The sequence below is a fragment of the Pituophis catenifer genome, unplaced genomic scaffold, assembly GCF_029215685.1.
Source record: "Pituophis catenifer annectens isolate HBS135680 unplaced genomic scaffold, rPitCat1.0.hap2 SCAF_1, whole genome shotgun sequence".
Lineage (NCBI taxonomy): Eukaryota > Metazoa > Chordata > Lepidosauria > Squamata > Colubridae > Pituophis > Pituophis catenifer.
The window spans coordinates 332,319,696-332,380,643 of NW_027256881.1; the positions used below are offsets into that span (position 1 = coordinate 332,319,696).

General features: G+C 43.7%; 2 protein-coding genes across 2 annotated transcripts; one reads left to right on the forward strand and one right to left on the reverse strand.

The window, feature by feature from the left end:
• Window positions 1-10,043: 10,043 nt before the first annotated feature.
• GDF15 (growth differentiation factor 15) lies at window positions 10,044-15,573 on the forward strand. Its single transcript, XM_070931757.1, has 2 exons — window positions 10,044-10,350; window positions 14,687-15,573. Exons 1-2 carry the CDS (start codon window positions 10,044-10,046, stop codon window positions 15,466-15,468), a joined length of 1,089 nt encoding a protein of 362 aa, XP_070787858.1. The 3' UTR covers window positions 15,469-15,573.
• A 28,052-nt stretch (window positions 15,574-43,625) lies between these two features.
• On the reverse strand, window positions 43,626-60,140 carry LOC139308263 (uncharacterized). Its single transcript, XM_070931758.1, has 2 exons — window positions 59,293-60,140; window positions 43,626-44,438 (listed from the first exon to the last, which is right to left on the reverse strand). Exons 1-2 carry the CDS (start codon window positions 60,138-60,140, stop codon window positions 44,297-44,299), a joined length of 990 nt encoding a protein of 329 aa, XP_070787859.1. The 3' UTR covers window positions 43,626-44,296.
• Window positions 60,141-60,948: the final 808 nt, after the last annotated feature.

Below are 60,948 nucleotides of genomic sequence, written 5' to 3' on the forward strand. Positions count from 1 at the left end.
ACCACCTCTGGCTGGCCCCAGAGTGGGGTGGAAATGGAGATTTTGCAATATCCTTCCCCAGCAGTGGGGAGGGAATGGGGGTTTTGCAGTATCCTTCCCCTGGAGTGGGGTGGGAATGGAGATTTTGCAATATCCTTCCCCAGCAGTGGGGAGGGAATGGGGGTTTTGCAGTATCCTTCCCCTGGAGTGGGGTGGGAATGGAGATTTTGCAGTATTTTCCCCTGCCACACACACCCCAAGCCACACCCCAAGTCACGCCATGCCTACCAAGCCACGCCCACAAAACTGGAAGTTAAAAAAAATTGGATTTCACCACTGCCTTGTTTGGTAATGAAATGCCTGCAAGAAAACCATCAAGGACTCCACAGGTCAACCCTGAGCTATAAATATTCTTTTCTATTGTAAACTAATAGATTTTACTCAACCGCAACAGTTTTAAGATGTGGGGACTTCAACTCCCAGTATTCCTCGGCCAGTCATTTTGTCCAACCCCACAACAGAATGGCTGCTGCAAAATTACCAAATTGCCTCTGTAGCTAATTTTTTTAAAATAATTCCAATCACACAGTGCTTGTTCAGCACTGCATTTCAAAGAGAAATTAAGACTCTTGGGAATATTTACAAACCTGCATAATCTAGATCAGTGTTTTCTTTTTTTAAATAATGTTTATTGAAGTTTTCATACAATTACAACTACAAAAAAAATCCTGCGCAAAAGTGCAAGAAAAGAAAAAGAAAACCAAAGTTAAGGAACTATATAGATGACTTCTGACCTTCTTTTCAACAGATAATGATATTCTTATTGTCCTGCCTCCCTCAAGTCTCTTCACCCCTTCATTAGTCCTCATCTTTCTGTCTTCAAATTCATAAATCATCTATTCACTTTTTTTTTCTTCTTTCAGTGAAAAGTTCATGTAAGGTTTCCAGCCTTTCAAAAAAGCTTTTGTTTTTTGTTCTGTGACCAAACAGGTCAGTTTCACCATTTCTGAAAATTTTGACATTTTCATAATCCATAGAACAATAGTTCTCAACCTCATCAACTTTATGATGCATGGACTTCAACTCCCAGAATTCCCATGCCATCTGAGGAATTCTGGGAGCCAGTTCACCCATCTTAAAGTTGCTGAGGCTGAAAAACACTGCTGTAGTGTAGATGATGTAGACGATGTAGTGTAGACAATGTAGTGTAGAGGATGGTGGAGGACAGGAAGGCCTGGAGAATCGTTGTCCATTGGGTCGTGATGGGTCAGACACGACTTTGCAACTAACAACAACAAAGTGTAGACGATAGCAGAAAATCACTTATTTAATATTTGGGAAGACCGCATAGTTGCTAACAAAACTACTCTACATGAATGTGTGTCCATAAAAACAGTAGGAGTTGACCTGAACTCGAAGGAAGCTTCACCATTTTTATGCAATGTCCTCTCCCTCCCTCAGCCAGGAAAGTAAAATCAGCTGTGGTTGAAAAGAAAAATGGAAATTCGATTTATACAATAAACCGGTTGCAACATAATTTCCTCTCTTTCAATAAAATAGCAATTCACACACAAAGTCGGGAGTGGCTGAACCTGGGGGTGGAATTAAAAGAGGGATCAGCCTAGAATCCCTACATAGGCACAAACGAAGTCCAGCCTCCCTTGAATTCCATTGACTGTTATCTAACTCCAAGAAGGTACTAGCAATAGCAATAGCACTTAGACTTATATACTACTTCACAGTGCTTTACAGCTCTCCCTAAGCAGTTTACAGAGTCAGCATAGTGCACCCAACAATCTGGGTCCTCATTTTACCCACCTCAGAAGGATGGAAGGCTGAGTCAACCTTGAGCCGGTGAGATTTGAACTGCCGAACTGCAGCTAGCAGTCAGTTGAAATAGCCTGCAGTACAGGGTGGGTTCTACTTACCTTTACTAACGGTTCGCAACAGGATCGCATGCACGCACGCGTTTCTGCGCATGCACAAAAGTTTCTGTGCATGTGCAGATCGCCGATGACGACATCTGGGGTGATGGGCGGGGCGTCCCGCCGGTTTTACTACTGGTTCTTGCGAACTGGTCCAATCAGTGGCAACCCACCACTGCTGCAGTATTGCACTCTAACCACTGTGCCACCATGGCTCAATACTAACCATCAGTTGGGAAGATTCCTGTGTATACTGTAGGTATGATTAGCAATAGCATTGGTTTAATTGGATCTTCATGTATGGATCTGATCATCATCAGTACCTTAAGAAATTTCTCTGTGGTTTGGAGTTCTCATGGGTTTGGGGACAGCCTGGTTTTTCCCCAAAGGTTCCTGTGACATCCATCACAAACTTCACCATTTGAGTCATCTGTTGTGAAATCCCATTGCTTAAGAGTGTCAAAGAGATGTCAGAGTATAGAAATCAAGTTTCTTTTTCCAGTCAAAGTCTGGTGGATTCTAAAAGGCCTTCCTCATATGACAATTTAGAGAAGTTTTGCTATTGCAAGCTGCAGAACCTTGTGGCTCTGATGAAATACAAACCTGACTTAGAAAGGACATTTGGGGAAAGGAAGGAATAGGAACTTCGATTCTAGGATGGTTTTAAGCCCCAGTCACACCCAGAAGCTTGCATGAACAACAAATTATCAGCTCGGCTTCTGCCGCAGAAGAAATGTCACAAAGCCAGTTTTGCATTGTTTCCTCCAGCATTGTGGTTGTACAGTGGTAGGAACTTTCACATTCTGATTGTGGGGATTTCCTGTCCTCTTGAAACCAAGATAATGTAGTGTCTTAACACCATTTCCCTGTACATTAAGAGTAACAACTCACTCACGCTCTTTTTCTCCACTCCCCCTGCCCATCTATAGCAAACGCAAAATGCTAAAAGAAAACAAGTAAGGCAAGTTGAGAACAGATTTTTCAACTTGCATTGATCAATTTAAAAGAAAAACACACACACACACAAGCCCAATATAGCTCTTTGTCCAATTGTATCTTTACCAGGGATCCCAATATATAACACAGCTAAAGTTGTATGTCCAAAAAAAGCTTGGACATGTCCTAGAGGAGGTCAAATATTCTATCAACTTCCCACTACAGTGCTTCCAGAAACTGAAAGATCTAATAATAGAAGATGAAATTATGATTTCATTTCATGCCACAACACTCTTCGCTTCCATAGACCCAAAACAAGCAAAAGAATCCATAACAGCAGTACTGTACAACACCTAACCTAGCCAAACATCTTAAGATCAAAATACCCAGAATCATAAGCCTCAACAGCCTTTGCCTCACTATCTACACTCAGTTTGATGGACAAATATGCCAACAAATCAGAGCAACATCCATGGGATCAGGGGTGAAATCCAGCAGGTTCTGACAGATTCTGGAGAACTGGTAGTGGAAATTTTGAGCAGTTCGGAGAACCGGTAGCAGAAATTTTGAGTAGTTCGGAGAACAGGCAAATGCCACCTCTGGCTGGCCCCAGAATGGGGTGCGAATGGAGATTTTGCAATATCCTTCCCCCAGGAGTGGGGAGGGAATGGGGATTTTGCAATATCCTTCCCCCAGGAGTGGGGAGGAAATGGGGATTTTGCAGTATCCTTCCCCTGGAGTGGGGTGGGAATGGAGATTTTGCAGTATCCTTCCCTTGAGTGGGGTGGGAATGGAGATTTTGCAGTATCCTTCCCCTGCCACGCCCACCAAGCCACACCATACCCACCAAGCTACACCCACAGAACTGGTAGTAAAAAAATTTGAATTTAACCACTGCATGGGATCACCACTCAGAAACCGTAATGAAGCATCTAGAAACTATCCAGTATGTAGGTGACATCTTTGTGTCATAAAAAAACAACAACTAGAGAAAATACATGAAAAAAACAATGACATCTCCAAATAAATAAAATTCACAAGGGAGGAAGAAAACATCAACCCACTACAATATTCTTCCTGAATATCCTCATCAGCAGGGAAAACGATGGCAAAATAGAAACACAAATCTATCAAAAAGCAACCCACATTAATCAAGAGCTCCACTACCAAAGTAACAATCCAACCTCCCACCAGAAGAGCTGTTTAAGAACATTATTTTTAGTTCAGCACAAATGCACTACAGCAACCCAGAGCATCAGAAAAAGGAAATAGATTGCCTATACAACACCTTCCAACAAAATGGATGCCCAAGTGAAAAACATAAAGGTTTTTCCTTTTCATCCTGTCTGACTCCAGGGGGCAGTGTTCATCTCCATTTCTTAGCCGAGGGAACCAGCATTGTAGGAAGACATTTCCATGGTCATGTGGCCAGCATGACAATATGCCAAGGCATACGGAATGCTGTCACATTCCCACTGAAGTGGTACCTATTTATCTACTTGCATTTGCATGCTTTGGGATTCTAGGTGGATAGGACTGGGGCAAGTAACAGGAGCTCACCCCATCACGCGGCACTCAGGTCTCAAACCCAGGCTGTCAACTCAGCATCTTTAACCATCTTTATCATGCCTCATGTAGGTTTATCAAAAAGTGCAAGACCATTCAACCCACTAGAGCATAACCAACACAAGCTATGAAAAGAATAACGCTGCCATACATTTAAAAAAAATACCTCAGGAACTACCAACAGACAATTACAACCACAAGGCATCACCGTAACTCACAAATCAGCAAAAGTCTTTCCAAACATCCTAAGTAAACCACAAGACCCAGAAACCCCAGGAGAAAAAAGCAGGAGTCATGTACAACAGCGGTTCCCAAACATTTGGTCACCACCAGGGACCATTCCAAGGAGAAAGGTTTTTCTGCGGGCCAGAGGTTTTGTGTGTTGCCTGCATCCCATGGATAGGGTTTTGCTTGTTTTCACATACTGGTTTCTAGCATGCTGTGGACTGGTACCGATTCACGGACGAGTTGGGGTCCCTGATCTACAACATACAATGAAAGGGCTTCTGCAGCCATTATGTAGGACAAAGAAGCAGAAGAGTGCATCCATAAACATCAACTAGCAACCAGAAAACATGATGACAGTCTCTTAATTTCATAACACATGAACAAATTTAACCATAGTTTCAACTTGGAAAGTCTGAGCATCTGAGACCAAGCTAAATCCAAAAATGCTAGACAAGTCCTAGAAGCTTGGAATTCAGATCAATCAGCCATCATAGAAATAAATCATATTTATAGACCATTCAAAACAGACAATAAAAAATTAGGAAGGAAACTAAACGACTAGAACACATCCTCTCCAGCAGCTATCACCCTAATAAGCAGACTATCACCAAACAAACCATCCAACAGAAAACAATACTCTAATCAAAGAACTACAAAGGAGAAAACGACACCTCCACTAACACTGGCAGGCCAAGGTATTATTTATAAACAGACAGAAAATCTACACTCCCTGGTACTGATGATGTCAAATAGTCAGATAATGAAATATCTGCAAACTAACAACCAAGCTCAGAGAGCACCATGGACTCCATAATTCAGCAACTTTGCTATCTACCACAATCCTGAACTAAAGAATGCATTGCATTTTGAAAAATAGCTTCCTAAACCATTTGAACTAGTTATTTCCGCAACTCATAAAAATAACTAGAAAGATTGAATGTCTTTGGTATATAGACCCTGGCAAAAACATCTGGTAGCATTTTTTCCCAAGTAGATTTTACGAGATGCAGCTTATACCTTTTAACAAAAATTGTTAGTCGGAAAACATGCTACCAGATTCCTCCCGATCTTTTTTGTTGCCAGAGAATTACAAATTTATGAACTCTTTAGTTTTTTATTGTGGGACTTGTTACACATGCAACTTCCCTTTATGTGGTTGGAGAAACTCCAAAATACCAAAGTCTCTCAAAATCACTAAATCCCATGAGGTTTTGGTAGGTTCCCAACCTGGTAATTTGAGATATTTGAGGCAAAAATGCCCACATATTAACAAGATTTGAGGATTACCCCAAATATGCAAACTCTAATGGCCTCATGAGACACTTGTTTTTTTTTTAATTTTGCTTTGTCTTGTTTTTTTAAATGGGATCCACAAACACATCCATGGGATTTCCACAGACTAGCACCATATATTAGGAATCATTATTCTGTTGTATTGGTTAATGATGATAACAGCAGTGAAAGTGATTATGATAATGATAGGTTTGATTTTCAAATGTTGGTCAACAGGCTTAAAAGCAGAATTCCCCAATTGCCTGTTCTCCTAGTGGACAATTTTTCAAATCTTTTTTGTCAGTGTACAACATATGTACAATGAGATTGGTTGAGCTCCATCAGTGCATTCCCCTCCCACACAGTGAAGACAGAAAATCCCTAACCCAATAAATCATATTAACAAAACACCCAGTCACACCGGTGCAATAGGACTGGGTGTTTTGTTAATATGATCATCTAAATATTAGCCAACAGTGCACTGCAACTGCCAAAAAAAACCCAACACAGACCTAGATTGCATTAAGAGGGATACAATCACAATCACATGAAGTGTTAATACCACTTTTTAATGCTTTAGTAAGACTCCACTTGGATTATTGCATCCAGTTTTGGTTGCCCGGATGTAAAACAAAATTTGAGACTCTAGAAAGAATGCAGAGAAGTGCAACAAAGATGATTAGGGGACTGGAGCAGTGGTGGGTTTCAAATTTTTTTACTACCGGTTCTGTAGGTGTGGCTTGGTGGGCGTGGCAGGGGAAGGATACTGTAAAATCTCTATTCCCACCCCACTCCAGGGGAAGAATACTGTAAAATTTCCATTCCGTCCCCAAACCAGGGGAAGGTTACTGCAAAATCCCCACTTCCTCCCAATCAGCTGGGGTTTGGGAGGCAGAGAATAAATGGGGGCGGGGCCAGTCAGAATTTTTACTACTGATTCTCTGAACTACTCAAAATTTCCGCTTCCGGTTCTCCAGAACTGGTCAGAACCTGCTGCAACCCACCTCTGGACTGGAGGCTAAAACATATGAAGAACGGTTGCAGGAACTGGGTATGTCTAGTTTAATGAAGAGAAGGACTAGGGGTGACATGATAGCAGTGTTTCAATATCTCAGGGGCTGCCACAAAGAAGAGGGAGTCAAGCTATTCTCCAAAGCACCTGAGGGCAGGACAAGAAGCAATGGGCGGAAACTAATCAAGGAGAGAAGTAACCTAGAACTAAGGAGAAATTTCCTTACAGTTAGAACAATTAATCAGTGGGATGAACTCGCCTCCAGAAGTTGTGGGTGCTCCAACACTGGAGGTTTTTAAGGAGAGATTGGATAACCATTTGCCTGAAACGGTATAGGGCTGTGATGGCGAACCTATGGCACGCGTGCCAGAGGTGGCAAGCAGAGCCCTCTCTGTGGGCACACGCACCGTCGCCCCAGCTCAGCCAGCTGGTCGTCTGGTTTCCAAGGCATGCATGCTCGCCGACCAGCTGATCGTCAGGTTTCCGGCACTCTGGTGCGGTCATGCACACATGTGCCTTCCAGTTTGGGCACTCTGTGCCAAAAAGGTTCACCATCATTGGTATAGGGTTTCCTGCTTGAGAATGGGGTTGGGTTAAAAGACCTCCATGGACCCTTCCAACTCTGTTGTCCTGTTATTCCAGCTACGGTATTTGGCAGACAGAAGAGAAGCAGCATTCTTTCCTTCTGTATGTGTCAGAATGTTAAGTGGGTTTTCAAAATATTCAGGTCTGATTTTCATCTAAATGTTTTTATGAGGTTTCAGAGGCCCTTGCAGTTGAGTCACTTCCAATATGGTCAGTTGGTGAATCCTTTCATGCTGCAGAACATTCTTTCTGAAAAGCTCTGACCACCCAACACCTCAGCAGTTGACAAGCGAGGCACGGCAATAAAACAAGATGGGACAGTTTAGAATGAAATACCTTCCAAACAGTGGATCAGAGCAACTTCGTGTAAAATCATCACTGCTCCCTTTAGATCCCAACATGTTCTCTTCAACAACTAACGGCTTATGGTTTGATTTTGAAAGAAGGTTTACCTCACCACTGGCTGCCTCCAATCCATGGGAGACAAAAAAAATTCCTCACCATATTTGATACAAGAATCTAAACCAATTGAAAACATTATAAACAAATAATGAATGAATCACCTCTGGAAGAAACGAGAATTATTCCATTTAGGGTTGGGATGAGCTATTGTGCCTTTTCTCACTTTGGTAATATGCTTTCAGACAAGGGGCAGACACAGTTATATGCTGTATATTCTACACCAGTGTTTTCAAACTTGGCAATTTTAAGATGTGAGGGATTCCGGGAGTTGAAGTCCACACCGCAGGACTTTTGTTCCCTATCCTGCTGTTTTAGAGGTTTGTGAAGGATCACTTCTAGTATTTCCAAAATAAATAGTTTCCATGGAATGAATACAGTATGCTGTTTTGCATGAAAAGGAGATACAGGCAGTCCTTGCCAAGCAATCAGGTTTAATCATGGGAGATGCTATGATGTCATAAAATTGAGGACTGGTTGTAAGTCACTTTTTTCAGGGCTGTTATAAGTTCAAATGATCACTAACCAAATGACTGAAGGCAAATATACGTGTCCTAGGATAATGTTGCAGGATCCAATTTGGGTCAGTCATCAGGACTGGGCATTTAGTTTTACGAGCTTTTGGACTCATGCTGGTTCCCATCCTGAGGGAACTTCCCTCTTACCAAAATGTATGATGTGTGAATGTGTGACACATTCTGGGGAGAGAGAAGTTCCCTCAGGATGGGCTCCAGAAAGCTCAGAAGACTAAACCTCTGGTCCCAGTGACTGACTCAGATTGGATCCTGCAACTAAATGAATAGTTGTAATTTGAAGATTACCTGTACCCTTTTTCTATGATAAAGCTAAAGGGATTAAGGCCTGTTGATGTGCCAAGCCCTGTTCCACTAACAACTCCCGTCAAAATTAGGCAGGGGTGGGCTTCAAACTTTTTAGCAAGGGCTGCCCAGTTCCATGGTGGGTGTGGCCTAGTTGGCCTCCTGCACCACGGTGGGGGGGCATTTTTACCCTCCCCGGGCTCCGGAGGCTTTCCTTGGGCATCTGGGAGGGCGAAAACGGCCTACCCAGCCTCCAGAGGCCCACTGGAGGCCAGAAAATGAGCCCGTTTCCAGCCTTCCCGAACTTCCGGTTTTTCACCTTCTCTGAGCCTCCGTGCATGCCTTGCACCTATCTGCATCCAAAACAGGACAGATGGGGACTCCTGGGAGGGGAGGGATGGCGTGGGCGAGGCCAACCAAGAGTGGGATTTAGGGGTTCTCTGAACTGCACAGAATCTTAGCTAGAGGTTCTCTCAAACCCCTGCGAATCCCCAGCAGCCCACCCCTGAAACTAGGGTTATAGGAGGCCAGAAGGTTAATCCTTGTCCTGCAACTGGCACAGAAATAAAGTTCTACAACAGCTTCACAAAAAAAATGGGATCATTCTAAGAAAAACCATAGTTCCCTCTCTACTTTCATTTTACTTCCTCACCTGTCTTGGCTGGACATCGAGTATGAAGCAACTGCGATTTTCCACACTGGAACACTGAGGTGAGCATTCTCTAATAAATGGGTTACTGTGTTGCTAGTGCACAACCCCAAGCGAGGACTCTTGCTTATGTGGACATGTGTGGACACTTCCAAATTCACCCAGAGACATTGGACAGTGATACAGTTCGATTGTTTGGGGGGGTAGGGGTGGAAAAACAACAAAAACCACACAGCCACCTGACAGCCGTTGTATGTGTCTGTCTCCATGACTACAGAAGAGAAGGTGAAGTGGGAAACCCATACTGTAAATTCCACAGAGTTTGCCACTGTCAAATTTTCCCTGGAGGAGAAATTTTTGCCTCCCCCCTCCCCCCCCCCACACTCTCTAAGGGAACGGCCTGGATTCCTCTTCACAGTTATGTTTACTGCTTTGACGCCAGTGTAAGAGTGACGACGTGAGTCAGTCGAAGTTCATCTTTATAAAGAGAGATCTGGTCAAGTTCAAGTTCATTCATTCTCAGCGCAGGTGATAGTAGCAATAGCGAAAGCACCTTTCTCGAATCGATGGAATTAGGGAAATTGCCCCAGGACGCGGTCATCGCAATAGGCACAATGCCAGCCTTCCTCTCATGCTACTTCAGGACTCTTGTCCCTGGTCTGGGAACGGTGCTTCTGCTTTTCATTTCCAGAGTGGATCCGTGGCCACACAGGGGTCATGACGTCCAGCTCCAGATAGAAGCTGTTAAGCAGAGCATCCTAGTGAGGTTGGGCTTGGAGATGCCGCCAATCATCCGGGGCCCCGTGGATCAAGAAGAGATCCAAAGGGCACAATTGCACTACCAGGAATTGCTAGCACAGCTCCAGGCAAATCGAATGACGCTGCCACCATCCACCACTCTTCACCTTTTGCGGCCTGAATGTAAGTGTTCATCTTTTTCAGAGGGTCTTCCATGAATTGGGAGTGGGGGCATGTCTCGTATGCCTTTCCCCTTTTCTTGAGCAGCCAGTGAATTGCCTCAGCTTCTGCTGCAATGCAGAGATTTCCTGGAGCAGGTAGATTAGTTCTTAGAAAGCAGCTAGTAGGGAACTTGTAAGGGCTGTGTGCACGTATCCTGTGTGTACACGCCACAGGCTCAAAGGTTGCTTTAATGTTGATTTTCAGAAAATATCAAAATTGAAGCTGTGCAAAGGAAGAGAAGACAGAGGGGTGAAGCCAGGACAGGTGAAACATGTACGGACTTCTATATTTTATGAATGGAGACCCGTTGAACATTTCTCTGAATTACTTTTGTGTGATCTTCCATTGTTGTTCAGACCAGAGTGTAGGGCATGGATTTAAGGTATAAGAAGGCAGATTTCAACGGCATGTAGGAAAAAATTAAATTCAACGAACGAATCCTATATTCTAGGAGGTGGTAGACATCCTTTACTGGATAGGTTGAAGCAAAGCTTACATGGTCATCTATATAGGTATGAAATGCTTAAATACAGGTTCCTACCCTGAACGCGGAGTTGCCCCGTCTTGTCCCAATATTTTATTTTATTTTATTTAACCAAACCTAGATTCTGCCCGTCTTGCCAAAGGCTCAATATCCCTCAGTAAAAAAAAAAAATGCCCGTATAAAATATGAAAACAATAATGAGAGACATTAAATTTAATTTAAGAAAATTAAAACTGACCACGATGGAGAAGAAAGGAACAAAATGCACAAGGGTGGGGGGGGGGTTTGAGGGGTCCTATCTAATCTATTAGCCACCTCCAAAATGTCATGCCCCACTGAGGCTCCAGGCCAATTGGCACAGCCATGACTTCTCAGCCCTTTTGGAAGACCAAAATTACCTCAGCTTGGGAGGGCATATAGCTTCAAAGGTGGGCATTCTGAGTTGCCCTGGCTCATGTTATATTGATATCACAATAAAATATATTTGCCTAACAATGATTGCTGTTCTTCTTGAGGACTTTATTTATTAACAGATTTTTATCCAGCAGAAACAATGCAGTAGCTTTACAAACAAACCAAATATAGAACAACAAAAAGACATACTACCTTATGCCTGGATCTTGTTATTTCTTGTGTCAAACTGGTCATAAATTCTATCTGTCTGTCTGTCTGTCTCTCTCTCTCTCCTCCTCCTCTATCCCTCTATCCATTTATTCATCTATCCTGCCTATCACCATAAAGCCAACAAAATCAATAATGATAAAAATGCAGCAATTTTAAGCCTTGATTTAGTGCAACGAGATAAAAATAACCTAACAATGTGTTCATTATCTGAATAAATAAAAATGTTTCTCCTTGATGCAGAATATGTGCATCAAACAGTTGCCATTACAGCTCAACTCAGATAGTGGCTTCATGTGAAAAAATGTATTCAAAGTTTAAGGTGACTTGTGAGCTAACCAACATAATCTATATCAAGAATTTATCCTGGATCTGAGCAAAGGCTCCTCTGGTCTAGCATTTTGTTCCTACAGCGGCCAACAAATTGTCTTTGGGATGCTTAAGGCAAATATAATAATGCTTTTCTTATGCTTCCTTATATAAGGAATTATCCTACTGCTGACATTATGCATATCCATAACTGCATGCACGGTGGAGCTGATCTAGGCCGACGGTACACATGCCTGCAGAAATGGCTCCACCGTAGGTTCACCATTACAGTTCTACTGTATCTGGCAGTAGCAAATTCCATAGTTCAAGTACTGTGTGAACTAAGCAACGACTCCTGAACAGCTACTGCACTCTGAGCTTCTATCTTTATGGAGCTATTCAGTACAATCTCTGGTTATTTACTTCAGTGCATTATAATACATGAAGTTTGGACTTGCTCCAAACTCCATTTCTCGTATGATTATTAAATATACTTCCAACTTGTGCTAAGAGTGTTTTTCAAAGGCTTCTGAGGACCCCTCATGGACTTTGCTTGATATTCCCCTTCCCATTCTTAGCATTCCCCAAGAATTCAGAAGATTAGTGAAGAAGCCACTTGGCATAGTGAGATGGGTGGCATATAAATGTAAATAAATAAATATTTATTCTTCGTGTCAATCTATAGTTGTGTCAGCCTCTATGATGCTTGCTTGCTTTCGGCTGCCATAGTAACGGGAGGGGGGAGGTATTATAGGTATTTGGGAGGGGGAGAAGTGAGCTGGTGGAGATGTCTCGTGAAAGTGGGGGGAAAATTCTGTCTTCGCAGCAGCTGCAGGGAGTGCTGATAGCAGTCAAGGTCAACCGTTCCGGCATACCGGATAGATGGGACTATCTGAAGAAGCACCCCACATGACCCCACATCCACCTTGGGGAGATGTGGATTGGACATTCAACTTGGGTCCTTAGGGAGAGGGATTTGGGGATGCTTTCAATATGTAATTTTCGCACCTATTGCCTCAGACCTTGCTTTCTTTCTGTTGCATTCAGTTCATACTAAGTACCTTTCTCTACAAACATGGAGTTGGGGTTTTTCTTTCTTGAGTTTTGAACGGAGGCACACCTGACAAATTGATCTATTGTGTTTTATTTTTTGAATCCTTGGTCATTTTATCTGTAATATAGCTCTCCATTTGTTTACAAATAAATCTACATTTTAAAATTCATTTTTTATCCCACCTTTCTTATTTTTATAAATAACTCTAGACAGTGAACACAACAATACTCCTTTCTCTTTCTATTTTCCTCACAAAAACCTTGTGAGGTGGGTTGGGCTGAGGAAGAGTGATGGACCGAAAGCAGGGGTGAAATGTAAAATTTGTTACTACTGGTTCTGTGGGCGTGGCTTAGTGGGGGTGGGGGTAATGTGACTGGTGGGCGTGGCCAACTTTTTTTAAAAAAAACTTTTCAAAGCATTTTTTCTAATGCTTTGAAAAGCCTCTGCCAATCAGGCAACTCAGCTGGGATCGTCAGAGAGGCTTTTTAAAAAATACCTCTCTGCCGATCAGGCAACTCAGCTGGGATCGTCAGAGAGGCTTTTTAAAAAATACCTCTCTGCCCATCAGGCAACTCAGCTGGGATCGTCAGAGACTTTTCAAAGCATTTTTTTTACCACTTCTTCGGCCAAGAGGTTGCAGAAAAAAATGCTTTGAGAAGCCTCTGACGATCCCAGCGGAGCCGCGCGATCATCAGAGGCTTTTTTTTTACTTTTAAAAGCATTTTTTTCGCCGGAAGAGGTTGCAGAAAAAATGCTTTTAAAAGTTAAAAAAAAAAAGCCTCTGATGATCGTGCGGCTCAGCTGGGCATGGGGGGGGGTGCAGGGATTTTTGCTACCGGTTCTCCGAACCACCCACCACCATCGCTACCGGATCGGGCGATCCGGTCCGAACCGGGAGCATTTCACCCCTGACCGAAAGTCACAAAACTGGCTTTGATGCCTAAGGCAGGACTTGAACTCACAATCGCCTGGTTTCTAGACCAGTACTTAACCACTACAGCAACTGACTTTCCTTTTCTGTCTCCTTTAGATCTGTTTTCTTTGTTAAAAATAGTATTATATTGCTGCTATGCAAATACATGATTTAGGTATTTTTGTTACAAATAATATGAAGGAGACATGGGGAAAACTCTGAAAATTTTTTCACCCCAACTACCTCTTATCACTCCTGATTCCCAAGCGTCCTTTAAGGAGGCAGCAGCAGCAACAAAATGGATTAATTAAAGGGTAGGGTGCTGATCTTGTATCTCTTGGGCTGCACATTGCCCCCCAAACTTTGGCTGCAGTTTCTGCTATCAAACTATATTTTTGTTTTCCCACCAAAAGGATGATTATTAATTACACAAGAATATAATGAAAGGGTTGACAGACTGTAGAGTAATAAATCAATATAGTCCATTTAATTAGTTTAATTGTTTATATTATATTCTCAGCGCAGGCATTAATTGGGACTGATAGTGGTGTTAATTACACTTAACTTTACTAAAATCAAGTTAAAAGTCGCCTTGACTGTGCAGCAGCCAAAATATAATTCAAAGATCAAGTAATTTTAAGCCCCAAAGTGGCTGCCTCTCCATTTCAGAAAATAGTAATATGAAGCCGTGATTGAGGTGGTAGTTTTGCTGTAGGGCAGTATTTCTCAACCTTGGCAACTTAAGACATGTGGACCTCAACTCCCACTGGCTGGGGAATTCTGGGATTTGAAGTCCACACATCTTAAAGTTGCCAAGGTTGAAAAGCACTGCTATATGAACTACACACGGCTGGGTTACTGACAGTAGCTTAGCAACTAAAGATAACCTATTCTATCTGTCTTCCTCTCTGTACAGTTGTGCACACGAATGAGTCCGCATCTGGAAATCTTCAGGCTGCCACACATGTGCATCTGGAATTCTCCAGGACATCAGAACTTCATCATAACCTCAACGTTCTCCGGGCTGAATTGACTCTCTTCAAAGAATGGCTCGATTCTCCTAGCAACGCTCTATCCAATGTAACATGGCCAGTACGTGTGAATCTCTACCGACTGTCCAAAAGGGAGAAAATAAACCCTGAGCTGCTCAGTTCCCAAGAGATTTCAAGGACTTCACCAAGCCTCAGTCTGAAGGGTGTGGTAGAACAATGGATAGGAAGCTCGGAGCCCAAGCTGAATCTGGGCCTGGAGTTTAGGTCAGACGAGACTGCGTGGCTGGCTACTAGCATGGCAGAAGAAGGGACAGGGATGCCGTCCCTGACGATAGAGGCCGAAACTCGAAAGGCAGTAAGGAAGGCCAGGCAGCTTGATGAGGAAGAATGCAGGAAGGGTGATGGGAAGTGCTGCTTGAGGTCCCTTAAAGTCTCCTTCGAGGCCATTGGGTGGTCAGACTGGGTGGTGGCCCCGCGAAGCTACTCTATGAAGTTCTGTGAGGGTTCCTGCCCGCACAACTACAAACCAGCCAGCATGCATGCCCAGATCAAGGCCAGGTTGCATAGCCTTTCCGGGGAGACGCCAGCACCGTGTTGTGTTCCCGCCGCCTATGAGCCAATGGTGCTTATGCATTACGGCGATGATGGGAATGTGGCCACCCAGCTCTTTGATGACATGATCGTTACACGGTGTCACTGTGCATGAAGTTGGGGAGGGGGCCTCTGGGAGGAGAGGCATCCCGTTTGCTTAAATCAAGGAGTGCAAAAGTAATGGACTTTTTTTTTAAAAAATGAACTCATATCGAGTTGAGCCCTTTTTCGTGTGAAAGTGGACATTTTCTTGGAAAAATAAGTGTCTGAGGACCCAGATTGTTGGGGCAATATGCTGATTCTGTAAACAGCTTAGAGAGGGCTATAAAGCACTGTGAAGCTGTATATAAGTCTAAGTGCTGTTGCTATCCTCTCTGCGAACGTCTTTCATTCTTATACAGCAATTACTCAAAGCCCAAATTAGCTGCTCCTTTAGCACCATTTTTTTTTTTTTTTTGAAAACTGGGCCATCTTCCTCCCAGCCAATCATCTCAGTCTATCAGGGATCATCATCACCTTGCAAGGCCAATCAGAGGTCACAGGATGATATTCCAGTGTCATTTATCATCATTTATAAGTGAATGATAGAAATGGAAATTGCATCTTCAGGTTCTGAATCTGGAGGAAAGATCTGGAGGATGTTTTTTAACAAAACGACTGTGCAAATACAGGGAGCTGCTGTGAAGAAGTACTGGGCCCAAGCTCAGAATGATGATTTAAAATTCCCCACTGGATATATGTTTATGCTCTTTTTTTTTTCCTAGTTGCATCTTTTTTTGTTCTGTAATACAGAATTCCTCCACCATATACCATAACTGAATGCCCAAAAAATGCTTCTTTCTGTTTCTTTTTTTTAATATCACAAGTAGGTCATGTATTTTGTAGGAGGGGAACAGATAATTTCAGGTCTCCTCCTGAATTTTTAAGGAACACGCACTTTACCAACCATATTAAGTAATATTAAGTAATAATGTTCATAAGGAATAAATCTGTGGGCTTTCTGATGTGCTTTGTGGGAGAGAGGAAGCTGATTGTCACTCTGTCCTCCAAGCATCCCTGAGGAAACTCAACTTGTTCCATTGTTCTGATATTTTCATCCTGTTGTCTTATTTATTTTAACTTATTCTCGTTTATATCAATATGATTTTGTTGTTAGTTTATATTATTTATAAGAGAAGATTTATTTGGAGCGGGAAGATAATTAAAGCAGAAAATAAAATTAGCAGATCAGGAAATAGATTCGAGATCTTGTGTTCTTTCTTCCAAAGGGGATCAGCTGAATAAAATCTTGGCTTTGAAGTTTTCGCCAATAAGAGAAACATTGAATGTACATAGGCTTATAAAATTTAAACTTGCTCTGACAGTCAGCCAAAAAAGAAAAATCCATATAAAGCTTGGAGGACACACAGCCTTCTTATTTTTATTTATTAAATGTCTACACTTCCCACCTCACCTAAGTGACTCTGTACAGTTTACAACACAATAAAAACACACGAATCAAAGCATAGATTAAAAACAGAATTAAGAACAAGTTAAAACTTAAAGTAAAAATAAAAATCAAAGTTAAAAATTCAGAAGGCTTAAAGGTCAGCAAGACAGTGGGAAAGTCCTCAAACCACCAGCCATCTTGCAGGCCTGCATCATTCCAGAACCTTCTGGAAAACCAGAAAAGGAGGGGGGGCTCACCTCACCTTTGAGGGTAAGATGTTCAGAGGTGGGTTTCACATAATTTTACCACCGGTTCACCAAAAATGTGATGCGCTTTGCTCATGCACGCGGCTTGCACAAAATGTGGCTAAATAGGGCGGCATAGCGCCAGGGTTGGTGGGCAGGCCTACCCGCAGGTCGGCACTATCGATTCGCCCGAACTGGTGTGAACCAGCTGAATATCACCACTGAAGATGTTCCAACGGGTGGGGGCAGCAGCTGAGAAGGCCCTTCTCCTAGATTCTGTCAGTTGAAATTCTTTGACTGATGGGATACGCAGCACGCTCTCCCTGCTTGACTGGGTGGGATGGGTTGATCTAATTGGGACAAGATGGTTCTTCTGGTATCTTGGTCCCATGCCATGAAAGGCTTTAAAAGTGATAACCAACCCCTTGTTTGGATCTGGAAGCAAACTGGCCCCCAGTGCAGCTCATGTAGGAAAGGTGTTACATGCGCCACTCAAGAGGTCCTCAAAACTGCTTGCTCCACTGTATTCTGCACCAGTTGCAGCTTCCAGATACTCTTCAAACGTAGCCCCATGTAGAGCACATTGCAGTAGTCCATCCAGGAGATGACCAGGACATGAGTGACTGAAAGGAGAGTTTCTCAATCCAGGAAGGGTATAACTGGTGCACCACCCAAAGCTGAGCAAAGGCTCCCCTAGCCATGACTACCATTGCTCCTTGAACATGAGGCATGAGTCCAGGAGGGCCACCACTTTACATACTAGATCTGTCTGGGGCAGTGCTATCCCATCCAAGACTAAACATGGTAACCTCCGCAAACTTCCATCTTACCAGAGTTCAGTTGAAGGTGTTGTCCCCCAACTAGCCCCCCCCACCCCGCACTGCTTGCTTCATCTGGGATGGAGATGTACATATGGGTATTATCTGCATACTGATGGTACCTCGTCCTGTAGTGACAGATGACCTCACCCAGTGGCTTCATGTAGATGTTAAAAAGGAGAGGAGAAACTACCAAGCCTTGTGACAGCCCACAAAACGTGGGCTACACCTCTCACTCCCTATCAACATCAGTTGGGATCAGTCCTGGAGGAAGGAAGTGAACCAGCTTAAAACCGTGTCACCCATTCTCACATACCGTAGTATTGAACATTGCTGAGAGATTAAGAAGAACCAGGATGGATCCTTTTCTCCCCCATACTGCTCCCACCAGAGATGGTCCAAGAGCAAAACCAATGCTGTTTCCATCCCATATCCGAGCTTGAAACCTGCCTGGAAGGGGTCCAGATAATCTATGTTATCTGTTCTGACCTAGGCTCCCTTAAAAAGCAGGAAGCAGGAATTGGTCCCGGCAAAACCTCTTTTATTTACACGACTGTGAATTACTTTCATTCACAATCAGCAAGGTTTGTCCAAACAGTTTTACAAAGGAATATGTCTCAACACACCTTATCTTGCTTGGCAAGCTGCCACGTAACTTGTTTCCAAATGCAGAGTAAGGCAAAACTTGGCACAGAGTCTCTTAGAGTCATGAACAGAATTTTTCACTCTTGAAACAACCAAACGAACAAATTGTTTCCTGCAAAAGCCCCCTCCCAATTCGCTCCTCTTTTATTTCCTATGGGAGGGGCCAATCATCTCCAAGGTGTGGCTTTACTCCCAAGTCGACCCTGCTTTCTGAGTTGTTCTTGTCTTCTGGCAACTCTGCGCATGCACATACTGGGAACGGGCTCCTCTGCTTCACTGCTGTCTATCTCCCTCTCTGCCTCTGACGCAGAGTCCTCGTCCGAACTTTCCCCAGCCCCCAGGACTGGCCCATGTTCCTCCCCAACCTCCTCACTGTCTGACTCTGCTTCCAGCTCCGCTGGCCGCCAGCGAGCCACAACATTACCCAGGATCCTCTGGAGCTACAATGTGACTTCCTTTTTCATCACCTTCCCTAAAAAAGGGGTGGTGGGAGACTGGAAGAAAGTTATCCAGAATGGTGGGATCCAGTGCTGGCCTCTTGAGAAGAGAGTGCACTAGCACTTCCTTCATAGGTCCTGGGACACCCTCTTTCTCAGTGATGAGTTAACTGTTGCTAGCAGTCTTGACTAACGAGGAGGGAGACAAATCTAATTCACAGGTGGCTGAGCTTACAGTCCTGAGTTTCTCAGGCCCAACAGGATCAAGCCTTCCCAGATCACTGGGCATCTCAAAAGGATCTGCACCACGCTTGAGAACAAATCTGAGTGATTTTATCTGCCAGGTGCCTTGAAAATGCCTCCGCATGGCCCTGAAGATGGATCTCAGAGTCCTCTTCGTTCAAAAGAGACCGGGTAACTCTGAACAGGGTTGCCAGGATGCAACCTGACAATGGTGGGCTGCTGCCAGTTCAGATCAGTTTGGGCGAACCGGTAGTTCCGACGATCAATTGGCTCCGCCCAGCCGCCTCTGCCCTATATTCTCTTCTTTCTGGCTCAGCTGATTCGCACAGCTGATTTCCATGCCTCCGCTGTTCTACTTAACGGGGCTGCCTTAGAAGGTAAGCAGCTGAGCTTCAAATTGCTGTATTTCGAACGCTGCGCGCAAGTGTGTTAGGCGTGTGAGCATGCAAAGTGCACATGAGCATGCAAAGCGCAAGCGTGCGCAAAGCCCACACTCACAGAAACGGTTGTTAAACCAATTGCAGCCCACCACTGGATGCAACACCCTGCAGAAGCAATAAGAATGGAGAAACATTGATGTCTCACTGCTCCTATCACCATGAGGTGAGCCTTAATAGCATTCCCTTTTAGAAACACAGACTTTTTCCCTGGGTGGAACCACATACAAGCTAGAGATTTTTTTTTTTTTTAATTGGCTGAATCTGCGCAAAGCTAGCCATGAATGGCCATGCATGAATGGTTAACAGAATAACAGAGTTGGAAGGAATCTTAGAGGTCTTCTAGTCCAGCCCTCCTGCTTTAGCAGGAGACCATATACTATTTCAGACAAATGGCTGTCCAATCTCTTCTTAAAACCTCCAGTGATAAGAGCACCCACAACTTCTGGAGGCAAGCTGCTGCATTGGTTAATTGTTCTCACTGTCAGGAAATCTCTCCTTAGTTCTGGATTGGTTCGCTCCTTGATTAGTTTTTATCCTTTGCTTCTTGTTCTACTTTCAGGTGCTTTGGAGGATGAACCTCAGCTAAGATGGAATCAAACAAAGCTAATTGTCATAAGGCATCCTTGGATGGGGTGATACCAGAGCTTTGCCTCCTGCCGTCCTTGGAATAATCAGGTCATATCTCCACAGCCTTGATGCTATCACTTCAAAGAAAACCTTCACCTGCACAAGAAGTGATTGAACCTAGGAGTCAAGGCAAGGCTATAGATATTCTTGGCGCTGGCCACTGTGTTGAAACTCTGGACTCAAAAGCAATGATTGCTGGTGGCATTTAGCCAGACGTCCTCACAATAAAATAGTCATCCCTGCCATAAAAGAACTTTTTATTGATTTGTTTATTAAAACAAACCACACGGTCTAAAGTGGGAAGGTTTGTGCGGTGTTTTGGAAATGAGGCAAACTAGGCAGGCGCAAATTCATGTGATGGGGGTTCTTCTATCTTGATTCAACAGAGTCTGGGGGTTTCACTTGCTCTATCATCTAACCCAGGGGTCGGCAACCTTAAACCTTAAAGAGCCACAAAGGTCCTAACTGGAAGCCCCCATTCAATTCTGGAGCTGACCAGAAGTCCAGTTCCCCTATCATAGTCTCCTCCTAGCACGGCATCCTTTTTCCTCTGCTCACCGGAAGTCCGGTTCCCCCACCATAGAGTCTCCTCCTAGCGCGGCATCCTTTTTCCTCTACCTGTCCTAACCGAAAGCCCTATCAATTGTGGAGCTGACCAGCAACAGGGAGCCGCAGCAGAGGGATGAAAGAGCCACATGCAGCTCCAGAGCCGCGGGTTGCTAACCCCTGATCTAACCTCTGTGATCTCAGGACTTTTGGTATGACTGAACCAAGAAGAGAAGAGGTGTTATGTCCTTGGACAAGAATATGTGGTTATGTTAGGAAATTGATGAATTTTGTTCCTTAAAAAAAAAAATCAAGATACTATACAGGATTGGATTAGATCCCCCCTTCTACTTTACCCTTAGAACAATCCTGTATGATTGTTTACCTTGTCATGTAATGATTGGCCTAAAGTCGTCTAAGAACTAACATGGCTGACTGAGTATTTGATTTCGGGTCCTTCCACTGTTAGTCTATCCATTCTCACCTTTCCTTCCTTAACCAAAGCATCTCCAGAAGAGTTAGAGGTGCAGTACACGAGCAGCCATGACCTTTGTGGGTTAGGGCCTTGTTTAGGCCATCATTCTTTGATCTCCTGTTGTCAGGGATGGTTATATCACTTGTCCCTTCCAGCTCATCTTCTTGGCTGGCTTTCATGCTGACTCAGAGACCAAGGAACATCTCCAAAGTTCCACCTAGGATTCATGGACTCTACTCCACCTCTTTTACCAGCATCTGTCTCACACACTTTGCCAGAGGTCAGGGAATCAAGAGCAGGAAATAGAATGCTTTTCATAAAAGGGAACACTAAACATGATCTGTACAGGATTGGGTTAAATTCTTGTCTGAGCAAGATAGGGCAGCATCTCCTGGAACAGCAAAAGTTAGGTTTTCAATAAGCCAATGCACACTAATTTAGGAATAACCTGATGCACAATAACTCAGGACTGTTCTCAGTGGTACCTAACCACTTGCAGAAGCATGACTTGGTGTGCATCTCCGCAATGTTGCCTTCAGCTTGTCTCCAGACCTTGAATGAGGAACGTTGGGTCACCCTCAGTTCTAGTTAAAATGGCATTTTCCTTCTTATCATATAAGAGCAGGATTAAAAGTTTTGTCACTCATTACACTGGCAGGAATGTGGGACTAGTAGCAATTGGGAAGAAAGACAATCCAGTGGGTGAAGGGTCTGCAACTGTAAAATGTTCTGCCTCATACACTTTGACTCATCAGTCTACCTCAGGGATCCTCAAACTATGGCCCGCGGGCTGGATATGGCCCGCCGAAGTCATTAATCTGGCCCATGTGGGACCACGAGGCTGCCCCGCCCACATCGCTCCACCCACCCGCTGGCCCCTACCCTTCAGCAGAACTTACCTTGCCCTCATGGGCAGCGTGTGTGCCCAGCGTGTGTAGAAAAGTGACACCTTACCAAAGGGGTCTGGATATGCTTGCTGGCAGGTAGAGAGGGGTGAAGGACCAGTCAAACTAGAAGCAAGTTGGCACTCCGTGTCTTCTCAAAAGAGTGATGCTTCCGTTGCAGAACCCTTGATGAGAAGCATTGTCCCCCCCCACCCTCCAAATTCTCCATTTGAAAAGAGAAATTAAGGAGCCATCAATTCAGTGGTGGGTTTCAAATTTTTTTACTACTGGTTCTGTGAGTGTGGCTTGGTGGGCGTGCCATGGCTTGGTGGGCGTGGCAGGGGAAGGATACTGTAAAATCTCTATTCCCTCCCCAATCCAGGGGAAGGTTACTGCAAAATCTCCATTTCCTCCCGATCAGGTGGGACTCGGGAGGCAGAGAATAGGTGGGGGCGGGTCCAGTCAGTATTTACCGGTTCTCCAAACTACTCAAAATTTCTGCTACCGGTTCTCCGGAACTGGTCAGAACCTGTTGAAACCCACCTCTGCATCAGTTTCTCAGACTAGAGCTAGGGAAGGCTGTTTGTCCTTGAGCCCATTATCTGAAAGCACCAACACCTGTCTTGTCCAGCTGGAAGAAAGAAAAAAAATAATTCAAGCCATTAATTCAATCAGATGAGATGAAGACAGCAGATTCGCACAACATGCTACTGCTTGGTTAACATCCTTCTTGGTTCTTTTAAGAAAATGAACAAGTAGACTTGAATCTGGCCTGCCTGTGCTCCTATTCCAACACCTTAAGCACTCCAGCACCACCCCATCCTGGCTGTCTCCTTGTTTTCTTGGCTTAGCAGCAAACTCTCCGCAGGCCAGTCTTAAGCGCTTGCTAGAGAGCAATATAGAAATCCAATAAATATGCTAATTAATTGCCAACCCACCCAGGGCCTGTATTCAGAAATTATTTCAGCGTAATTTATTGAAGAACATAAGAAACTGCCTTAAACCAAATCAGACTTGGATCGAGTCCTGCGTGGGCTTTTCTAGTTGGCACTCCTCAGGCAGAGAAGAGTTTTTTCCCGTCACTAGTGATTGGCTCTGATAATGCAGAGATGGCAACACTTAATTTTGCATCTTCTGCAGGCCCAGAGGTCCTCTGTCATGCCCCCAGTCCAGAGAGTTTGCCTATTTAAATAATTTCCTTTACGTGTTTTAGTAAATTTTAATTTGATGCTACTCTTTTCAAAAAGTTTGCTGTTTTCATTTTATTTTCCTATTTTGCAAATACCGGTAGCTTTGTGCACCCATAGATAGACCAGAAGAATTTTTTTCTCTCTCTCTCCCTCCCTCCTTTTCTCTCTCCTTCTCAAAGACTCCTGCACACACATGCCACTTTCTGTTATGTTTTCAAAAGCTGTTCACCCTGTGAAAAACAAACTCATAAAATACCGTCACAGAATAACATTTAAAACCATTAAAGTAACACCCTCTAAATAAACTACATGACAGGATAAGACAAACCAAGGAATTACACAGCAGTGACATCATGCCAGGGTCAAAAAAGTGTTTAATTTTCAAAAGTTGAAAGCAAAATGTCAAAAATTTCTTCCTGGTCTGGAATGTTAGCTGAACGAAGCAGGCCATCAGTACAGGCTGGGTGAAACGGACACAGCTCACAATCTGTTGTGAAATAAACGTGTCTTCTCTGGATTTTGAAAGACTATAAGAAACATTGCACCGAACTGACCTATGCAGAAAGAGAAAAATTACAGGACTCGCTAGTGTTCCAAATTTATTTGCATATATATATAAATTTACACTGCCCAACACTCAGTGATTCTGGGCAGTTCATAACACATGGAAGAATAAAATAATGTAATGGTAATAACAAAGAACAAAAGTTGCAGAAAGCTGTCAACAACCAAAACAAAAACCACAGGTCTTCAAAGCTCTCCGTGATACCAACACACTTATGTGCAAATCACATACAGACCTTCAAACCACAGAGCGAAGATCTCCCGCAGAAACGTTTTGCAGAAAATCAAGGGATTTTGATGGGATGGCTATGCTGCATTCAAATTTTGTTCTGTGTTCTGTTAAAATACTGCCCCCCTCCCCCACCCTAATTTGATCGTTTGGGGTTTCAGGTCTTCCCTTCCTCTCTGTTACCTCTACAAGTTGAATCTCCAAGGGATGCTAGAGGACAATCCGGTGCATTGCACCTGGACACAAAGAAATGTTAAAGAGGGGCCGGGGGGGTGTTGCATTGCTGGATTTAATACTCCTTGAAAAGCAAGCCCCGTCTGACCTAATGGCACACTTGTACTCGCACACACAAAGCTTTTCAATCATGATGATGTTACATTCACAAATTTTGCAGTGGTGGGGTAGGTAGACTTTCATCAGTAGTTGGTTGATATGCAAACAGAAATCTATTTGATGTACAGGTGGATGCCTTTGAATGATTTTGATAGCTACCATGTTTCCCCCGGAAATAAGATCTTGTCTTATAATTTTTTTGCCACCAAAAAAGGCACCAGGTCTTATTTTCGGGGGTGATGTCATCCACTGATTCACCTCACTTGCATGGTCACCCTGGGCCTCCTTTTCGCTGTCAGAGGCCTTCAGAAACTTCTTTGGCCAGCAAGGTTTTCCTGAAGGCCTCTGCAGCCGATAACAGAGCCATCAAGGCAGGTGTTGGGGTGTGCGAGGCCTGGCTATAACTGTCCGAAGGTAAGTAGTAGGTCAGCTCCACCCTCCATCCCCAGCCTAGCTTAGTTTTTACACCCTGGAGTGGGCGGGGTCTTAATTAGGGCTTATTTTGGGGTAGGGCTTATATTGGGTGCACATGTAAAAATCAAGCTAGGATTTACTTTTGGGGTAGGTCATATTTTCAGGGAAACACCATATCTGCACATACCACAGAGATGCTGAAAGTCCATAACCTTATGGGTCTCCTGAAAGCCACTACATCAGGCATATCCTGTGGCCTACGGGGCCACATGTGATCCTGGACAGCTATTAATGCAGCCCCACAAGATAATAAAGGAAAATAAAGGAAGTTTTCTATTTATTGACATTAACTACAGAGTGATACTTTGGTACTCAAATGCTTTCAAATTTAGTACTCAATGTATTTTGACATGAAAATTTTGTCCCGGTACTCGTTGTTTGTTTGGTACTCAATGCACAAGCTACAACTTGTCAGTTTTGGACTTTTTGTGACTCGTTACATTATGGGAAAAAATTGTTTTGTACTCATCATTTTTGGAACGCATCACGCCTCCCAAAACCAATTAATGAGGAGTACTAAGGTACTACTGCATTATATATTTGATATGTGGCCCAAGACAATCCCTCTTCACTCAGTGCAGCTCAGGCAAGCCAAAAGGTTGGACAACAATGCACTCCATGTACCCAAACATGGCTTATGGGACATCTGTCTGGCCCCAACTGAAGTGATTACCAAGTTGTGATCTTAATAAATGCTGTATGTCTATGGAGGTCGGAACAGAAGAAGCTTCTGGAATGGGAAGCGAAATGTTTTCAAGAAAAAAACCCAAGAACCCAGTTGCCTTTTGAAAAGCACCTTTGGGATGTAAATGCTGTACTAAAATGGATGATTCTAAAGCTACTCTAATTTTTTACTTTATTCCAGAATTACAGTGAGAATATTTTTTAGCATTAGAAATGCAAATACAGCAATTATATTCTTATTAAGACTCTGAAACCATGTTTGCTTTTAAGATTTTGTTGGCCTCCTTATTCTCCACTGTTTACAGACCTGGAAAGTAGCTTCCCCAGGGAATGAGATAAGGCGTACATTCCAAAGATAGCTTCTCTTTAGATAAATATATTCTCAATAAAGTTAGAGGCCTTGGTAAGGAAGGGAGGAAATTCCTTACATGGAATGTAAGGATGAAAAGGGAAATGGGTGACTGAGTAAGAGGGTGATACTAGGAGGAATTGATTGTAATGTACAGGTCATCAGTCCTTGACTTACGACACTTCATGTAATGACCATTCGAAGTTACAATGGCACTAAAAAAAAGTGACTTATGATTGTTTTTCACACTTTCAACCACTGCAGCATTCCCATGGTCATGTGATCAAAATTTAGACACTTGGCAACTGACTCATATTTATGACGGTTGCAGTGTCCTGGGGTCATGTGATCCCCTCTTGCAACCTTCTGACAAGCAAAGCCAATGGGGAAGCCAGATTCACTTAACAACTGCAGTAAATCACTTAACAAATGTGAAAAGAAAGGTCGTAAAATAGGGCAGCCTAGAACTAAGGAGAACATTCCTAACAGTGAGAACAATTGACCAATGGAACAGCTTGCCTTCAGAAGTTGTGGGTGCCCATCATTGGGGGCTTTTAAGAAGAGACTGGGTAGTCATTTATCAGAAATAGTATAGGTTAGGTCAGTGATGGTGAACCTTTTCGGCACTCATGTGCGCACGCGTCTGGGCCGCAACCCAGAAGAGGACCTGCCCAAGGTGCATGCGCATGCCCAAGAATGAACTTCCGGTTTTAGCTACTGAACTTCTGGTTTCATCCAGCTACTCTTCCGGGGTTCTGGCGCACATGCGCATGCCCCAATCAGCTAGCCAGCGCACATGCTCACGTAGGAAAACGGAAGACCAGCTTTTCTAGTTTCTGGCACTGCTGCATGCAAGAAGGCCAGCTGATCGTCGTGGACACATGCACATCAGACACCTGGAAGAGGAACGGGTGACGTCGCCTGTGACAGATGACATGGCTTTGCATGCCACTTCAGGCACCTATGCCATAGGTTCGCCATCACGGGGTTAGGATCAGAGCAAGGGGTTGGATTAGATGACTTCCAAGGTCCCTTCCAACTCTGTTACTATTACTGTTACAGACAAAAGGCATCTCAGCCCATAGGAGAAATGGGACAGTGGTGGGTTCCTCCCGGTTCGGCCTGGTTTGGCCGAGCCGGTAGCGGTGATGATATGACGTCACCGAACCGGTTCTCTTTGTTCGGGAGCTGGGTCCTCCTGCCCCCCCCGCATTATTCTTACCTTTTATTTGGCCCCACCCCCAATCTATTCGCTGCCTCCCAAGTCCCAGCTGATCAGCTAGAAGGAAAAAAACTGTTTAAACTCTTGCTACGGGGCTTCAAAGGGCCGCCCTACAGCTGATCAGTGTTAAAAGGCAGTGTGGTGGTAGACCGGTGCCTCCAAAAACAAATGAGTAGACCGGTGCCTCTAAAAACAAATGGATAGACCAGTGCCTCCAAAAACAAAGGGTAGACCGGTGCCTCCCAAAACAAATGGATAGACCAGTGCCTCCAAAAACAAATGGGTAGACCGGTGCCTCCAAAAACAAATGGATAGATCAGTGCCTCCAAAAACAAATGGGTAGATCGCTGCCTCCAAAAACAAATGGGTAGACCGGTGCCTCCAAAAACAAATGGGTAGACCGGTGCCTCCAAAAACAAATGGGTAGACCGCTGCCTCCAAAAACAAATGGATAGACCAGTGCCTCCAAAAACAAATGGGTAGACCGGTGCCTCCAAAAACAAATGGGTAGACCGCTGCCTCCAAAAACAAATGGATAGACCAGTGCCTCCAAACACAAATGGGTAGGCCGGTGCCTCCAAAAACAAATGGGTAGACCAGTGCCTCCAAAAACAAATGGGTAGACCGGTGCCTCCAAAAACAAATGGGTAGACTGCCGCCTCCAAAAACAAATGGATAGACCAGTGCCTCCAAAAACAAATGGGTAGACCGGTGCCTCCAAAAACAAATGGATAGACCAGTGCCTCCAAAAACAAATGGGTAGACCGGTGCCTCCAAAAACAAATGGGTAGACTGCCGCCTCCAAAAACAAATGGATAGACCAGTGCCTCCAAAAACAAATGGGTAGGCCGGTGCCTCCAAAAACAAATGGATAGACCAGTGCCTCCAAAAACAAATGGGTAGACCGCTGCCTCCAAAAACAAATGGATAGACCAGTGCCTCCAAAAACAAATGGGTAGGCTGGTGCCTCCAAAAAGAAATGGATAGACCAGTGCCTCCAAAAACAAATGGGTAGACCGGTGCCTCCAAAAACAAATGGGCAGACCGCTGCCTCCAAAAACAAATGGGTAGACCGGTGCCTCCAAAAACAAATGGGTAGATTGCCGCCTCCAAAAACAAATGGATAGACCAGTGCCTCCAAAAACAAATGGGTAGGCCGGTGCCTCCAAAAACAAATGGATAGATCAGTGCCTCCAAAAACAAATGGGTAGACCGCTGCCTCCAAAAACAAATGGGTAGACCAGTGCCTCCAAAAACAAATGGATAGACCGCTGCCTCCAAAAACAAATGGGTAGACCGGAACGCTCCAAGAACAAATGGGTAGACCGGTACAGCTCTGCAAGCAGTTAAAAGCCTGGTAGACCAGTACCTCTGCTAAATCCTAAAAAATTGTCACATGACCATCAAACCACGCCCACAAAATAAGCCACACCCACAGAACCGGTAGTAAAAAAATTTAGAACCCACCCCTGAAATGGGGATATGGAAAGCATCTCAGAAGCCCCCCCACCCCCCACCCCCGTTCTCTGAGAAGTAAAGGCAAGGGAGAAGAGAGGTGCTTTCAGTCCTTGACTTACAACAGTTCATTTGGTGACTGTTTGAAGTTACAACAACACTGAAAAAATTGACATGACAATTTTTCACACTTACAACCAATGCAGCATCCTCATGGTCACATGATCAAAACTCAGAGGCTTGGCAACTGATTCATACTTATGACGGTTGCAGTGTCCAGGGAGGTCATGTGATCACCTTTGACGAGCTTCTGACAAGCAAAGCCAATGGGGAAGCTAGATTCACTTAACAACCATTTTACTAAATTAAAACTGCAGTGATACATTTAACAACTACGGCAAGAAAGATCGTAAAATGGGGCAAAAACTCACTTAACAACTGTCTCGCTTAGCCACAGAAATTTTGAGTTCAATTATGGTCATAAATCGAGGACTACCTGTATATAACCTGCAGTGGAGGGAGGAGGTCTTTGTGAAAACAGCTTGTTGTCATTGCTCTTGAGTGAAAAATAACGAATTTAATTCATACCGCTTCATTGTTGTTGTTTTTATCGCAGATTAGAAATGAACTTGGGAAGGACTAAAAATTTCAACAATATGTTTGGTTCAACTCAAGCTTTCCTCCTTGCCACTTTGTGGAAATGTGCACACACTCTTTTTGTTTTCTTGACAAAAATATGGAAGTGGTTTGCCGTTGTCTTTTTTCTTTGTTTACTTTCCAGCCTAAGCTTAGAACTGCAGGATCCCTTTGTGGTCTGGTATCTGAAAGCTGGCTCCGCTTTACTTTTTTTCCCCAAGCAATCAAGGTCAGTTGGGTGTGAAGAAAAGGGGAATAGTATGAACTGCAATTAATCCACTGAGCTGAATTTCAGTTACTTTTTGATTACACGGAAATGAAATAAAATCAATCTGAATTTTCCTCCTCCTTGCATTGACTTTGGGAAAGGTGGCTTCCAAGAAGTCATTCAAAAGCAGCGGTCACCAACTGGTGGTCTGCGAGAAAATTTTGGTGGTCCGCAGAAAAATTACTTGCATTTTTTTATATTGCACTAAATCAGGGGTCCTGAAACTATGGCCGGATATGTGCAATGAACATTTCTGTTGCTGCAGAGAGTCTCCCCCTTTGGGGTCTTTTTATGTGGGTTGGAGAGTGACAGAAATTCCGACTTGGGGTCTGCTTCAGCCTCCTGGTGTGGGGCTTTGGGCGAAGGCTGGAGGGAAGGAGCTGGAGGGCCTTGTTCCAGGGGGACTGCATCATGGCCTGGAACTGGCTGACCATCTCAGCCCGCTGAGCATCTAGGCACCAGTACCAGGCCTTACACTCCTGCAGGTCTTCCCTCTGCTTGGAAAGCCTCTGCTCGTAGTCCTGAGTGAGGTGCTTCTGCTGAGCCTCCTTCTCGGTCAGATCCAATTTGAAGTGAGCCAGCTGTTTTGCCAATTCTTTCTCGTGGTGGTTGCTTAGCTCCAACAACTGCTTCCTGTTGGGGCCCTAAGGAGCCCGGGCATGGAGGCGAGGAGTAACTGGCAGGAGAGGGGTGAGTAGAAGCTAGCGAGGTTCCCCCCGATGTGAGTGATATCGATTTGGCCATCGATTTGGCCATGCCCACCCAGTCACATGACCACCTAACCACACCCACCCAGACGGTCATTAGGCAGATTATATTAGTGGTCCATGGGATTTAAAATTATGAATTTAGTGGTCCCTGAGGTCCGAAAGGTTGGGGACCCCTGATTCAAAGGACAAGTACACCTCAACCCCTCCACCCCCCCCCAAGAAATTTCTCATCCTCTTCCTAACCCAGGGACATCTACAGGAGGGCTAAAAAAAAAGGCATGATAACAGCCATAATGGTCTAATTCAGTGTTTCTCAACCTTGGAAGCTTGAAGATGGGTGGACTTCAACTCCCAGAATCCCCCAACCAGCGCTGCTGACTGGGGGAATTCTGGGAGTTGAAGTCCACCCATCTTCAAACTACCAAGGTTGAGAAACACTGGTCTAATTGAAGCCACGGCCCAGGGATTTGATCCTGCAATTATATCCACTATCTTGAGCATTGGACTCCTCCCAAGGACAGATGACTGTTTTTCAACCATAACATGCCCTCACCGTCATGTCTTTCCTTTTGCTGCGGGTTCAGGAATTGAGGGGGTGGGGTCTACCTATGGCCTGTGTGTCATTCAGTAGGCATAATCTTATCCATTTATCAACTCTCTGATAAAAGTTGTAGGTGCTCCATCGCTTGAGATTTTTAAGAAGAGTTTGGACAGCCATTTGTCTGGAATGATATAGGGCAGAGGTCTTCAAACTTGACAGCTCTAAGACTTGTGGACTTCAACTCCCAGAATTCTCCAGCATAGCTGGCTGGAGAATTCTGGGAGTTGAAGTCCACACGTCTTAAAGCTGCCAAGTTTGAAGACCTCTAGTATAGGGCAGTGGTTCTCGACCTTTTCTTCACCATGGGCTCCCTTTAAATACCTTTTCTGGTCACGGATCCCCAAGACTTAACTCAAGATTTAAATCATAACACTTCTTCAAGCCTTCACAGATCTCCTGTGAAGACATCGTGGCTCCCCTAGCGGTCCACGAACTACAGGTTGAGAATCACTGGTAAAGGGTGTCCTGATTGAGCCGGGGTTGGACTAGAAGAGCTCTAAGATCCCTTCCAACTCTGTTATTCTGCATTCTGTAGTTATCTTGCATAGTATCTCTCCTGACTGCTGTTAGAGATGGGATGGGCAAAGTATTATTTGAGCTGCAAATTATAGGCTCAGCTGGGCAGAGTTCCCCGAGGGCTGACTCTCTGAAGCCAGACTAAATTTCTAGGAACTGTCGTGCACTCAGATCGGTTTTTTTTAGGGCTGGAAATGAATGGAGCAAGACACATTCATCAGACATAATCATTCACCATACTTATAGTTGCGCCAGTATCTCTTTCTATTTAGGGTTTACATTGGTGCTGTGAGCAACTGGCAATGTTTGAGACTGGAATCTGTAGTGGATGGTCCTTGTGGGTTGGCCAAATATCTTCTGGAAGCAAGACTCAGTTTTCCTGTGATAAAAGGGGTGGACACACCAAGGGTGTTCTTGAGCTCACAAGTACCTGCTTGATGAACAACTGTCAGCTGTGCCCGGGATAGGCCCTTGCACAGCTTCATCTAGTGTACCAGTTGCATTCTTTCCTTGATGGGAAGCCTTTCATACAGTCGCTCACACCCTGGTCACCTCACATCTTGACTACTGCCATGTGCTCTACATGGGACTGCCCTTGAAGACTACTTGGATGCTTTAGCTGGTCCAGAATTGAGCGGCATGGACACTGATGGGCCTGGGTCAGCACACCCATGGGATCAGAGGTGGGTTTCAGCAGGTTCTGACCAATTCTGGAGAACCGCTAGCAGAAATTTTGAGTAGTTCGGAGAACCGGTAAATGCCACCTCTGACTGGCCCCGCCCCCATCCATTCTCTGCCTCCCGAGTCCCAGCTGATCAGGAGGAAATTGGGATTTTGCAGTATCCTTCCCCTGGAGTGCGGAGGGAATGGAGGAGATCCTTCCCCTGCCACACCCACCAAGCCATGCCATGCCACGCCCACCAAGCCACACCCACGGTAGTAAATTTTTTTGAAACCCACCACTGCATGGGATACCTCTGCTTTGCAAGCTGCACTGGTTTTTGAGTCTTCTTCACATTATGTCTCCAACATATTAAAAGTGACCCCAGTCATTTATGCCCTGAGTGAGAACTATGCACTGATCTAGTCAATCTGTTTTTTTCCCCTTGGCTGTCCTTGACTTTCTCAGGAGAGTTCTTCCACACCAAAGTTCAAAAGCACCAATACTCTTTTTATCCTGTTTTCACATTCATGCAGCGTTACAGGAAAATACACTACTTGTGCAATTCTGATATTTGTAGCTATAAACACCCTAGCTAAACTAGTTACTTATTACCCCTTGGGGGGAGAGAGAGAGAGAGAGAGAGAGAGAGAGAGAGAGAGAGAGAGAGAGAGAGAGAGAGAGAAGGATTGCTGGCTGCCAGGAAAAAAAAAAAGGCCAGAATCGAGTGGATGTGATTCTACTGAGCTAGGGCTGCAGAAAAACCTTGGTTACGTAGGAAAAACCTGGTTAGAGGAAAAACACACACACACACACATTCTCTCTCTCTCTCTCTCTCTCTCTCTATTCTACTGAGCCAGGGCTGCAGAAAAACCTTGGTTACGTAGGAAAAACCTGGTTAGAGGAAAAACACACACACACACACACATTCTCTCTCTCTCTCTCTCTCTCTCTCTCTATATATATATATATATATATGTGTGTGTGTGTGTGTGTGTGTGTGTGTGTGTGTGTGTGTTTTCTATCGAGACACCTGGTCTACCCCAGCATGTGGGAGGGAGCAAACTGCATCCCTTTTGCCTCCAATCCAGGAGCCCTTAAGCAATCGCATTCACGTCAAACCATTTTTATACCAAATTTATATTTCGCTGATAAAGAAATAAAGGGAGACTAGTATAGATCTATTTCAAGCTATTTAGCTCTCATCAGCTAGCCATACCTTTACTTGGATTCAAACTTGGGCTGCCTGCATGTTAGGCAGTTGTATTAACCTCTGAGCCACAAGTTCTCCTCTCTTCATCAGCTTGAGCCAGGGAAGAGATTAAATGTTTTTCTATCGAGACACCTGGTCTACCCCAGCATGTGGGAGGGAGCAAACTGCATCCCTTTCGCCTTTCAGCTCCAATCCAGGAGCCCTCAAGCAGTCACATTCATGACAAGCCATTTTTATACCAAATTTAGATTTCGCTGATAAAAGAATCAAGTAAGGTTATGGCTAGCTGATGAGAGCTAAATAGCTTGAAATAGATCTGTACTAGTCTCCTTTTATTTCTTTATCAGCAAAATATAAATTTGGTATACACACACACACACACACACACACACATAAACTCTCTGATTAAAACCCTTCAAAGAGTTGATATCCATGCTCCTAAACCAACTGATAAACATGTTGCAATTCTACTCTGATAATGCAGTTCTTCTCTCCAGTTCTTCAGGGATGAAATGGGCACTAAGAACCTCGAAATTCTACTGTATTGTGGAAGTGATCAACTATAATAACTCTAAAGTTTTAGTTTTTTCCAAAGAAACTCAAGCCCAGAAGTGGACAATTGTTTCCCATGAGTTAAAGCAAGACAAATGTTTTAAATACTTGGGCACTGTATTTCAGGCCACTAGGTAATTAACAGCCCAAGTAAATTATGGCACTTCTACTGCCTGAAAGAGTGCTGTAACAATAACTAAATTTTATAGGCAACAGGGGGTAAATTTACAGCCCAGCATCAATCAAACAGTTGGCTAAAACACTTGCCCAGCTATTATGCGGGATACAACTTGCCCCATATACAGACTTAACAGGTTATGAAACCATTCAATCAAATTTCCTTAGGACATCTTTTCTGGTACCTCAAAATGCAGCCTTAATACAATCTGGAGGCTTGAAGCTAACATGCCACATATTAAGGCTACGTCTGAACCAGGAGTCTAATCCCAGGACTCAGAATTATGCTTGACCTATAGGCCCGATGCAGTGGTGGGATTAAAAATGTTTTACTACCGGTTCTGTGGGTGTGGCTTGGTGGGCGTGGCGTGGCTTGGTGGGCGTGGTTTGTGGGCATGGCAGAGAAGGATACTGTAAAATCTCCATTCCCTCCCCACTCTAGGGGAAGGTTACTGCAAAATCCCCATTTTCTCCCAATCAGCTGGGACTCAGGAGGCAGAGAATAGGTGGGGACGGGGCCAGTCAGAGGTGGTATTTACCGGTTCTCCGAACTACTCAAAATTTCCTCTACCGGTTCTCCAGAACTGGTCAGAACCTGCTGAAACCCACCTCTGGCCTGATGTGTCTGCTGTTGTCAGACAGCTACCGATCTCATTGGCACCGTATGTAGGAGAACTTTGTGGTCTGAATATTTAGGCCAATGAATCCTTGAGAAGGTCTAATCAATAGTAAAAGAAAAAGTTAGGGACATTGATCAACAAAGTGATATTATCACTAGTGCTCCTGAATTCTATCGCCAAATGTTAGATAATCACAAGCCCTGTGCAGGAGCCTTCTCCATCCAAGGCAAATGGTTGTCCAATTTATTTTTGAAAACCTCCAGTGATGGAACAACCACAATGTCAGGAGACAAGCTATTGCTGTGATGAATTGTTCTCACTTTCAGGAAAAAAATCAGCTTATTTCTAGGTTGAATCTATATCAGGGGTGTCAAATTCGACTTCATTGAGGGCCGCGTCAGTGTTGTGTTTGACCTCAAGGGGGGCGTGGCCAGCTCTATGTCACTCCTATTGGGGGCGCCTGGTGGCACTAGTGCTCAGCCAGCAAAAACAGGCTCCAGAGCAGTAGTGGATTGTCCCCAGTTCGCACCAGTTCTATAGAACCGGTAGTAAAACCGGCGGGAGGCTCCGCCCACCAATTCCAACGTCAGTAAAACGCATCTGCGCATGCTGCAAACCGGTAGTAAAGGTAAGTAGACTCCACCCCTCCTCCAGAGCTCCGTTTTTGGCTGCCACGGCCTCCTGCAACCTTCTGCCAGTGAAAATGGAGCTCGGGAGGGCTGCCCGCGGCCCTCCCGAGCTCCGTTTTCACTGGCAGAGGGTTGCAGGAGGCTGTGGCAGCCAAAAACAGAGCTCTGGAGCCTGTTTTTGCTGACAGAAGCACTGCAGGCCAGTCCTTCGCTGTTTCCAGGGTGGCCCCGAGGGCCAGATCTAAGTACCCTGCGGGCTGGATCTGGCCCCCGGGCCTTGAGTTTGACACTCCTGATCTATATAATCTAATCCAGCGGCCTCTGATCTTTTGGGCACCAGGGATCAGTTCCGTGTAGAGAAGTTTTGCATGCTGCAGGCATCCCACGGAGGGGGCTTCACTTGTTTGGGCGGACCGGTTTGTGGCATGCTGCAGCCTGGTGCCGGCCCATAGACCAGGGGTTGGGGTCTGATCTAATCCTAAGCAAATATAGATGGGCTTTAATGAGCCTGCTTTAATATTTGCCTAGTACTGCTGGTGGGAAGATTCCATGTGACTCCTTATTTACAGAGACTTTGTCCTTGTGGGCCCAGGGAGGTAGAAGCTCTTGTTCATGTCCTCAAATGGTGTCCTTTTTATGGTGCTCCAAGATATGCTTTGATCTCTCCAATCATCTCTAAATTTGGTGGTCATACTGATAAATTTTATGTTCATTCCTTTTTAAGGGATGCTATCTCTACACTCACATACCAGATGGTCAGGTATCTTCATCAGGTCATACAATTACATAAAATTTTGGAGTTGAAGTCCACAAATCATAAAGGTGCCAGGTTTGGAGACACCTGCTGTATATAAATGAGATCATGTGGGACAGACTTTCTCGAGAGAGAGAAGATGAGTTCCAGCTATTCTATTTTCACCTCAAGGAATTGGTTTATTCAAGGAATTAGTGGCTGGAATAATTCTGGGAGTTGAAGTCTTAATGTTGCCAAGGTTGGACATCCCTGGACAATATGATAACTGAGGTTAGTACTAACCTTTGAGGGGGAACAAGAATGATTTGCTGTGCCAACGTAGCATGTTTAGTTAATTTGTGATTCTATATAGTGTATGAATAAAATATGAATGAGTTAATTCAGTAACTAGATTATCTATCATCTATCTATTTATATGTCTATCTGTCCATCTGTCTATCTGTCTGTCTATCTGTCTATCTATCTATCATCTATCTATCATCTATCTATATCTATCATTTATCATCTGTCTATCTATCTATCTATCTATCTATCTATCTATCTATCTATCTATCTATCTCTCTGTTTGTCTATCCATCCATCCGTCCATCCGTCCATCCATCCGTTGGTCCGTCCATCCATGTATCTATCTATCTATCTATCTATCTATCTATCTATCTATCTATCTATCTATCTATCTATCATCTCTAATATATCTATCAAAATTGTATGCTGCCCATCTCACTGAAGGAGCCTTTGGGAGGTTGACAAACTAAATAAGTGAATAAAATACAGAATAAAACATTAAAACAATAAATAAAGATCTGAAATTTAAAAATTCAATTAAAATTACATGAGTTCTGTAAATGTAACTTAGGGTAAATTAGGCAAATAATGGCAAAATCAAAGCCACGTGATCTGTCATAACAGGCTAATCATTTTACAGTCCGGAGTGTCTTGTAAAGTTGGCCACTTGGTGTTTTGTTCTCAGGATCTGGCCCAAAATACTCCAAACAGCACAATTAATTGCCCTGACTGAAGCAGTCTTGGTCATATGGGAAGCCTGCCCCCCCCCAATGCCTTTTTCCCCCTTTCCCCTTGTTCCCCTTGACCCTTGATGGCTTCATCTTTAATCAGGTCACCACAGATTTTTCTTTTTTGTTAAGGCAAGAACTGAACTCAGAAAAAGTTCAGGAACACAGTGCCGTATCTTGTGCAATAATAGCCTAGAGGGAGATCTGGAACTTCGTCCCCACTTTGCTGTGGTCTAAAATAAAGCTGAGACAAAAAGAGACAGATAAACTAAGATAGTTTAAGCAGAAGAAGGAGCAGCTTCCGGCATTTTTAATTTGCTTAACTGCTACATTTTTGGTGCTTTAGGTACAGGGGTGTGCATTTTTTTATTTTTTTTATTTTTGGTGGGTTAGGTTGTGTGTTTTGAAGCTAGGAAATCAAAACACTCCTTTTTTTTATGCTTTGAAGCCCTGGGGGCAATCACCTCTTCCTCTCAGCCCAGAATTTCTGGTTGAGCTGGAACAGGAGCACCATGGTGAAAAACATCTGAAGAAAACAGAGTCAGATGTGGTTGGTGACCTCAAGAAGCATTGAAATATCACAGCTGCCCAGGATAGGAAGTGGGTTGGCTCCTTGCGTGAGAGTCAAGGTGCTCTTGTCCTCAAATCACAAAAAAAACAGTTGACCAAATAGTGTGCAGTGCAACAACACTTTTTTTGAGACTGATGCTTCTCACAGAATGTTTTCCCCCAGCATCTTTGTTCATCACTACAGAATTACAGAAGTACAGAGTTGGAAGGGACCTTGGAGGTCTTCTAGTCCAACCCCTTCCTTAGGCAGGAAACCCTACACCACTTCAGACAAATAGTTATCCAACATCTTCTTAAAAACTTCCAGTGTTGGAGCATTCACAACTTCTGGAGGCAAGTTGTTCTACTGATTAATTGTTCTCACTGCCAGGAAATTTCTCCTTAGTTCTAGCTTGCTTCTCTCCTTGATTAGTTTCCATCCACTTCTTCTTGTTCTGCCTTCAGGTGCTTTGGAGAATAGGTTGACCCAGCTCTTCTTGTAGCAGCCCCTTAGATAATTCTTCTTTTCATTAAAAAGCTAACAATCTAAAAATCCCTGTTGGCCAAAGTGTTGTTGGAAAGAATGACCAAAGCTAGATATTTAGTGAGAGGCTGCTATTGAGGATGGGCTTCAAGTAGAAGCCCAAAATTTGGACTTTGATCAACAATGTTCTAGTAAAACAAGACCAATTGTTGCTTGATTACAGCAATGACTCTACATGGAGTTGGCCTTGAAAAGTATCCAGAAGCTTCAATGGGTTAAAAATGCAATGTCCCTCATGGTTTTGCAAGTGTACATTTGCACATGTGTCACCTCTCTTGTGGGAGCTGTGCTGGCTGCCAACTTGCTCCTGAGTTCTGTTCAAGGTGTTGGTTGTCTATAAAGCCTTACATGATCTGGGGCCAGGTTATTTGAAGGACTGCCTTTCCCAAGTTGTATCTACCTAGCCAGGGATGTTATGAGTTACCTCTCTTAAAGAGGTCAATCTGGTGGGATGTTTCCTCTCTTCCATGGTGGTTCCCTCCCTGTTTAACATCATCCTTACAGCAAGAAGATTGGCCCTCACCTTGATACCCTTTCAAAAGGTCCTGAAGACTTTTGGGGGATCCCAGAGTAATATGGAGCCCATCAAGTGGTTGGTTTGATTGTTGCCACAAGGGGAGGATGAAGGTTTATTGGATTTTGTATTGGGCTTTTATTTCTATAAGCTGCCAGGAATGACCATGAATGAGTTGGGCGGTCATATAAATTCTTGTAAGAGCTATTAACCAGGATATTGAGAGTTATTGAGTTATTGAGGTGTATTTTGTGTTTTTTGGGCGGGGGGGGGCTGCACCAAGGGAGGCGCATTCAATTTCATTGTACACATTGTACACATGTTGTGCATTGGGTTTGATTCAGGGGTGAAATTCAGCAGGTTCTGACAGGTTCTGGAGAACCGGTAGCGGAAATTTTGAGTAGTTCGGAGAACCGGCAAATACCACCTCTGGCTGGCCCCAGGGTGGGGTCAGAGATTTTGCAATATCCTTTCCCTGCCACGCCCACCAAGCCACACCCACCAAGCCACGCCCACGCCCACCAAGCCACGCCCACAGAACCGGTAGTAAAAAAATTGGAATTTCACCGCTGGTTTGATTTATTGGGCAATAAAGATTTGATTTGATTTGATTTGATCATCTTTAAAAGATGTCAACTATCAGTCATGATCCAAAGGTGAAAAAAACCCTTGGTTTCGTAGGTGAAGTGCTTTGAATCATCAGGAAGTGCTCTCTAGGTAAACAGCAGCAAGATCATATACTACAGTCACATTACAACTGCAAAAGACCCAAGTTCAAAGTTCGGATGATGGCACTATTCTGACTTCTCTCCCTGTTATGTCCTTATACGGACATCCGCCCGGATTGGCTGCCAGCCATCGGGTGGGAAAGTTTGAATCCCTGTCAGAGGCGGTGCGACTGCCGGAGCGAATATAAGGAGAACTCCGGCAGCGCGCGGCCAGTCTTGTTTTGTCTTGTTACTGTAGCTAATAAAGTTACTAAATGTATCGAGCTGGTCACGTCTTCATTTCCTGCGCCTGATCTAACACTCCCTCACTTCCAGGTGCATCCCAGCCATAAAGTGTGCCAACCTGGAAGCCTTGAAATGAAAAATCTGAGGTTCCCCTGACATTTCAGCCCATTTCATTTGGGGAGGAGGAGGGGTTATGACATGCATGTGTCAAATATGAGCGGGCCTTTTAAACTCTATCTAACTACCTGTAGTGGGGGGCGCAATGGCTCAGCAGTTACAGATGCTCAGCTGGAAAGCTGGCAGCCCGGGTTTGAGTCCCAAGCGCCAGACAATGGGGTAAGCTCCCATCCTTGCCCCAGCTCCTACCCACCTAGCAGTTTGAAAGCATGCAAATGCAAGTAGACTAATAGGTACCACTTTGGTGGGAAGATAACAGCATTCCATGCATCTTTGGTGTATACTCATGCTGGCCACAAGACCACAGAAATGTTTTCGGTCACTGCTGGTTCCCTCAGCTAAGAAGCAGAGATGAACACCGGCCTCTAGAGTCGGGGGGAAAGGGGGAAACCTTTACCTTTAGCTGCCTATAATCTATCTCATGTTAATGATGGGACCCATATGATGAATATGTTTGCACGCACAGGGAGGAGTGGAATAATGAAAACAGCATCACACTGATGCAATGCAAGCATTGTCCTTTTAGTACACACTTCAGTACACACAGCGCACATATATAGAAGGGGCGGAGCTTATGTGCCATGTTGACGAAAGCGTTAGATCCTGTAGATGGCTTTGCCTACCAATTTAGGCATCCTCCTTAAACCTGCAACTGGTAGGGTTTGTTCCTAGATAAGAAAGTGTATCCCAGAGATGAATAGTTTTCAGAACTGCAGGCACTGGTAAATGGTTTCTTTGGAGTAGCCTCCAACTCTATTACAGGTAGACCTTCACTTAGACCACAGTTGAGGTGATCCGTAATATAACTTTGCCCCATGGCATGTGGGGCTTTAAAGATCAAAAACAGCGCCTTGAATTGGACCGAGAAGCAAACTGGTAACTAGTATGAGCCACGGTGGCACAGTGGTTAGAGTGCAGTACTGCAGGCTACTTCTGCTGACTGCTGGCTGACTGCAATTTGGCAGTTCGAATCTCACCAGGCTCAAGGTTGACTCAGCCTTCCATCCTTCCGAGGTGGGTAAAATGAGGACCCAGATTTTTGTTGGGGGCAATAGGCTGACTCTGTAAACCCTTTAGAGAGGGCTGTAAAGCAGGGGTGGGTTCTAAATTTTTTTACTACCGGTTCTGTGGGCGTGGCTTATTTTGTGGGTGTGGCTTGGAGGTCATGTGACTAGGTGGGCGTGGCTAGCTGGTCAGTCATTTCTGGAAGGTCCTCGCACTTACAACCAGTCCTCGCACTTACGACCCGACTCATTTGTTTGCTTTTAACACTGATCAGCTGTAGGACGGCCCTTTGAAGCCCCGCGGCAAGAGTTTAAACAGTTTTTTTCCCTCTAGCCATCAGCTGGGACTCAGGAGGCAGCAATAGATTGGGGGTGGGACCAAATAAAAGATAAGAATAACGTGGGTGGGTGGGGGTGGGTGGGAGGGCGGGGGGGAGAACCGGTTTGGTGATGTCATATCGTCACCGCTACTGGCTCGGCCGAACCGGACCAAACCGGGAGGAACCCACCACTGCTGTAAAGCCCTGGGAAGCGGTATATAAGTCTAAGTGCTATTGCTATATCCAGGCCTGAATCCCGACTGAAAGATGAGTGATTCCTAACATTCAGCTAAATGCATCTTCTTGTACTTTAGAAGCTTATCCTGTATTTTGCTTATTGAAGGAGTAGTCAACTGGATTTAGTATTATTCTGGGTGATATCCCTTCACAAAATCAAATAATGCCATTTCTTCTTCTGTCTTCTATTCTCCAGATTAAATGCTTCATCTGGTGATCTGCTGCAGAATCTTTCCAGGTATTCAATATTAAACTGATGGTTTGTGTCTCTCTGCTTTTTTCGTCCCTTTTTGAAGACATTTTCTGTCTTCCAGTTACCTGGGTCATTTTAAGATTTGTCCAAGATAATACAAGGATATTTAGTGAGACCATCAACAAGCCCCTATAAGTATTATCTGATACAATTCATCTGGCTTGGAGATTAAACTCATTCTGATACAATTCATCTGGCTTGGAGATTTAACACTCAAGCTTAAATACATTTAAGCTTAAATGTATTGTAATCCCCTTTTATCAATCATCAGCAGAGGTGGTATTCAGCTGGTTCAGACCAGTTCGGGCGAACCGGTAGTGAAGATTGTGGGTGGGCGCAGCCCCGATGCTATGCCATTCTATTTAGCCACGTTTTTGAGGCCAGGCGTATGCGCGGAAGGCACGCGCGCGAGCAAAGCACATGCACAGGAGGCTGGGTGCATGTGTGGAAGGTGCATGCACGAAGCGAGTGTGTGCACGCACGGCGAACCAGTAGTAACAGTATATGAAACCCACTCTGATCATAAGCTTCCCTCCTGTTCTTCACGATGGCCACATGGACCACATACATACACTCTTGTTGAAGAAGACTGATCCCAAAATAGGACTTTAGTAGCTCTCCCTTTTCTTTACTTGTTAGTGATTTGCCATCTTTGCTGACCACCTGGCAAACTGATCCTTTGGGATTCTTTTAATTTTTTAGATATTTGTGTCAACAATAACATCCTTGGGCAACCTTTACGAACTGTGAATTTCAGCCACCCAGACAGTATTACAGTCAAGTGAAGTAATCCTTGGGTAACCCTTTCCTGTTGACATAGCATCAGTGAAAGGTCAAGCAAGAGAACATATTTGCCATGCAGCCCTCATACCACTGAATTTGTTGTAGGCCAGCTGTTTGTTCCAGTGTAGAGCTAGCTCATTCCCCAATAAAACCTTGTTTTATAAATCAAGTTGGTACTGTACAGTATTAGGGCTGGTGAAGTTAAGCCAGTTCTTTTTGGATGAGAATAAAATGCAGAATTCAGAATAACAGAGTTGGAAGGGACCTTGGAGGTCTTCTAGTCCAACCCCCTGCTTAGGCAGGAAACTCTACACCACTTCAAACAAATGTTTATTCAATCTCTTCTTTAAAACTTCCAGTGTTGAAGCATTCACAACTACTGGAGGCAAGTTGTTCCATCGATTAATTGTTCTAACTGTCAGGAAATTTCTCCTTAGTTCTAGGTTGCTTCTCTCCTTGATTAGTTTCCACCCATTGTTTCTTGTCTTGCCCTCAGGTGCTTTGGAGAATAGTTTGACTCCCTCTTCTTTGTGGCAGCCCCTGAAATATTGGAACACTGCTATCATGTCTCCCCTAGTCCTTCTTTTCATTAAACTAGACATACCCAGTTCCTGCAACCGTTCTTTATTTATTTCAGCCTCCAGTCCCCTAATCATTTTTGTTGCTCTTCTCTGCACTCTTTCTAGAGTCTCCACATCTTTTTTATATTGTGGCAACCAAAACTGGATGCAGTATTCCAAGTGTAGCCTTACCAAGGCATTATAAAGTGTTATTAACACTTCACGTGATCTTGATTCTATCCCTCTGTTTATGCAGCCTAGAATTGTGTTGGTTTTTTTGGCAGCTGCAGCACATTGCTGGCTCATATTTAAATGGTTGTCCACTAGGACTCCAAGATCCCTCTCACAGTTACTACTATTGGGCGAGGTACCACATATACTGTACCTGTGCATTTTGTTTTTCTTGCCTAAATGTAGAACCTTACTTTTTTCACCATTGAATTTCATTTTGTTAGATTTTCTATTTTCCTCACAGCAGCAACCTGGTGAGTTGGGTTGGGCTGAGAGACAGCGACTGACCCAAGATCACATCTAGCCAACATTCGTGCCTAAGACAGGATTAGAACTCACAATCTCCTGGTGATTGTCCCAAAGTCCCCCAGCCAGCTTTCATGCATAAGACAGAACTAGAACTCCAGCCTCCTGGTTTCTAGGCCGGCACACTATACCAAACTGGTTCGTCATGAAAGTGAAATACCGTCACAAAATGACCATTTATTCATTTATTATATTTGTTTATTTATTTACATTTATTACATTTCTATACCATAAGTCACTCTGAACAGTTTACCACCACATCATAAAACAATTTAAACATATGGTTAAAAACATGGTTAAAAACAGAATTAAGAACAAGGTTAAAATTTACAAATTAAAAGAGAAAATCAAAGTTTAAAGAACTCAGGTTAACAAGGCGGAGGGAGTGTCCCTAAGCCAATCCCTATCCCTACCCCTAGGGCTGCATCATCCTTTTAGACTCCTGTGCTCATTGGCAGAGCCAGGTCTTAACCCTCTTCCAGAAAACCAAAAGCATTGGGGCTCCTTTTGCCTCTGGGGATTAACATGCCCCAAAGTGTGGGCAACAGCAGAGAAGGTCTCCTACCTCATAGGTAGAAAACATAGGTAATCCAAATCAACAAACAAACCTAATGAATATCAAGATAAACAACAATGAGAAGATAACATAATGATGCCTGAAGACAATCCATTCCACCACATCACCATAACCATGCTAAAGAAAGCCACAGTGATGGTCTCACCCAACCTGTAGGTCCCATCTAACTCTTCAGTGATTTACAAAATGCCAGCAAATGAATTGAGGTATGGTGTTCTGGAGAACGGGCATTGCAACAGGCCCAGGAGATGTTTTGGGTCATCCTTGGTCATAGCAGTGTTGATGGAGCCAAGGTATCACTGGTCTGGAATAATGTAGACATCATCTACTGCTTCTGGTATAGACTTCCCGGTATAGTTGTAATATAATTCCTGAGTATTGGCGTAGACGGGCTGATGGCCTTCAGCAGAATCACTGTTCTCACTTCTCGATGGAGACCTGAGGGTCCAAAATCCCCCAAACAAAAAAGATTATTATCATGTCCCCCCCATGGAATCATTTTGATCCTCCTCTCATTTTTGATCCGATACAGTATGTATTATTGTTTTAAATTGTTTATTTTCCTTTGGAGACCATTTTGAGGGCTTTTAAGGGAGCTATTATAATAGCAAATGTATTCATTATGCACCTGTAACTAAACACAGGCTAGACATAGAATTAAAAACTGCAATTAATATTAAAAGCATAATACAAAGAGATGTTAAATGACATTATGAAGTAAGAAGTCTTTAGAGGAGTGTAGAACTTTTAAGATGTGTGGACTTCAACTCCCAGAATTCCCCAACCAGCTCATTGAAAAACATTGGCCCTAGATCAAATGACTCATGATATAGAGAAATCAACTTCTTTACATTCAAATTAATGAGTAATGTAAAACAAAAACAAAAACAAAAAAACCAGAATGGCCAAAAAAATGAAGCTCTCTGTGAAGCCATTAATATTTAAAATTAAAGAAAATTTGAATGTACAGTTGTTCAGAAAGATTCTTATGAAATAACCACTGTCAACCATTCAGTCTGTTTTCTTTTCCCTCTCTGGCAAGTATCATAAAACATTTTAAACTACTGCCTGCAGTTTGGCAGTTTGAATCTCACCGGCTCAAGGTTGACTCAGCCTTCCATCCTTCCGAGGTCGGTAAAATGAGGACCCAGAGAGTTGGGGTCAATATGCTGTAAAGCACTGTGAAGTGTTATATAAGTCTAAGTGCTATTGCTGTCTGTCTGTCTGTCTGTCTGTCTGTCTGCCTGTCTCTATCTATCTATCTATCTATCTATCTATCTATCTATCTATCTATCTATCTATCTATCTATCGGGGGGGGGAGGTTTTTTTAATGGATTCTACCCATACGCTTGGAAGATATACAGTATATTCCAACTTATCTCACCTTTAAGCTCCCTGCAGGACTAATTATTTTCCAAATTATCTTCCTTCCTCTGCTAATGACAAGAAATGCATTTTTATCCCATTTTGAAGCTTGCCATCTGCAATTCATCATGGAGAGAAGCTTCACACATTTCCCAAAAAGTGGAAAGGTGCTTCACCCTCATTTAAAAATAATGGGGAGAGACAACATATGTTCAGAAAGCATTATGGTGTTCATGAAAAGCTAATTATTTCTTTAGGTGTAATATGGATTTCTTTTATTTGGTGTCTGCCTGTATTTGAATAGGTGTTTCAAGTTGTGCAACAATTATTATTTATTAAATTTCTAACTGGCCACATCCCTGACACAGTGACTTTTGATGGCTTATAATATAATAAAAACTTAAAGGCTTTTTCATAAAGCTTTAAAAATCTGGCTATGCACCTGAGTCTGGGGCGCTACATGCACCAAGGGCCCCACCTCCTGGCTATATTGTTAACAGGCCAGACAGACGCCTTTGATTTGTATATATTCCAAATTACAGGTTTTAATGTTTTTACTGTTTTAATGCTTTTTACCGTTTTTATTGCTTTAAGATGTTTGTAAGATTTTAATTGTAATACATGTTTTGAATTAAGAGCCCAGAGTCGTTTTGCTGAGACGAGCGGCTATAGAAGTCAAACAAACAAACAAATACTAAAAAAATAAAAAAAATTAGAAAAAAAATTGAGTAGAAAAGTTAAAAACCTAGATGTTGGGCAGCCTGGGGATCTTCTCCACCTGGTCGGCCGCCCCCAATGTAGCAGTCCTCTGTTGAGGTCCCAGACCAAGTAGCAGAGCCAAGGATTTTCTCCTGGAGCAGGCCAGCCAAAATTCTTTGGCCGAAGTAGGCCCTTTCCACTGAAACGAGTGGAGCGGGCTACTCCCATCAGGGCCAGACGGTTCCTCAGATAACCTGGATCCATGCCAGGAAGGCCTAAACGATGCTAGGCCTCTTGCGCGATTTTAGTTGAAGACATGTCAAGGGCTTTCACTGGAGGGGCAGGCGATGGAGGAAACTCTTTCAGAAACAAAATCTGTTTTTAAGACTGGTTTTTGACATTTAGGGCAGGGATAAAAATATAAGAGGCCCACTAGTTGAAATAAAAAAGCCCTGCCTAGTCTAGTATTTTAACTCCATAAATTTATTGTCAGAAGAAGACTGTTCCTATACATAAAACTTCCATGCCTAAGAGTGTTTGACAGGCACACCCTAATTCGTAAGAATTCTACCAATTAATCAGTGGAACAACTTGCCTCCAGAAGTTGTGAGTGCTCCAACACTGGAAGTTTTTAAGAAGATGTTGGATAAGCATTTGTCTGAAGTGGTGTAGGGTTTCCTGCCTAAATAGGCAGGGGGTTGGACTAGAAGACCTCCAAGGTCCCTTCCAACTCTGTTATTCTGGTTTATTCTATGTTATGCTATGTTAACATAACTCCACAAACTCCGCTGAAGATGTTACCTCGCCTGATAATGAGCTAGGGAAACCAACCCACAAGCTCGGAGAACGAGCCTTCGCCCTCATCCTGCACCTGAGCTACAGATATTCGCCACTATTGCAATGTTATATTATGTTAAAATTTTGCTTGCGACAGAGGCCAGTCTGATGCCGCTGGCCTGAAAGGCATGAAAACGGCCCGATTCAATGAGAGGCGGTAATTTTTTTATTTATTTTTTTAATTTGATTTATATGCCGCCCTTCTCCGAAGACTCAGGGCGGCTTACAATGTGCTCAGCAATAGCCTTCATCCTTTTGTATATTTATACAAAGTCAGCTTATTGCCCCCACAAACTGGGTCCTCATTTCACCTACCTTAGAAAGGATGGAAGGCTGAGTCAACCTTGAGCCTTGGCGAGATTCGAACCCTGCAGTAATTGCAGGCAGCTGGTCTTAAGCAGCTTAATAACAGGGTGCCTTAAACCCTTGTACTACCAAGGCTCTACCAAGGTAATTGAAACACAGTGCCATTTTTCTGCTTAAAGATAGTTCCTCTCATTCCACTTTTGCGACCTTCTGATGAGCAAAGTCAATGGGGAAGCCAGATTCATTTAACAACCGTGGTATTAATTTAACAACCACAGTGATTCACTTAACAATGGCAGCAAGAACGACTCAAAAGATCTGTAAATCGGGGCAAAGCTCACTTAACCACTATCTTGCTTAGCAACAAAAGGTTGGAGCCTTCTCTGTGGGGGCACCTATGATCTGGAACGAGCTCCCCCCGGAGATACGGAGGATCCCGGATCTGCGCACCTTCTGTCGTGCTCTTAAGACTTTTTTATTCCATCAAACTGGCCTGGCCTAAATCTTCTCCCCTTTTTTAAATGTAAATTTTAATTTGTTTTAAATTATGGGGTATTTTAAATTCAGCCAAATTATTTAATTCGTTTTTAATTTATTTTAAATTTTTGTATTTATGTGTTTTATCTTGTGGCTGTTCACCGCCCTGAGTCCTTCAGGAGAAGGGCGGTATAGAAATTTAATAAAATAAAATAAATAAATAAATAAAATTTTGATCGTAAGCCGAGGAATACCTGTAATGGCCACCCACTATATCGATTGGGGAAGCTAATGATTCAGGCAGCAGAACAGCAGCCTGAAAAATCCTCTGTGGTAGACTATTTTAAGCACAACTGAAGAAGCACATTTCTGCCCCGGAAGTTGCTGCTGGGAACAAGGCGTAGGGTTTCATTGGGGACTTTCTCCATTCCTTTTCCTGGCTATTACTCAAAGCAGAGAAAAACGGGGTGGGGGGAGAGAAAGAGGGAGAGATTGCCCAACCGGAAATTAGTTAAGAGAAAAAGCTGAGAAACACATGACCTGTGTATGCTGGCAAAGCTCGATGACTCTTAAAAAAAGCTTTCTAAAACGAATGTTTGCAGTGGGCATTTCTAACTGTAATGGGCTGTGAGAAGAACCTTGGGAGTCAGGAGGAAGAGCTGCAACCAAGTCAATTGTCAGACTTGGGTCAATTGAGACTCTGGAAAGAGTTCAGAGAAGAGCAAAAAAAATGATTAGGGGCCTAGAACATACGAAGCACGATTGCAGGAACTGGGCATGCCTAGTATAGTGAAAAGAAGGACCAGGGGTATCAGTTCTCCAATACTTGAAGGGTTGCCACATGGAAGAAGGGGTCAACCTATTCTTCAAAGCACCCGAAGGCAAGACAAGAAACAATGGATGGAAACTAACCAAGGAGAGAAGCAACCTAGAATTAAGAAGAAAATTCCTAACTGTGAGAACAATTAAGCAGTGGAACAACTTGCCTCCAGAAAATGTGGGCGCCCCATCACTGGAGGCTTTTAAAAAGAGACTGGGTAGTCATTTATCAGAAATAGTATAGGTCTCCTGTGAGTGCAAGGGGTTGGACTAGGAGGGGAAGCCAGATTTGTTGAATGATGAAATGATTTGCTTAACAACTGCAATGATTTACTTAACAACAGTGGCAAGAAAGGTCATAAAAGTGGGCAAAAAGACTCACGTAATAATTGTCTTGCTTAGCAATGGAAATTTTGGGCACAATTGTGGTCGTAAGTTGAGGACTGCCTCAGGGGTGGGTTCTAAATTTTTTTACTACCGGTTCTGTGGCGTGGCTTATTTTGTGGGTGTGGCTTGGAGGTCATCTGACTAGGTGAGTGTGGCTAGCTGGTCAGAGTCATTTCTGGAAGGTCCTCGACCCGACTCATTTGTTTGCTTTTAACACTGATCAGCTGTAGGACGGCCCTTTGAAGCCCCGCGGCAAGAGTTTAAACAGTTTTTTTCCCTCTAGTCATCAGCTGGGACTCAGGAGGCAGCAATAGATTGGGGGTGGGACCAAATAAAAGGTAAGAATAACGTGGGTGGGGGGGTGGGAGGGCGGGGGGGAGAACTGGTTCGGTGACGTCATATCGTCACCGCTACCGGCTCGGCCGAACCGGACTGAACCGGGAGGAACCCACCACTGGACTGCCTGTAACTTATGACCAGCCCTTGCACTTAAAAATGGTTACAGCGTTTCCGTAGTCACCCAGGATCACACGACGGCCATTCACAGTCTTCCCAGACAATTTCTAACAAGCAAAGTCATTGGGGAAAGCAGGATTCACTTAATCATTCTGACAAAGAAGGTCGTAAAACTGGGCATAGACATGTGGTAACTCACTTAACAACCACATAACAACAGAATTTCAGGTCTCATCTGTGGTCGTAAGTTGAGGACTTCCTGTAATACTGTGTAGTGCAATTTTTCAAGTGGTCTTCCCCTGCTGTAAAGGCTACCTTTTTCTCAGGGAACCTGGCAACTTAATTTGAGTTGTCTTGACACATTTTTGAGCTGACTTGACTGTTGACATTGTAGTTTCCTCTCACACACACATTTCCATCTCTCTAAAGCTTGCTGGCTGTTTATACTTAGAGTAGCCTCAAAGGAGGGGGTCACTCCTCTTGTTGTTTTTCGAGATTTAATGGAAACCCTGGAGAAATCAGGTTGCAGTCAACAGGGAGGCCAAGCACACAGACCAATTTAAAAAAAAAACACTACAAACTTGAATATCTTAAAGGAAATTCTCCTCTCCCATCCCTTCCCCCATCTTAGGAAATGTTGAAAACAAATTTTCTTCCATCATACTAAGAATGTGGACTTCTAGAGAAAGGGTGGATTATGTGGATCTCTTTATTCTATAAATAAATGGCATCACACAGCCACACTGCTTAGGATTTCCACTGATCCTTACAACCCAAATGTATCCAAGGATGTTTGTTTGTCTGTCTATCTGTATGTATATGTGTGTGTGTGTGTGTGTGTGTGTGTGTGTGTGTGCCAAATACTGTATTAATGTTAATACAGTATCTACATTAATGTGTGTTGGGACTGCCATCTTAACTTAACTTCCCCAGAAATTCTCAAACATTACATTGCCACGAGTCTCTAAAACGATTCATGAACTCTGCCATTTATACAACAAATGATTTCATTGCAGATAGGGTGTGTCCAGAAATCAATTCACCCTCATGTGAGTCTTTGAGATGTAATGAACTATGTTTATTACATTTACTTCAGTAATTACATTATTCCCAGATATTTCAAATTTGTATAGCAGCCCATCACAAACTTGTACAAGTTTGTGATGGGCTGCTATACAAATTTGAAATATCTGGGAATAATATAATTATTATAATAATAAAGTAATTATTATAGTAATAATGTAATTATTATAGTAATTATAGAATAATGTAATTATTATAGTAATGCACAACATGGTTGTTTTGCCTACGTTTCCTGATCAGCCTTTTTATTAAAAAAAGAAAAAAAGAGAGAGATTGCATTCCCCTCTAAATTGCTTGTAATCACTTAGAAAGTCACATGCCCTATAGCTCTATCCAGCTTTCCATCTATGTACCTATAGCCTTCTTAGGAATAGTGTGTTTATCTGATATTATACGTAACTTTTGATATTGTGATAGTTATAAAGTTTTATTGAAAAAATGTAAAGCGACTTAAATGGCAGAATCAGCAAAGGGGAGTGCATAGCCAGGTCTTTTCCAGACCCATCCCTACCATCTCTGTCCTCAGCCCAAGATCATATCAGCAATTTCCCCCCCCCCCCGCCCTTTCTTCTGGGATTTCACTCCCTTGTTTATCCTGCAGACTAAACAGAGGAAAACAGTGCTTTCGTTATTGTTGCTGTTAAATTGAAGCATTTCTCTATTCCTTAGTAGGAAAGGACAACTACCGTAGTAGCCTGCCAGGTGTTGCTGAACTACAGTTCCCAGAAGCCCTAAGAAGACTGAGGTAAATTGCGATTTGTTGGCTGGGTTCATACAACATCCTACATTAGACTACAATGGGGTATTTAGTAGTTTGTGGGTCTATAAACTAAGTGATCTATCACTTAGGAACAATCCTAATGTGTAGCGTGAACCAACCCATCATGTTCAGCCATAATATGACATACTTGTTTGGGAAAAGCATGCTACAGGGTTACAGTATTGGGTTAAAGTAATTTAGTTTGAGAATGTAAATGTGGTGTGTGAAACCAGCCCTGGAGGATCATGGGTTCCCAAATCTTGTCCTTGCCCCTTCCCTCCTATTCTAGCAGAAGCTACAGATGACTTTCTCTTTCAGTTCCTCCATCCTTAAGCCAGTTGTTCTACCATCTGTCCTTTTATTACCTTTTATTGGGCTCTTCATTTTCGTTTCTGTTTTTAATTGGATTGACCCCACCAGAGTAAAACAAACCCAGAGAAGGAAAGTAATCTCCTTTTCTAAAAACAAGATGTGCTTATACATCCTCCTTGACGTATCTCTTAACTCGATTAATCTCATTCAGATTGTGTTTACGGGTATTTGGAAATTTGGGGAAATTGACCAATCTCTCAACAGGAAGAGGAAGGAGACTCTTGGATTAGAGAAGACTACATGAAAGCCAGTTAGATGGGGTTACTGGCCAAAATAACCTTCAGATCAGCGGTGGGTTTCAGATTATGTTACTACCGATTCGCCCCACGCGCACACACCCGATTCGCACGCACACCCACTCAGTTTGTGTGCATGCCTGCCTTCCGCACATGCGCCTGGCCTAAAAAATGTGCCGAAATAGGATGGCATAGAGCTGGGGCGGCGCACTTTCCGCTACTGGTTTGGACAAACCAGTTTGAACCAGCTGAATACCACCTCTGCTTCAGATATTTTATTATTTATTTATTTATTTATTTATTTATTTATTTATTTATTTATTTATTTATTTATTTATTTATGTAATTTATATGCCGCCCTTCTCCCGAAGGACTCAGGGCGGCTTACAAGAAGGAACAAGAAATTACATAAACATCAAAGTCAATTTAAAATTAGTTAAAATTAATTAAAAAATTAATTAAAATTATTAAAAATCACCCCTACGGATTCAGCCCATTTGGTGAAAAAGCCACGTCTTCAATTCGCAGCGGAAGGAGAGGAGGTCAGGGGCTGTCCTGAGGCCGGTGGGCAGCCCATTCCAGAGGGTCGGCGCTCCCACAGAGAAGGCTCTCCCCCTGGGGGCCGCCAGCCGACATTGTCTGGCTGATGGCACCCTGAGGAGGCCCGCTCTGTGTGAGCGCACCAGACGATGGGAGGATGGCAGGAGATGATTCTGCAGATACCCCGGGCCTAAGCCATGTAGGGCTTTATAGGTGAACACCAGCACCTTGAAACGAACTCGAAGAACCACCGGTAGCCAGTGCAGCTCGCGCAGGAGGGGTGTCACACGGGAGTACCGAGAAGCCTCCGTAACAACCCGCGCGGCCACATTCTGGACTAACTGTAGCCTTCGGGTGCATCCCAAGGGTAGCCCCATGTAGAGGGCGTTACAGTAGTCCAACCGAGACGTAACAAGGGCATGAGTGACCGTGGCAAGGGCATCCCGATCTAGGAAAGGGCGCAACTGGCGCACCAGGCGTACCTGTGTGAAGGCCCCCCTGGTCACGGCTGTCAAGTGATCTTCTAAAGATAGCCATGAATCCAGGAGGACCCCCAGATTGCGGACCCTTTCTGAGGGAGTAAGGACCTCCTCTCCCATCACAAGTGATGGAGCCACTAGATCACGAGATGCCGGTATCCACAGCCACTCAGTCTTGGATGGGTTGAGTCTGAGTCTGTTTCTTCCCATCCAGGCCCGTACCGCTTCCAGGCAGCGGGACATCACAGAAAGGGCATCCCCAGAGTGATCTGGGGTGGAGATATAAAGCTGAATGTCATCAGCATATTGGTGGTACCTCCCCCCCGAAACCATGAATGATCTCACCCAACGGCTTCAAATAGATGTTAAAGAGCAGCGGGGAGAGAACCAACCCCTGAGGCACCCCACATGTGAGGGGCCTCTGGGTGGATCTCTCTCCCCCCGTCCATAGAAACTGCGAGCGGCCCGAGAGATAGGAGAACCACCGTAAAACGGTGCCTCCTACCCCCAACCCCCTGAGTCGCTGCAGTAGGATACCATGGTCGATGGTATCGAAAGCCGCTGAGAGGTCAAGAAGGACCAGGATGGAGGAACAACCCCCATCCCTAGCCCGCTAGAGATCATTCACTAGGGCGACCAATGCCGTTTCCGTGCTGTAACCGCGCCTGAAATCCGATTGGTATGGGTCTAGGAAGTCAGTTTCCTCCAGGAACTGCGGGAGCTGCTGTGCCACCATGGACTCAACAACCTTCGCTATAAAGCGAAGATTGGAGACTGGACGATAGTTGTTAAGGGAGTCTGGATCAAGGGTGGGCTTCTTGAGGAGGGGATGAACCACACCTCTTTAAGTGTGGCGGGGAAGACCCTTTCCCTCAGAAAAGCGTTGACAACCGCTTGAATCCAGCCTCCAGTCACCTCTCTGGCTGCAGAAACAAGCCAGGAGGGACAAGGGTCCAATAAACATGTGGAGGCACCCAGTCGACCCATGATCCTGTCCACTTCATCCATCGAAACAGGCTCAAACCCAACCCAGATGTTACCATCAGGACAGGCCCCTGTCACCTCGCCAGACTCTGCTCAGTCAGATTCCAACCCAGTCCGAATCTGAGCGATTTTATCTTGCAGAAACTGTACAAAATCCTCAGCTCTGCCCTGCAAGGGGTCCTCCCTCGCTCCATGATTGAGAAGAGAGCGGGTCACTCTAAACAGAGCGGCTGGGCAGTTTTCTGCAGATGCAATGAGAGCGGCAAAATATTGGCGTTTTGCCGCTTCCATTGCCACAAGATAAGACCTAATATGGGTTCTTAACTGTGTTCGGTCAGATTCGGATCGGGAGGATCTCCAACTGCCCTCCAGGCATCTTCTCCGACGCTTCATTTTCCTGAGCTCCGCGGTAAACCATGGAGCCACCTGGGATCTGCGTTGGGTCAGAGGCCGCAAAGGCGCAATTCGATCCAAGGCTCCCACCGCTGCCTGTTCCCAGGCCGCGACTAGGGCCTCGGACGAATCATGGGTTAAGAAGGCAGGAAATGGCCCAAGCTCCGTCAGGAACCCTTCCGGGTCCATCAGGCGCCTGGGGCGGAATCCCATAACCCCCTGCCAGAGGACAAACTAATTGGAGCTGATGAGGATTCACATCCAAAAGGCCCCAGACTGCCTATTCAAGTTCCTGGCCATATGAACTGGGTAATCTAGACCAGTGATTCTAAACCTCAACAACATTAAGACATGTGGACTTCAACTCACAGAATTCCCCAGCCAGCAAGCTAGCTGGGGAATTCTGGGAGATGAAGTCCACATATCTTAAAACTGCTGAGGTTGAGAAATACTGATCTACATTATGCAGGTTGGCAAATTTCTTCAAGATCTTGCTTTGAAATGCAGAGTTGAATGGCCACTGAATGATGGAGTTAAAAAAAAAATCAGCAGATCATGAAAAATGGGAGAATATGGGTACTTTGCTACAGCAGATCGTTAGGGGGGAAATGGGAATTGCCAAGAATTAAGAAACCCAGCAAATTTATTGCAGTCTTGTGCTTTTTGAAAAAGAGAGACTTCCTGTAGTCACATAGGCATTTCAGGAAGCCCGAGAAATAACTCTCTACTTTACTGTATTCAAAGTTCTCAGTTCTGCCCACTGCAACTTTAAACAACTTTTGCTGTCCATCTTGATAAGGTTAGCAAGTCAATGCAACATGATGAATTTGTTTACAAAGATTTTTTTTAACTAAACCAAAAACAGACAGTTAAACAGAGAAGACCTATTCTGGATGATGAATTTTCATTGAATGTTACAGTACTGGATTATTTAATATTGGAAAACATCATACTCATGCTAGAAAATCGCCTTTTTTTTAAAAAAAAAATCAATTTGAAGAGGGTATTGGAAAATTTAATTTTTTGCAGGTTTTCAGACCCTTTGGGTTAGAGGTAGTCCTCGATTTACAACCAGGGGTAGGTTCTAAATTTTTTTACTACCGGTTCTGTGGGCGTGGCTTATTTTGTGGGCATGGTTTGATGGTCATGTGACAAGCAATTCTTTAGGATTGAGCAGAGGTACTACCAGGCTTTTAACTGCTTACAGAGCCGTACCAGTCTACCCATTTGTTTTTAGAGTGTTCTGGTCTACCTATTTGTTTTTGGAGTGCCCTGGTCTACCACCACACTGCCTTTTACTGCTGATCAGCTGTAGGGCAGCCCTTTGAAGCACCGTGGCAAGAATTTAAACAGTTTTTTGCCGCTCTGCCACCACCGAGAGCATCGGAAACCGCTTTCAGGCAGCTTGGCCTCAATTGCCAAAATCTACCACCACCGAGCGGTTTACAAGGAGCAGATCGGTTCTAGCCGATCAGTTGGGAGGCTTCTTGGTTTCTCAATTTAAAGCTACGGTGTCTTGTTTTGTTTTTTCTCTTCTTTGTCAAGTGAGCCCTGATTTTTTCCTTCTAGCCGATCAGCTGGGACTTGGGAGGCAGCGAATAGATTGGGGGCAGGGCCAGGCAGAGGTGGTATTTACCGGTTCTCCGAACTACTCAAAATTTCCACTACCGGTTCACAAGAACCGGGGAGAACCGGTAGCAACTCACCACTGCTTACAACCGTTTGTTTGGTGACCGTTTGAAGTTACAAGGCCAGTAAAAAAAGTGACGTATGGTATGACCAGTTGCAGGATCTCCATGGTCATGTGATCAAAATTCGGGCACCTGGCAACTAGCATGTATTTATGACATTTGCACTGTCCCGATGTCATGTAGTCACCAGTTATAACCTTCCCATCTGGCTTCTGATAAGCAAAGTCAACAGGGGAAGTTGGATTCACTTAATAACTGACTTGCTTAGCCACAAAAATTTTGGGCTCCATTGTGGTCATAAGAACTATCTGTATTTGCATCTCATCTCATCTTTTTGTGCTATGCTAGGACACTGCGAAAAGGCAAGCTCGTCATTTCACCTCAAGATTGTACTGAGGTACTTTAATGATGATACTTTACCATTATTTGTGCATCAATAAGATGCAAAACAACACACAAAAAATGATGATGCAGTTATATGTATCATCAAATTACCACCGCCTTTTTGTGGTGTTTTATCTAGGCACCCCATAGGGAATATTAGGAAAAAAAGGAATTGCAAATTAACTGAAAAAATGGAGCAAACTATAGTATGCACAATCTATTTCTGAAATGAAAATTCAAACTTCCCTTATGTAAACAGGAATTCAGAAAGGGGGAAGTTCAGGTTTAAAAGATACCTCCAATGCTACAATCTGAGCCTTGATGAAAAGCAATTTAAAATAAAACAAATGCATCCACCACCACCCCAATCCTTTTATTCCTCATGCTGTTTCCAGATTTCAAACTAGAATTGGGCCTTCATTTATGCTGAAGTCACAACGCACAAGTCAAGCAACAGTTGTATATGACCCAGAATCGTAGATAGCTGCAGATTATATGACCAAAAAGTACGTCACTCTGGATCACTCAGAACATAACAAAAGAGAAGTTCAATTCCAGTTCTCTGACAGACAGGGAACTGATGCTGCTTTTAACAGACTCTTTTCTTTTTCTTTTAATTTTTTTAAACATTCTGGGGGCAGCTGACTGGACTAAGAGGCAGCTACAGAAGTCCCCTTTATTTCTTCTATACAACTGGAATGAGCTGTGAAAACAAAGTTGTATGCTTTTGACTCTTAAGAAGGGGTGACTAGGGGTATTTTGGCTCTCTATGTTGCATTTGTTTGGGGGAGACCAATTTGTTTAATGCAGCGCTTTTTAAATTTGAGCTAGCTGGGGAATTCTGGGAGTTGAAGTCCACACATCTTAACGTGGCCAAGGTTAAAAAAAAAAAAAAAACCCGCTGGTTTAAAGTCCTGTAAGTTTAATAAACTTATTTTGCTCCAAAAACGTAAGTATCCTGTTTAAAGTGGGTACATATTTCTTCGTGAGATGAAATGCCTTTTCACCCTTCTAAAAGAACACCTGTTGTTTTAGAGCCTAATAGGTGCAGAAGAAATACTGAAAGGTATCTCTTCTGTGGCCCCCAGGGGTGGACTGCTGGGGGTTCGCAGGGATTGGGGAGAACCTCTAGCTAAGATTTTGTGCAGTTCGGAGAATCCCCAAATCCCACTCCTGGCTGGCCCCGCCCATCCCTCCCCTCCCCTCCCAGGAGTCCCCACGCGGCCTGTTTTGGATGGAGGTAAGGCTTGGGGAGGGCGAAAAACGGGCCTACCAGAAGTTCTGTTTCCAGCCTCCAGAGGGCTTCCGGAGCCTAGGGAGGCCGTTTCTGCCATCCCGGAGGCTCGAGAAAACCTCAGGAGCCCAGGGAGGGCAAAAACGACGACACCACCACCCCCGCCATGGCCATGCCCACCATGGCCACGCCCAGCAACTGGGCAGAGAACCCCTTGCTAAAATTTTTGAAGCCCAGCCCTGGTGGCACCCAAACCCAGAATTGTTTGAAGAATTTGACAGCTTCTTTGTTTTGGCGGGAGAAGCATTGGGGATCTTGGAGAGCTGTTATGGGCAAAATCCTAGAATCACAGAAGGTAAGGATTGGGTGAGATCTTGGACATTGTCTAATTCAATCCTTTCCATAGTGCAACAATGTACTACTACAGCCAATTTATTTATTTTGCAAATATATATGGCCTCCCATCTTAGTCAAATATGTCTGGGCAGCTAACAAGTATAAAACAAATGCATACTTGTAAAAACACGGAAAAGAGTTAAATGAGCAATAAGGACAGCAGGTAAAGCTACTATAGTCATCTTCTCAACAATGCAGAACGAAACAGAGACTCAGCTGAACTTATTTCCTGGCCCAGAAGCCAGAAAGCAGAGCCAGAGTTCTGTGATCTTCCAAAAAGCCATTTGAACCTCAAGCTGGCCACTGATTCGTTTAAATGCCTCCTTCAAGGTAAAGACACCCATGTACTCCTACTGAACAGCTCTTCCTTTTTTCCTGAATAACCAGCTGACACCTCTAAACCAGGTATGTCCAACGCTCAGCCCTGGACAGCTATTAATGTGGCCCATAAGACTGTAAATTTCTAACATTATTATGTGATTTTTTTTTGGCGATTGTTCCTATATTAGATATTGTATTGTACAGATAGTCCTCAACTTACAACAGTTCATTTAGTGACTATTTGAAGTTACAACAGCACTTGAAAAAGTGACTTATGACCATTTCCCCACACTTATGACCATTGCAGCATCCCCATCATCATGTGATTTACATTCAGATGTTTGATCACTGGTTCATATTTATGACGGTTGTACTGTCCTGGGGTCCTGTGATCACCTTTTGTGACCTTCGGACAAGCAAAAAATCAATGGGAAAGCCAGATTCACTTAATAACGGTGTTGCTAATTTAACAACCGCAGTGATTCACTTAATAAATGGGGCAAGAAAAACCGTAAAATGGAGCAAAATGCACTTAATAAATTTCTCACTTAGCAAGATAAATTTTGGGCTCAGTTGTGGTTGTAAGTTACCCAAATAGGAGAACCTATGGCTTAGAGGTTAATACATCTGCCTAACATGCCGGCAAGCCCAGGTTCGAATCCCAGAAGGGTATGGCTAGCTGATGAGAGCTAAATTGCTTGAAATAGATCTATACTAGTCTCCCTTTATTTCGTTGTCAGTAAATATATATATATGTGTGTGTGTATGTATATATATATATATGTATGTATGTATGTGTGTGTATAGAGTGTATACACACTGTAAATACTGTGTATACTGTGTGTATGTATATATAGAGTAAATACATTGAAGCTGCTTAAGGCATCCATTTCACTCTTTAAAACTTTTAAAACCTGGCACCAAATGGGCCATGATGACCCCTCCCCCCCCACCCTATTTGGAGGGCATCCCTTTGCAAGCCCCAAGCAAAGCAATGAGTTTGGTTTTGTTTTTTTAGTTTGATGCTGACATAATGTGCTTTCCCAAGACATAATGCCTCCCGATTGCTCACCTTTTGGTAGTGGTCTGCTTCCGGTTCTGGTGGTTGCCTTGCCCGCTTTTCACTTTGCCCACTCTGCCCTTGGATTGGTCTTTCAAGACATTCTCATAGTCTTTGTGGAACTCTTTGTCCTGAAATCTATTCCCTGGCTGGGGTAAGCGGCTGATGTACCTTGATTGTCCAGCAGTACCTTCAGATGTGTTGGAAATTCGTTTTTCTTGATTGATTGGGACCCCTGTCTTCCTCCGGATTACAAAGAAAACCAGGATGCCCAACAGGAGCAGAATCAAAATTGGTACGATGATGCCAACATAGAGACCGTACCCAGTGCTAGCAGAGCACTTATCCTTGTAGTAATCAGTTACATTATCCAGTCTTTCAGAAGTGAAGCACTGGCATTTGATGCCTTGGTCTGAGCAGTTGTGGCAATATTTCACAATGCCACGAGCCACATTGCAGTGACAGTCCACGCGGAGCTCCTTCAGACAGCGATAGGACTCTTCAATGGATAGAGAGCCAAGTTTGTTCTTCTCCAAACTCAGGACCTTCAGATTGGGTGTTTTGTCAAAGAAGTCGGAAGGAAGGCTCTTCAGTTTATTTTTGTGAAGAAACAACGATTCCAGCTTTTTTGCAGACTCCAATTCTGATAACGTTGCGATGGAGTTATCGGACAGATCCAACTCTTTCACTTGTTTCCATATACTGAAATTGACTTTGGGGTAAGGAAACAAGCCACTAAAATTCAGGCACGACGTGTCATTGAAGTATGTAAAATTGATCCTGGGACATGCAGCATCCACATGACAGCCAAAGGGGAAAAACAGCAGAGTGGCGAGCAGGCCCCACATCCTACGGTACATAAAGGCAAATTGGAGGGATGTATGTAGCAAATTTGTCAATTCTAATCCATCCTAATTTTACAAATCTGCTGTGGTAATTTCCTCTCTTTTTTCTCATTTATGCAATTCTGCTAAACCTGAGGGTCTTTTACAAAAGTCAGCACCCCAATGTTGTTGTTTTTTTGCCCAGCATCTCAAAAATTATGTATATTAGTTTTGCAATTTTGCCAGATTTCCCTACTTTTCCCATCCAAAATAATTTCCCAATATAATGCTTTTTCAGGTTATACTATACTGTATAAATGTTCACTCTCTTTTTTAAAAAAAAGAGTGCTGTAATATTTTAAAAAGTACTGTACACATTTCGGATGATATGCTTTGGTTCAAAAATAAAAAAAAATTAAAAAAATGAATTTGCATCTAAATCCTTCTCCTAAATTTCTTTCCAGCCTCGACAATTACATGGCAAAAAAGCTAGATCCTTCTGCATCATGAAATTTGATTTGGCAGCCAAGGAGCCCTTCTCAATTTTCATTATTTTATTTGTTTGTAAGGATTCTTACAACAATTAAACCAACTCTACAAGAGATCCTGTACTGTGTTCATATGGCTTAATTGGTTGCCACGTGAAAGCTTTTCTAAGTTTAAGCAACTGAAACTGCTTTTCCATGCATTATTATTATTATTATTATTATTATTATTATTATTATTTTTCAAGTGGTGAAAAATGCAGTGAGTAGCACTATTATGGGCAGAATAGGGAGAGGCTTATTCCACCCTTTGTGGCCATTTCTTGGCAGAGATACAAACTTAGATTTATTATATCACA

Excerpts from the sequence above, each read along its gene's own strand:
- GDF15 (XM_070931757.1), top strand. The coding sequence starts at position 10,044 with ATGCCAGCCTTCCTCTCATGCTACTTCAGGACTCTTGTCCCTGGTCTG. Across the intron at positions 10,351-14,686 it reads TCACCTTTTGCGGCCTGAAT|TTGTGCACACGAATGAGTCC; the intron begins GTAAGTGTTCAT and ends CTCTCTGTACAG.
- LOC139308263 (XM_070931758.1), bottom strand. The coding sequence starts at position 60,140 with ATGTACCGTAGGATGTGGGGCCTGCTCGCCACTCTGCTGTTTTTCCCC. Across the intron at positions 44,439-59,292 it reads AAGCAGACCACTACCAAAAG|GTCTCCATCGAGAAGTGAGA; the intron begins GTGAGCAATCGG and ends TTGGACCCTCAG.